The sequence below is a fragment of the Vulpes vulpes genome, chromosome 5 (assembly GCF_048418805.1).
Source record: "Vulpes vulpes isolate BD-2025 chromosome 5, VulVul3, whole genome shotgun sequence".
Lineage (NCBI taxonomy): Eukaryota > Metazoa > Chordata > Mammalia > Carnivora > Canidae > Vulpes > Vulpes vulpes.
The window spans coordinates 45,912,351-45,984,439 of record NC_132784.1 but is presented as its reverse complement, the minus strand read 5'-3'; the positions used below and the strand labels follow the sequence as shown (position 1 = coordinate 45,984,439).

At 41.3% G+C, this 72,089-nt stretch overlaps 2 protein-coding genes across 3 annotated transcripts; both read right to left on the bottom strand.

Moving 5' to 3' along the window:
* Positions 1 to 26,024: 26,024 nt before the first annotated feature.
* On the bottom strand, positions 26,025 to 39,739 carry SERPINB8 (serpin family B member 8). 2 transcript variants are annotated; one of them, XM_072758058.1, is made up of 8 exons: positions 39,622 to 39,684; positions 35,452 to 35,629; positions 33,957 to 34,094; positions 32,882 to 32,967; positions 32,137 to 32,254; positions 29,977 to 30,119; positions 28,496 to 28,648; positions 26,025 to 26,547 (listed from the first exon to the last, which is right to left on the bottom strand). In XM_072758058.1, exons 6-8 carry the CDS (start codon positions 29,995 to 29,997, stop codon positions 26,143 to 26,145), a joined length of 579 nt encoding a protein of 192 aa, XP_072614159.1. In that variant the 5' UTR covers positions 29,998 to 30,119; positions 32,137 to 32,254; positions 32,882 to 32,967; positions 33,957 to 34,094; positions 35,452 to 35,629; positions 39,622 to 39,684; the 3' UTR covers positions 26,025 to 26,142. The 2 variants fall into 2 exon arrangements, with proteins under 2 accessions (XP_072614159.1, XP_072614158.1); XM_072758057.1 differs by lacking the exon at positions 32,882 to 32,967 and having other exon boundaries at positions 39,622 to 39,739.
* Positions 39,740 to 46,216: 6,477 nt separating this feature from the next.
* SERPINB10 (serpin family B member 10) lies at positions 46,217 to 69,112 on the bottom strand. The gene is made up of 8 exons (XM_025997578.2): positions 69,028 to 69,112; positions 65,391 to 65,567; positions 63,039 to 63,104; positions 62,440 to 62,577; positions 60,422 to 60,539; positions 52,099 to 52,241; positions 48,889 to 49,044; positions 46,217 to 47,310 (listed from the first exon to the last, which is right to left on the bottom strand). Exons 2-8 carry the CDS (start codon positions 65,556 to 65,558, stop codon positions 46,906 to 46,908), a joined length of 1,194 nt encoding a protein of 397 aa, XP_025853363.2. The 5' UTR covers positions 65,559 to 65,567; positions 69,028 to 69,112; the 3' UTR covers positions 46,217 to 46,905.
* Positions 69,113 to 72,089: the final 2,977 nt, after the last annotated feature.

Here is a 72,089-nt window from a genome sequence, read left to right as displayed (position 1 = left end):
CCACTGTAGCCCACTTAAGCTTCTCCCATAATCATTTAAAAGCAGTTAATTCATATCTATTTACCTATCCACAGATAGATTATCATTAGTGAAATGTGTTTGTCAGGTATTTTCCTCCCATTCATCTCTGAAACACACAAAATTGTCTTGCTGATAAAATCTGGTGACTACGAAATACATGGTTTTATTTTGTTTTGGCATGCCATTTGGAAAATGCAGTCCCAATTTTCATATTACTTTCACACTTGAGGCATTAATCTAGTCTATGTCCCACGCTTTGCAGAATATGAAAAATAGTGTGAAATGCAAAGCTCCACCACCCATATATACAATGATGATCAGTGACCCCAGTGGCAGTTGCATTAGTAAATTTTCACTCCACAAACCTGGAAGGGGACCCTTCTTATATTAAAGAAGTAGAAGAGTACCAATCTATCTGAATCTAATCTTTAAAAAAAAAATACAGAACTTCTAGGTTCTAAATGGGGAGGGGGTCTCTTTCTCACATCATTTTTTTTTATTTTGGGAGGGATCTAATTTCTAATGTTTGAGTAATTTTGGACAAGTCCCTAAACATCTGTTAAGTCTTAAGGGTAAAGAGATACACAGTTCTTTCAGGTAAAAAGATGTGTGCTGTGGACAGGAATTATCTTTCTTTTTTTTTTTTTTTTGGCTTTTTAATTTTTTTTTTTTAATTTTTATTTATTTATGATAGTCACAGAGAGATAGAAAGAGGCAGAGACACAGGCAGAGGGAGAAGCAGGCTCCATGCACCGGGAGCCCGACGTGGGATTCGATCCTGGGTCTCCAGGATCGCGCCCTGGGCCAAAGGCAGGCGCCAAACCGCTGCGCCACCCAGGGATCCCAGGAATTATCTTTCTAATATTTAATATTCATATAGAGGCAGAATGATAAGAGAACCCAGCCAAGGCAAAAGAAATAAGAAAGACCCCAAGGCAGGATGCGCTCATTTACTAGGGGGCCAGTGGGTCAGTGGCCCTGAGCATGGGAATAGGAATGGTCAGGTAGGACATTGAAGAAGTAGGCAAAAGTCAGAACACACAAGTCTCTATAGACCATGTAAAGAGTAGAATTTTATTCTAAGTTTAAATAGAAGCCGTTGGAGGGTTTAAAGCAAGGGAATCACGTGATCAGACTTAATTGTTAATATTTCTATTCTAGAAGCAGGAAGAATGGTCAGGAGGTTACTGAGGTAGATCAGTCAAGAGATGAAGGTGTTTTGATCATAGCTGCCATGACACAATTAACAGCTAAGTATGGGGTAAATAATTAGAAACCAAATTTGAAATGTACTTTCACATGAACTATCTTATTGCATGCTCCTAACAGTCCCAAAGCAAACTTATCATTTCATTCCCATTTTGCAATGACAATTCTAAAGCTTAGGTATTAAGTGATGTATCCAGTGTCACACAACCATTTGGCTACAGATTCAGAAAGCGAATCAAGACTTTACGGCTCCATGACCACTATACCTGTTGCTCTATAATAACATTTAATAGCATTGATTTAACATTATTATTGGGCCATTGGCCGCTTTACAGAATCATGGAATTTTTTAGTGGGTAGAGACTTTCAAGTCTGTCTCCTTCAACACAGACTCTACCAAAAAGGAAACCAAGGAGGTTTTCAAGTTAAGTGATTTCCTGAAGCTTGCTCAACAGGTAGCTGACAGGGTTGGCATTATGCTCAAATATCTTGGCTCTTAGACTAGTATTCTTTCCACAACAGCATAATAAATCCATTATATGGTGCTTTCCATGACAGCAAATAAATAGGTATTTGGAGAGTACAGAGAAGATATCACCTAGTTCCTAGGTATATCTAATTTACCTTGTTCATTTTTCATACATCTATTGAATATCCATCCTCAAGTACTATAATAGACTATGGAGATTTAGAAATTAATGTTATGGTCCTAGCCCTCCAGATGACTATAGTCAAAAGGGAAAGCCAGAAATAATGTAAAAGTATATTTCAGCATAACATGGTAAAGGCCAAAACACAAAAAGGAACAGAATTAGGCGAGCACAGAAAATAGAACAATCAGTAACTCTGCCTGGAAGAGTGAGAAAAGTTTAAAAATGAAGTTTCTTCCGAAACTGCCACCAACGAGCTAATGACAAAGTTGGGAAGGGTATTCTAAATGGAGGGAAGAACATGCACAAGACTTGGATTTATGAAAGTGTGGCATGTCTGAGGGACAGTAAGCCCATCAGTGAAGACCTGGCTGGGGTACAAGGGTAAGAATGACAAGAAGTTGGCATAGACTTTGCAGCCTTCTGTAACTAAGCCATGGGCTTTGATCTTACCCTGTGGGTAGTGGATGCTGGACAAACAAGAATAAATCTCTCTCTCTGGATGTCCGCAAAAGAGAAAAATAAAAGTATTTCCAAAAAATTGAAGGAGTAAAGGAGTAAAGCTTATCTAAAGTCTCTCCTATCCAATTACACTTAGAAGGAGGTCAGGACAGCAATAGTCTCAGGTTATATGATGGTACCTCGTGCTAGATTCTTTTACAACATGTTACATTGAGAGTAGTGACTTGAGAGTTGTGCCTTGCATCTCCGAAGCTGCATCATTCTGCAGTCAGTAGATGCTTTGGTTCTATCCTTAGAAACAAAACAAAAAAAGTACAGAAGGACCAGGGAGTCCCTACTAGTGTTGACTATCATTTGGTTGTCTTTTCTCCATTGATCTCCTATCCCAGACTAAGCCCACACTTTCTCATTACTCTGACCCCACCTACACTACTAAATCACAAATAGTATCTCCAGGGAGACTTACCGCGGGAGGTCCGTTTCCTTTCTGCTGGCTTTGAGGAACGTCCTTTCCCCTCCACTGCTATTTGCAGAGCTGCTATCTCTGGTTCAGAGAAAGCTGGTGGCTGAATTAGAATGTTCAAAACAAAAGAGTAGCCCAAATGACAAGCTATTAAACCCAAAACAGAAAGCACTGATTACCTCCACGTGTGCATCCCATTATGCTTTATAGAGTCTTCCAACATAACATCATCAGTCAAATTTTATTGCCTTTTCTATTTTACATATGTCCCTCCCTTGTCAGACTATTAACTCATCATGGGGAAGGAATATATCTCACTTAAATCCCTCAAGCTGCTTAGGCTAGGGCTCAGTAGACACACACACACACACACACACACACACACACACACACAATGAATGGGTAAATATATTTTTTAAAAAATGCATCCCAAGATTTTTGGCTACTCCACAATGATGAGAGAGCAGAAGGCAAGCTGAGGGCAAAGCACAAGCTCACATCCTGCAACCCTCCCTCCCCCAGGTGGGACATATGTGACATTCCTCAGGCACTGCTGGCTTCCCTGTCACAAAGGAAAGGGAAAAACAAATGGTTAAGTGAAAGATATCACGGCCATGCAGGCCATGAGTCTCTATCAGTTTGCAACTGTCTTAATGATTCACAAGCAAAAAGCAATCTTACCAATAGCCAAACTTCCCAAAACCTATAGCCTCAATTTCCTGGAGCCCTAACATCACCCTCCGCTCCATAGGATGAAAATCTTATATAAGCAGTCACCTCTCACAACCCCGTTGCAGCTCTTTCTGCCCCCAGTCTTCTCGCTGGGCTTTAACAAAACCACCTTTTTGTACCAAAGACATCTCAAGAATTCTTTCTTGGCCATTGGCTCCAAACCCCAGCACTTCAAATCCCATCAATAGCACCATTACGTCTTAGCAGAGTCATAGGATCTCTGAAGCAGAGTCTTAGTACTGAGAAGGTTATTAAAGGTCTTCAGGTGTAACCCTACCCAACAAAGGACCTCTTTCTTCCCTGTGCGTCTGAAGACCTAGGATGATAGAAGACTCACTGTCTTCTGAGACTGTTGTTCATTCTTTGAACAGTTTAAATTGTTGGCAAGTTGTTTCTTTTATTGAGCTGACATCCCTGGCTTCCTCTCACACATTCTAGTCATGCCCTTAGGGCTTTCAGGGAACACATCTAATCTCTCAGAAGATTCTTGGCCATTGATTTGAGAGCCACGTCTAGGCCGTATATGACTTCAGACTGAACTTGTTACTAGTCTCAAGCTTTTTCATTCACAAATCCTGACAAAAGATGATTAGAAACCCAATCGAAATTCGCTCGGTGCAACAATAGCAAAGTGACGGCTTCTTTCTTAGGATCATACCCTTGCTTGATAAAGAAGGGAGCAAAGAATTTATAAGCCTTTTAGTACCAACAATGCTCAGGTAGGTTCCAAACACTTCTTACTTCAACTAATTTCACTTGCCTCATCAATTATGGTACAAATAGTATCACTATTATCCTCTTACAGATATGCTAATAGGTATTGTTATGAGAGCCAATTGTCTCAGGTTCAAAAATATAATGGCCTGTCTTTGATTTTGGGTAGATTTGACTGAAAAGTTACCATTAATTAATGCATGAATTTAAAGAAACTAATACATCTTTGGCAAAAAAAATTGCCTTCCTCTTGGTAGGCACCATGGACTTCAGAATCAAAGAGATCTTGGCTCTATTTCCTGGCTATGCCTCTTCACAGCTAGGTAATTTAGAGTAAGTCGTGTAACTGCTCTGGGATACAGTGTCCTCATCTGTGAAATGATGCTGATATGGGACAGCTTGGTTCTTGTCTCACGGAGTCAAAGAATGAATCTCATGGACACAGGAGAGTGAGTAAGAGGATAGAAGTTTATTAATTAAAGATACAGAGAAAACTCTCAGAAGTGAGTGGGGATCCAACAGTGTTTCCACTGAGGGCTTGTAGGGTTGGTCTCTTATTGAAAGCCAACCAGGGAACCTAAATCTTTTAATATATCTATTGATATCACCATTGAGTAAGAACTAGTGATCACATCTTAATGACTTACTTCCTTTTTAGGATCCGGTAATACTTTGTTGGTCATAAGCAACTGCTATAACAAGACCCCACTACCAGGCACGTGGGACAGGATGGTCTGATTTATTTATCTGTGGTTTACTCTCATCTCCACATTTTTGGGATTTTTGTGAACCTGATTCCAGGGCCCCCTACCTAGCCCTGCCTAGCCCCATTTGTCCCTAACTCAATGCTAATAATATAAACCTGGCCAGGTTGAAGTGAGGGTACAAGGGGATCATTTATATAAAGGTTTAATACAATGCCCAGGATGCAGCAATGGTGATAATGATGAAGACACATCAAGATCCAACTGAAGAACTCAAGATTTCAGAGCTAGGTGGCACTTGAGCCATCAATTTGACTGAAACTCTGAGGGGATGCAGGTTTCATGCAGGGTCATCGTTGAGCAAGTCAGCATGGGAGGCCTGTTCCTCAGATCTCTGGGCCTCCCGGCAGCCCAGAGAGTCTCCCGGGCTTGGCATCTCCTCCCATAAGCTAGGACACAAACCAGCCAGCAAGGCAGCCCCACGCACTCTGTGAGAGTGCAGGAGAAAGAGAAAGCACAGCCTCCTTCCTTCCTCACACTCTTTCTCTGGTGTTTCCCTCCTATTTAATTGCTTAAGACAGTCACATGAAAAATAAATCTTCATTTCTATGGGGTCTGTGGCTTCCACCACTCACCTGGCACGTGAACCACGTCTGATCATGAATGCATCTCAATTGTAAATGAACAGTCAAATAAAAATCCTACCATCAAGGCTTCCCCGTGGGGGAGATAAGAGTCACAGTGACAGGGCCCCTCCTGAGGCAACAAGCTGCTGGATCCCTCTCGTTGCAGCCCAGCCAGGCTCCTGTTAGTGAGGAGGGTAAGAGCCTGTCAAAGCTGCTCCCCCAGGCCCCGGGGCCCTCAGGCAGACAGATGTGCAGAGTCTGAAAAGTTTTTAAAAGAATTCCTCGCTCCCAGCCTGGGGCAGAGCAAACAGGGCTGGGAGCACCATTGCCAGAGCAGCTGGCCTCCAGGGCTGAGGCCCCAGTTCCTGGATTTTAACTTCACCTTCTGACTCTGCCCTGATGCAGTCAGTTTTGCTTTATGGGTTGTTTTGTTTTGTTTTTCATTGTAATACCTTTGTAAGACTATTTTTCTTGGATCTTCCCCGTCACACCTATGTGCTGCTGTGCTGTGTGGAATCAAGAGGGAAGGTTTCTGCTTCATCACGAATGAGTGAAGAACACAGAGGATTGGCAGGGAAGGGCTGGAAAGGACTGAATCCTGTTTTTAACAGCTCCCATTTGTCATCTCATCATCATCATTTGCCCCATCTAAACAGCAGAGTGATGGGTGAAAATCATTCCTCGAATATTATGATTTTCCACAGGAAACCATATGTCCCCCCATTTCAAGCCTCCTTTAATGCTATGGTGGACATGTGACTCCCATGTGGCCCATTGGAGCAGACAGTGTCTGCACAAGGGTATGATCCAGTCACGGTCCATTGGCCACAGAGGTCTTGTTCTGAGTCTATTGGAGAAGATTTTCATTCTCACATCTACAAATTTTAATCTGGAAATACATGAGCCAAGAAACATTGGGAGCCACCACGTGCGATCAGAGAATGAAGGCTACTCAAGAGAAGTCAGAGCCCAGCAATGGAGGACAACCCGAACTCTGATGAAATCAGTTGAGACCCTAGACCAAGCAATGATTGAAGCAATAAATTTTCCTTTTTGCCAGTTTCTTGTATTCCGTCATTAGTCAGTAAAAGAGAACAAACTGATATAACCTCTTTTGGCAAGTTCCATTCACAAAGATCTTGGCAAGGCAGGTTCAGGGAGGATACATGACTTTGCTAGCACAGAATGTTGAAATACAACCTTTATGGGTTATTTGATAACATAATCTGTTTTCTCTGGCGAGCACGACACAAGAAGAAAAATACCAGGGGGAAAAAATTGTTTTAGTGATTTAGTCACTGATATGTCTTGAGCAGTACAATAAATTGCCCGGCCATTTAAGACTCTGATTAAATGTCTCTGAACTCCAACTCTCACTTTGTAACAATGTCTTTCCTTCTTTCTTAGACAATTAGCACCTTCCTTGGGTTCCCTCAACCCAGTGAGTCGATGTGACTGATGACCCTCCAAGGAGAGAAAATGAAAAGCCTGCCCAGGGCCAGAGGATCATATGTTCTGCCATTACAGCCAACAGCGACAGGGGTGGCTGGCAGTTCCAGGCACTTTAGTGACTCAAAGACCCCCCAAAACGTCTAGCCTGGAAACAGTCTCTAGATGCCAGAAGGAGAGAATGGTCTTTCTTCCTCAGGATGATGCTCAGATATTGTCACTGCATGTCGACATAGACATGAGCGTCCCATGCCAAAACATTCTAGAATGTTGATCCCCTCAGTTTACACACACAATCATTCCTTGAGGATCCCAGGATGACTGGACTATGTAGAATTTGGCCATGAGCCTCATATTGTATTTAGAGATGACCCTCGTCTAAGGTACAGAAAGAAACAGAGACACTGAGCAGGGCAAAGGAGATAGGGACTTCATTGGGTTCAAGAGGTCAGCTCTGGTTTCTGTCACTGATCAGTGACAAGACTGGCGTTCTCTAGCCACATAGTGGGGTGACTCTGAATGGAAGAAGGCTCAGAGGTGCTGGACTCAAAACAACCCCCTTTCCAATAGCGCCCCATAGACCACCACCCATTCATCCTCATGCCAGCCTGGCATATATATTTTCCAAGGCAACTGACTTAAAACTAATTCAAGTTTTTCTTGTAACATCCAGAGCAGGATATTATTTTCTACGAAGAGTCAGCTCTCTACCGCATTATGCACTGGTTTCCACTAACATTAGCCTCTGCATCTGGTAGTACTTTATGCTTCATCACCAATAGTGCTTTCCTGTTTTAGCACAGCATTGACATCCAGTATGTGCATGAAAGTACCTAACCCACTTTCCGCCCTGTGGTATCTATGGAAATAACACATCTGCCAGCCACTCTAAGATATTACTAGCAATCAAAAAAATATCTCCGCATGCCACCCTAGGCATTCTATTTACCATCAAATAGGTATTCAAACTTTCACAGACCACACAGCCCTTCCCTGCTGTCAGGGAAGGATTGGGCTCACCACGAGTTGCTCTGATTCTGCACGAGGAAACAGAGACCCAAAGCGCCAAGCCTCACTAATAATCAACTTGGTTCAGAATAACCAAACCTACATGCCCTAGAATGGGGGCAGTGAGAGTAATATCCTCCACACCAAGGTTTTCTGAGCTCCCAGATGAAATGCTTCTGACCCAACGTAGATGACTAGAAAGTTTCATCCAGAGCTCCTCATTCCACATTTGGGAGGCAAGTTGAGAACGTGGACCTAAGGGCCAGGCAAAACTCAGCTCTCAGCGGCAGTCAGCCAGTCAGAGTAGGGCCGACCCTGAAGAACAGCAGAGTGCTCAAAGAGCATGAGGGAGGAAGAGACAACACAACAGGGCTCCCAGTGACATCTGTGAGGAAAACCAGCCATCACTCCCTACCCAGTAGCCTCTGCTGCTCTGCAAGGGTGACAGAAAGGCAAGAGCAAGCAGACAAGGAGACACCCAGGGGCACAGAAACATACCCTCAGTTCAGATGGCCTCATTCTGGGCACCCCATGTCCCTCAGGACTCTGGGACTAAAGGCATCCTTGGGACTGTGCCAACCTCAAGAATTGGGATTGGAGTAACCAGTGAGAGGTGACTGTGGGAATGTGGGAACAGGGGAGGTCGGCATTCAAGTCACAGCAGAGAGCTGAGTCTTGAGTGGCTATTGAGGGAGCAACCGAGAAGACAATGAGTGCTTCATGTTTCATCATCCCCGGCTACACCCAACATGGTGATGTGTGTGGCCTGCAAGAGAGACACAATGAGTCCCACCTGCAGTAGGGATGCTGGCATGTGTCCTGCGAGGGGCCCTGGGAGGAAATCTATTAAGCGTTTTATTTGTTTGTTTTGTTTTTAGTTTGGGGCTTATTTTGTTTGTTTTTAGTGAAACTGTCAATTCTGAGAGAAGCTGTGAGGGAAGCAGAATCTGCTCCACCAGATGGAAAGGCTGGACCACGCACCAGGAGATCTGTAGGAGTGAGAATGAGAAGAACAAGGTGGGAGTTGGGGGTGGGAGTGGGGGGGGGGGGCAGAGGGGACAGGCATGTGCTGGAAATCGCCAGTGCACGTAGAAGTCATGGGGCCCTGTGTGTTCTGGCAAAAGCTCCAGGAGAGTGGGACGCCTGGGTGGCTCAGTGGTTGAGTGTCTGCCTTTGGCTCAGGGTCTGATCTCGGGGTCCTGGGATAAAGTCCTGCATGGGGCTCCCCCCAGGAAGTCTGCTTCTCCCTCTGCCTATGTCTCTACTTCTCTGTGTTTCTCATGAATAAATAAATAAAATCTTTAAAAAAAAAAAAAAGCACTAGGAGAGACCAATATTTGACTTGGAGCCAAAAAGGGAGTGAATCTGGGACCCCAGAGGCGGAAGGAATCTTGTGCAGTAATGCAAAACAGTCAGCCTAGGCTTGAAATTGCAGGATGGAGACTGGCCCCAGCCTTCTCATTCGCAGCTGATGAGATGGAAAATTAACTTAGGGAAAAAAAGTTTCTTCGCTTTATCATTACCTGTCTTCTATTTTCAAGTTTCTGATGTTTCACATCAGTTTTAGCACTACCATCAACCTTGTTGATGACACACCAAAACTTCATAGCATTTTCTGGAGACTATTATTTGACATGGAAAGTCGGACTTGGTATTCAGACCCTGTCCCCAACAATGTGCCATCTATACGAAGAAAAGTAAAAACACAATTTTGCAGGTATCTATTGAACTCAATTTTTTTCAATTTTTAAATTTTCCACATTAGAATCACTTCGGATACAAATACTAAGATGGAGACAAAAGCTGCAGATGAAAAAACTTAAAATACCAAAGACTAAAAACTTTCCATCGAAATTTTAAAAAAGTGTCACAGTATTTTTCTTGTTGTTGTTGGTTCTTTCGTTTGCCTAAGTACTTTTAAAGAATTAAAATGTCATTACTTAGGACCACATTTTCTTAGGGGGGTGGTGAGAAAATCCTCTGGCATATGCTAGAGTAAATCATCTGGTTTGATGAGTAGCAAGATATATTTAAAACAAAAGCTAGGTGAGTTACAAGCTTCAGTAGCTAAGCCTGTTTAATGCTTTATTTAACAAGAAGTAGAAGAAATGTAACCTGCATAACTTTTTTAATGAAGGAAAAAAACCTTTATTCTCAAAATGTCTTAGTTTAGTTATTATGAATTATGCTAAATACACACAAAGGATTTTTTTAGCTGTTCCCAAAACCAAAGGCAAAATATACTGGAATAATTTAAACCCTGTAATAAACAAAGGATATAAGATACAAAAACACCTCTAAAATAGCAGGGAAAATGAACTCATTTTAAAATTGGTCTTTAGCAGGTGTAATGAAGAAGATAAATTTGAACAATTAGGAACTAATGAAGACTTCGTAAAAATTGCTATTTTCAAAGAATAAGTGAAAAAAATGCTTAGAAAACATAGACATATATTAAGCAATAGGTCTGAATGACAAATGCCCTAGGCTATTAACGAAATTAGTCAAGAAACTTAATTAACTTACAATGATTTTTCAAAACTCTTATAATAGATTGGATACTGGCAACATGGTACCCATCTTCAGAAAAAGATTAGAAAGAATGAGCTCAGAAAGTAACAGGTGGTAATTTTTCCACTAATCATATTAATTATTAGTAAAATCATAGGGTTAGAATTCAGTGCATGACAGAAGGATCAGGGCACCAGAATCACAGTAATCACAAGCATATGAAAAAAGAAAAGCACACAAAACAAAACTAACTTTATTCTTTTTCCCTCAATATCACTGAAATACAGAGGGGAAAAAGTAAAATTGACATGGACTATTGAATATGTAATTTTTAAATAATTTTAGAATGTGAGAAACCAAACTCTCACTTTGCCAAGTTACTTTTAATGGACTTAATCAGACGTTCAGCTATGTAAAATGAAACTTGTCATTGGCCAGGAAAACTGATCATTAATCTTCACATAAAGGAAATCTGTAGTGAGGGGTCACAATAGTTGACCAGTGTATACCCTACACTAATGATGTCAAGACCTAACACTGTGAAATTTGGTTATGTCTTAACAGTGAGAGCAATTTTAGGATTTAAACGTTCATTGCATTGGGAATTTGTGGTTAGCATTGGTATGAGCAGAAAAAGCTCAAAGCCAGGGGGAAAAAATAGCTTTAAATGGGAAAATTGGAGACAAGTATTTGAGAGGAAACAAAGTCTTTAATGAAGATAAATGGGTGGATAAAAGGACTAATCAGTGGAAGAAGGATGTTCCCCAGCCAGTGGCAATCCTAATGAATTATTCACTAGAACCAGGCGAGGGCCTGCTGGGAGCTGTCCTCTTCTCTCTCTGCGGTCACCGGCAAGGCAATGGCTGTTGCATCCCAGGTCCAGCCTTCAGGGGAGTCAGACTATAGCAGGTTTGGGGGAATTACCTTCATATTATCGAAATAGACACTATGCTATGTCCACATACTTAAGCAGAAAATTAGGCCCAGACGGCACAGCCTGAGAAACACAGTGCCACCTTGCATGATATTAAATCACATTCTTGAGGGGTTCAAGACGCACAGTAACTTTCTTCCCACCTCCAAACCATGAGAAGCAGAAGACTTTCTCTACCAAAAACAAAACAAAACAAACCTGTATTGATGATCATTTATTCTCTAGTCTTGGACCAATCTTTTAGTTTCAGTGAGTGTTTTCTCTTTTTCAGTTGTGAAACAGAGATGATTTTTTTGAAAGACCGTCTTAACAAGGTGAGTGAGAAGATTAATTACATGAGATAACACATAGTAAAGTCAGTCATAAATGTTTATGTGCTAGATGCATTAGTTACGATCCTCACATTCTGGCTAGATCGTATTTACTCTCGTCCCCGAAGTATTAACACATATGTGGACCCATGTAATAAACATTTATTGTGCCTCCCAATACTGCGCTACTGCAGTAAACAGTTCTTTGTCCTCTAGTTGATATTCCAAGAAAGAGGGTGATTTTACCACACAATACAAAAATGGATCTAATTTCTTTTCTTTAGTGGGTGTACATGGGAGACATACTTATTCCAGTCTTGGGTCAAGGAGGACTCCCTGAAGGAAGTGACATCAAAGATAAGAAGCAGAAGACTGGATCAAGGATTTAGATTAGAATGATTGCAGTAACCCAAGACGAAACATAATAGCAAAACGTTCGTAAGGTTTTATTGGAACACAACCACATTCATCTACATATGGCTTATGTCTGCTTCAGTGTGTCAGTGGCAGAGCTGAGGGGTCATGACAGAGACTGTTTGCCCCCACCAAGCCAAAAATATTTACTATCTAGCACTAACCAAAAATGTTTGCCAACCCTTGACCTAAGGAAAAAATATTAGGAATGAAAGAAAAGGAAGGCTTTGCAGAAATATCAAGGAGCTAAAATTGCCCGATGGTAATGGATTAAACATGGAGTGGGAAGAAAAGTCAATGATGTCTAATGTGAATTGAATGAAAAAATGATAAATAAAAATAAAAGAGGCTATATCTGACATCTTATCATTGTAAATGCTCAGCTAGGATGAAGGACTCCTGCTCTCTGATAATCACACCCCAGAGTGGAATATACCCACCACACTACAGTATCTTCAACCTACAAAAACGTTCACTCATATGATTCAGCACATACGTGAGGTAAATCAGTATTCTATTTTGAATCGCAGTTGGAATGAGTATTATTTTCCAAAGAATGTTGAACTTGCACCTTCAAATTTGATTTTGCTTTTCTTGAATGAATCTCATAGCTGTTTGTGGCACAATCTATGCATCCTGGGTAAACCTTGCAAGTCTCAGTGTTCTCATTTGCAAAATCACTCCTTGGATTATCCCAACATATAAAGGTTAATGCATTAATGATTCTGTATCCTGAGGATTTTTAACTAATTTGCAACAGAGGAAAAGAGCAAAAAGGTGCTTGAGGTGACTGTTAATCTGACTGGGAAATAAAACATCAAGAGAGGGACCCATATTATAAGGGAAATATTGGCTGAGCTAAAAAAAAAAAAATCTAGACTAAATTCTTGGGAGGTGAGGGTCCCGTGTTGTCTACAACTGGACTAGATATACGCTATGGTTACTTGGTTTGTACTTTTCAAAGGAGGAATGTGGAAGTCTCTTTAATGGCCTATTTCTGGACTTTCTAATAGTTCTCATGCCATGATGATTCATCTCTATTGAGAAGCTCAATATAATTATACTGATTTGTTTCTCTGTCTTTATTGTGTAGAATCAGTCAGTGTGGTTGTCCTGTCAACTGACCAAAAGTATACTGGAAAGACTGAGTCAGTCAACTGAGATACAAGCCTTGGTAAGCTTCTTTGATTGTTATGTTCTAGAGACTTTTCCTTCTGAATATTTCCGTTGTCTTATTTTTTTCTCTGCATGTCCTGATAGAAGGAGAGAGAAGGGAAGGATATTTTGTGGTATGATACACTTGGTTGATTCTAAAGGTAACATTTGCCTTTCAGAAGAGGAGATTGGAGTAAAAGTTGTAGATACATAGCATAAGGGTTCTCTATTGCTTATCTATTACCTCAGCACTTAGGCATTTGCATTTAAAACCCAGAGCACAAATATTCTGAGTCAGGATCAATTTTGCTGTAAATCAGTTGGGTAGATCCAGAGCCAAGGCACACTGGCAGCCAAGGTACCTGTTAAGGGAGATGATAAATTGAGTCCTTAAGTCCTTGGCAGAGGAGCTGACTTAGAGATAAGAGATAAGAAAATGAGTTTGCAATAGAATCTCTAATGATTCGTTGGGATGGAAATCAGGTCTTCTGCAGTCTTGATTACATTTTTTTATTCTCTTGGCAACTTATTTGGTACATCAGCATATTTTTCAACTTGCCACCACACATCCCCCCTGCCCAGTCTCTTCAGTAACTTCTTTTGCTTGAGTGAGCAGTAAATAACAAGGAGAACTAGGGACAATTAACTACTATTGTAGCCCTATGACTAATGAAAATTCGTACATTGCACATTGGGGGAAAACGTACTTATTAACATGCCTGTGGGGGGTAGGTTAATGTTGCTATTTTAACGTTGCTTAGGAGAAATCGAAGTAGAAGAACTTACCCAAGGTTAACCAGCAGCCTGTGGCAGTCAGAATTACAGGAGCAGAGTCCTCCCAGCAATGGCCCCGATCCGCCTTGGGAAGAAAGTCAGGGGTACCTGCAGCATCCTCTGGCCACACCCCAGATTCTAAACACAGGGCTAACCAGAAGTCTACGTTTAAACTAGAAAATTACACCTTGATACTCGAAAATCTTTTCACATGCATTCATGCATTCATTTCATCATTTGTTTTTGAGGATTTTTAAACCCAATAAAAACTTCACGACCCCAAGAAGGAAGTTTTAATAGTGATGTGATAAGTGACAGCTTAAGGTGTAAACCCATTAGCCATCCAATCACTCTGTCACTTATTTCTTTATTAATACAACCAAAATTGATGGAACACTTGCCGGGCAGTTCAGTGTTGCTGTAGCTCAAGCCTTAACGAGTACTGTGCTGGTAGATAGGGAACAGATCTTATATGACATGAAAGAGAGGATTTCATCCTGTAGTTAAGGATTAGCTATTAGAAAATTTGGAGCAGGGGTATGACTTGATTAGATTTTCTTGGCTGGTTCTGGCAACCATCTGGCAGAGAGAGGAGAGAAGCTGGGGAAGTAGCCGTTTTCAGAGAGATGATGAGAACTTAAACTAGACCATTGGCCATGGGTATGGAGAGGCAAAGACAGATTGTAAGAGACATCAGTATTCACAGGGCAAATAAACAGGAAGGCATGAGTGGATGTGGGAAGCAAGAGAAGAAGAAAGTCTAGGGTGACTTCTGGGTTTCTGGCTTGGACAACGGGGTTGAAAGGCTGTACCATCTGGTGAGCCTGGAATCACACAAGGGAAATCAGGAGGGTGCTGGGTGGGGTGCAGCAGAATGCAGGGGTGGAAAATGTCTTTATTTCAAAATATGCACAGTTTGGATGCTTGCAGATATCTGATAAACAATTTCCAATAAGCGGCTATATGGGTCCAGACCTCAAGGTGCCATCTGTGTAACATAAAGATTTGATGGTTGCAATGCAGTGGACACTCACTCACCTTGGCTGGCCTTGATTTTTCACCTAGCCAGGATACGACCCTGAATGGTGGTTCTAATCTTTAGAATTGAAGAACTGGACGTGCTCATTCATTGGCTCTTTGACTTTATTTTTTAATGTTTCTTTAAGCCATGAACAAATCTAATGATCTTAGGAAGTACTGTGGAAAACATGCAAATATCAAGATGTGTCTAATAATTTCTGATATCCTTTTATACGTAAGTCATGGATGCTTCCCCATCTTTCCTTTATTTCTAACGGCTTCCTTGAGTATTTTTGACATTTGCCCTCTGCCTCCTGGGAGTCATTAAGATAAAGTGCCTTGCAAGCTACAAAGCGTTACACAAAAATAAAGAATTTAAATGGTCACAAAGATGAAGATGACTAGAATTTATACACTTTATAGACTTTATAAGCCATTTAACACACTGTCTTCACACCACAAATATTCGATCGATATTATTTGTCTTACGCACTTCAATGGCCCCAAGTGCTTACAGCATCTCCAGCACAATAAAACCAGAGTGACACTAATAATCAAATTGCTAGTTGTAAGAAATCAATCCTAAAAATTCCATTCACTTTGCATTGATTTGCCCTAGACAATATTTTAAGGGTTTCCTTCTGCTTCTGTTATGCTGTTCAGTGCACCAAGATGAGGCGTTTTATTTTTAATACCAGACTGGTTTCTTGGAATATGTCTACTGAAACAAACCCAAAGTTGTTTAATATTAAGTTTGGAAAGATAAAACTGAAAGTCAGGAATTTCAGTTGAATTCTGATTGATCTATTCCAGTGTATCCTGAAAGTTTTTCTTTAAAATAAACAAGTTGTCATTTATCTATGCTTCAGGAAAAGGAAAGTGAGGGTCAGTTAAGACATGCAGAGTAATAGCGACACCAAGTGGTACCATAGTGGAAATGTTTTCCGATTTTCAATATCTGAGAGAAATTACCTGGGAAAATGGTTGTCATGACCAGCATCATCTGTAATCTGGCTCTAAGTGGATGAAGTTTTTCAATTATAATTACAACCAGTGCTTCTATATTGAAAATTTTGTCTCCATCCCAGTCTCAAACAAAAAATTCCATATGGACAACCATGATTCGTATGGAAATGAGCATAATTAATGTAGCTTGTCTTTTTGGAAATAAGGAGGAGGCAGGTGTTATGCATTCTGCAGAGTTACCTGCTGCCCCTCATAGTAAGAGATGTGGATGGGAAGGTTAATTGAGTAACATCAAAGATTCCTTTGCTGCTTATTAAGTATATGATGAGCAGCTCCTTGTTTATAATCTCTCATTAGTAACTTTTTTTCCCATCCCTAAAGTGGGGAAACCTAAACTCATTGGTACAAAGGAAACCTGGTTATAGAAGGATCCGTTATCACTTTCAGAGAGCTGGACTCCTCTCGTCTTACCTTTACCTGGGGGCCCCCTGCCAGGTTCTCCCGGTTGCAAAGTGCTCTAGTGGGCGGGTAGATGATGGCAAGAAGCAGAGAGGAAACACCCTGTTGGGCCAATATCCACAGATGGGAGGATCTGAAGCAGCATGGAATAGAAATCACACTATGGGGCGAGGCTCACTACAGCTGAACTATTCTGTACATGTGAGAGAGAAAATGGGAAACAATGCGATTAGAGAAGCAGTGAGGGGAGAGACCATAAAAGGCCCTGCCACTTGAACAAGTTTGGATTTTACCATGAAGGTGCTGAAAAGTGGAGAATGGTATGAATGTACCTACTTTTTAAAAATTATGACCCTAATGCCTGTTTGTGGATTAGATTTGGATGGGAATAGAGGAGCCTGGAGCAGAAGAACCAGGGGCAGGGATGGGAAAATGGCAGGTGGGGTGCCAGGTGTTGGATTGATCGAATGTGGGGGTAGCAGAGAGCTGGCAATCAGGGATGGTGATCAGGTTTCTCCTGTTGTGTCTTGGCAGGTGATGTTCTATAAACAGAGAAGGAGATGCAAAAACAGTTCTCTGTTACCTCTAGTCTCAGGGCCTAGAGCAAGGCTCAGAACAGGCCAAGGGAAAGGAAGAGTTGTAAACAGTAGAGACTCTTCTGGAGTCTCATGCTTCCTGTTTTTCCTCCACACACATAATTGAGGACCGCCACTACCTGGATTTGTGCTGCAGGACACTTATTCCAAAACTGTTTAATAAACTGCTATGATGTGTAAGGCAGGGTGCTCAGTGCTGGGTGCTGGGCAAGGCACACAAACCCTCCAGATCTTCGATTCCATTGAGCAGAGGTGGCATTTAGATTATTCCTAAAATCCCTCCCTATTCAAATACTGAATCTCTGTGACGTTCTAATAAATCCCTTCTCAATCACTTGTCACCCTTACCAATAACAAAATTTGCTTGTCCCTTGCACTCATCACCGATAATATTTCTCCCAGCTAGCTACCTAAAGGTAAGAAAATGATCCTTACTTCAATCTCCCCTTGAAAGCAGAAGTATCAGAAGTTCTGGGTTCTGTAGAACCAACCTGATTCCAAACTGAACAAACCTGATTTCAACCAGAACAATCCTGATTTCAAACCAGGAACAAACAAAAAAAGAAAAATAAAAAAACTGATTTCAAACTTGTTTTTCAGGAAACACACAAGGACACCTGGATGGGTGGCTCAGCCATTGAGCATCTGCCTTTAGCTCAGGGCGTGATCCCCGGAGTCCCAGGATCAAGTCCCTCATCAGGCTCTCTGCATGGAAACTGCTTCTCCCTCTGCCTATGTCTCTGCCTCTCTCTCTCTCTCTCTCTCTCTCTCTCTCTTTCTTTCTCTCTCCCTCTCTCTTTCTGTCTCTCATGGATAAATAAATAATTTTTAAAAAAAAAAAAGAAGAAGAAAAAAGAAAGAAAAGAAAAAAGAAGAGAAAAGACAAGACACTTGCCCCAGTTCAAGATCTGGGGGGAAGTGACGGAAGTGGGTGCAGCTAGAAAGCTTTCTTTATGCACCTTCTGGAATGCTCTGTGACCCATTGGATCTGCAAGGCCTCACCCAGCTGAAGGATCTACGGCATGCCTCACTCACCAGCTGTGCTTGTCAGGAAGTGATAACTGGCTCAGCTGTCCCTTCTGCCTCCAAGACCAAGCCCTCGATGCCTCTCCTCGGGAAGACGCACGTAGGGTCTGTCAAATATAAATGAGCTTACTTCTAAACAGCAGCACTAAAGCACCAGTGGACTAAGCCCCAGAGCAGTTTTTTCTCCTCCTCCACAGCCTGGTCCTATAACTGAATGCTGCCCTGTTTATGGGGAAGGGAGACTGCCCAGAGACCTGGATGCAAACACCAGCTGGCTTGCCCAAGCCCCCTTCTCTGTCAGGAGCAGCAGCCCTGGAGAACTGTTAGCGAAAGCCTTCATTCTATTGAGAGAAACTTCAAAGGCCCCAAATGAGGGAAGAAGTGTCACTGGAAAATGTTGAAATGACAAATAGCAATATTTCCACTGACAAAAGATGAAGATGAAACAAATGTTAGAACAGAAAACATGATTTTATTTTGCCATGCTCTCGCTGGAAAACTGTCATCAAAGTCTTTAACCGAAATGAAAAAGGTGTCGCTCTAACAAGCACACTAGAGCCAACTTAGATTTCTAGCAACGAAAGTCATCTTTGAAATAACAAAAGCTTACAAAGTAATGAAAAAATCTCAATGAAGAAAGTAAAGCGCGTGGTCCCAGATAGCCTTGTGCGGCGCATTTATTTGACAATGTTCAAGCTGGAAGGCACTGAGGGATCGTCTGGGCAAACCCTTTCTCGCTACAGAGGAGGAGACTCTGAACCCAAAGGACTCTAAATAACTTGCTCAAGGTCATATCACTAGTTAGTAACTTCTGAGTTGCTAGCAACTGCTTCCTCTCCATCCAGGGAGACAACCTCTGAAGTCTTCTCTCTGCCAATCCATCTTTACCAAGTTATTGAGGTGGCTCCGATCAGGGATGAAGGTCAAGGTCACCAGATGCTAGCACCTCGTATTGGCCTCACTGTCTTTGATCTGCTCGGGGTCATGCTCATTGTGCCCCATACGGGCCCAGACAGGCTCAGTATTGTGACTCAGTGGGTACTGAGGGAGAGAGGGCAGAGGAAGACAGACCTCCAGGGGTTCCCCCTGGCTCCCTGTCTCCCACCTTCCTGCTGCAGCATGATGGAAAATCCAGAGCTGCTCCCTGGGGAATACACAAGAGCAAGAACTTTTTGGTAAAGAAATGCTTAATATCTGCCCCGGGAGAGGAGGTTTTAATATGGACACTAAAATCCAAGAGTAGAATTCCTCTGATTCTGAAATTTGAGAGAGGTAAGATAGGGGGCAGGAGAGTGGGGCTCGTGAGAACGGGGACAGCCACACCAGGCTTCTCTGCCTGTACACCCTCTGGTTCAGATGCTGGCTGACACACTAATGAACACATGTGAGGCATCTCAATGAAGCACACTTTTTGAAGGGAAGCCTACTGAGGAAATAGACTTACCTAGACACATGTAACAGTAGAGATGATAGAAGCGAGTTGCCTACGCCAATAATCAAAATTATTTGTTAATGCTAGGAATGGAGAAACTTTACAAGGAACTTGGAAGACTATCATTGGTTTACTATAGAAAGAACAATGCTGATACTCAGAAGAGTTGATCTGGAGGAAACAAGTTAGACAAGAATGTTAAAAATTCCCATTAGTATTATTAGTTAATTCAAGAAGTCATCACACACAACTCCTGTGTGCGAGTGCACACACAGAGACTGAAATGGAAAAGAAATTATCAAAAGGCAAGAAAGTACATATGTTTGTGAAATTTAAAACATAATTATCCAAAAAAGTCAAGAGAAGGACTAGGAGCTAACATTCAGGAAATCTCTCTGGCTTTAAGAATAAAAAAAAAAACAGAAAAGCTGAGCTTTACGTGATCAATTCAGAAAGTTCCACACTAGATGCTCATGCACTCTAGACAGGAAGATAGGAAAGGAAAAAAATAATCATATCAATTGTACCACAATTCATCAATTCTAAAATGATCTCAGCTCTAAAATGCATTATTATTTCATCTATTGCTAAGGAAATAAATGTTATGCCAATCACATTATGACGTAATACCTTATTTCACTTGAATTTTTATTTTATAAATATGTAAAGAATTCTTTTAGGTGTATTTAGATGTAGATTGTATTATATCTTCTACTTGTTCATATATAAAATTAAATATTTATAAAATAAATTACAAAATAACCTTGAAACCTGTTCAGAATTTGGCTCTTTAAATAGTTCCAGGGCTTAAAAGCACAGATGTTCATTTTTTTGGTCACAGTATTGTTTATTATGCCATCAAGAACTTTGGCATGTGACCATTACCAAACATCACCAAACAACCAAACACAAGCAGACCGAGCACTAGCTAGCATCTTTAGGATTCTCTTCCAAACTGGTGACACCCTTTCTGCAAGATTTGATGTGGGCAGGTGATGAGTAATCCTATAGCACAGCCTCTTCTACTTGCCCGTTCTTAGGTCCTATAAATCACAGTCACTGCTTTGCAACAGAGTAGGGAATTTTTACCAATTCCACCAAACATAAGGATTTGCTTCTCTAAGGTCAAATTTCCCATCATTGCTCCACGTTAATAATTTTTGGTATTCACAGTAATTTTTTAGTGCCAAGTAATAATATAATTTTCAAAAATTAATGGCAACTCTATGCAACACATATAGCACCAACAATAACTTGAAGTGAAAAAAATAAAAACGATAACTAAGAACAGGTACATAACGACAATGACGTCGAGACACATCTTGCTTTTGGAAATGTAAAGATGTACAAACATGACTTTTAGTGTGAGGTACAGTGTAGTTTTTATTCATCTAGTTTTTGTTATTTGTTTTTTTCTACGTTTATTGAAAGAGGCAAGTTTAAATATTATTTTCACTGTGAATTGTACCCTTCTCTGTATCAAATGACAGCATTTCTTCCTTTCAACTCATTCCCTTAAAGTCTTTTTCTGATATTAATAGCTTGACTCCTGCTGTCCTTTTGTTTAAGTTTGCCTGATATATCCTTGTTCATTTTATGTCACTTTATTTGATATATGATCATTAAAAACCACATTTGGCTAAATACTGTTCCTTACTTTCAGTCTGAAAGATTTTTGTCTTCTGATAGGGAAGTTACATTTAGTTTGATTATTAAACCTAACAGTCTTTTTTCTTAGCTGACTGCATTTTTTATCATACTGTATTATATACCATGATTTCTCCATTCTTTTGTTAAATTTCTTTTTACTGTGAAATGTATCATGTGTACAACACAATGGATATACCAGTGGATGTATTTAAAGATTAATAGTAATTTTTTTTAACAGTAAATTTAATAAACATCTAATATCTACTACCCGGCTTAAGAAACCGAGCATCATGAATAACTTTGAAGTTTCCTATTGACTTGACTTATCACATTCTTTCCTTGCCCTGAATTTAATAGTATCCTATATTTTGCATTAAGAACTCCTTTATTTTTTATGGCTTTACTACATGTACGTATCTTTTAACAGGATAATGATCAGTTTCCTTACTGTTTAACTTTGTGCAAAGGCAATTGACACTTGTTATTTTTGCTCTGCATTATGCCTTATGCTGATAGCTGTGATTAATTCATTTTCCCCAATATATGGTATTCCATACAAATTTGTACAGCCTCCGAAAGACACCAGTACATTATGATCTATATGAAAGGTGCTAACAATGTGAATAGTGCCCCAGAGCCAAGCAAGGTGATGACCCTGATTCCACTCTATGAATACAACATAACATACATTTTAATAATTCAACATTTTTCCGAGGGTTTTTTTGACATTTTTTCTTACTATGAGGACTAATAATGCTATGAACATTATTTTACATACTTCTTGAACATTTAGTTTCTCTAGTAGCAAACTAGCAGAGGGATGCCTGGCATAGTGTATACAAATACATGCAACAGTGAACTGTTTTTCCCTTGTTAATCTGTCTTTTTGCTAAAGAGTCTCAGTGAAAACCTAAGATGGGTAGAGGTCAAGTTTTCCTGCCCTACAAAAGCACAAGATGGAGTGGACCACCATTGCTGACTTGGAAAATGGAAGAAGGAGGCAGCCAAGAAGTTGAGAAAGATCCTGGCGACCGCTAACAAGGAAACAAGAACTTTATTTCTACAACCACGTGGAGCTCAATGCTGCCAGTAACCTGAATGTCCCCGAAATGGATTCTTCCTCAGAGCCACAAAGGAGGCATCACTGGTCACCCATCAAGGCAGCAAAAGAAAACCGATAGAGTAGGCAAACTTCACTTGTAATAATTTTGTTGGTCCAAATGCTTTTAAATGACCACATCAATGTTACTTTAAATTAGTTTTTTTCTAGTCATGTTTATCTTTGATTGATGGAATGAAGCCATGAACTAACACATATCACTGCCCAATTAAGGCCAAAACAGGTCGGGTAGAAAACAAGACACTTGGTGATCTTCCACCCTTCATATTATAACAACTTCCTGTGGTTCATCTGTATGATTTTGCAAGAAGCCAGGACGTCAGTACATCCTCGCTCCTTTGTCCTTGTTGTTCATTCTAGGATAACTAAGTGACAAAAGGGTCAATCCAAACAATGGATGATGAGTTGAGGGATGAAGATCCACCTCAAGTTCTGTAGGGAGAAAGAAGGAATCTAACACACAAAGAAACAACAAAGTCAGAAATGGAGAGTGAGCCCAAGACACTTGAGTCTACCGTCCTAGTTATTCCTCAGGTATTTTTCTAACCTTGATAGGAGAGAATAAATTACTTTCTTCTTAAGTTAGACAGAAATGTGTTTCTGTCATTTGCAAAAGAAAAGCATCAGTGCTGAATACTTTATTAGTTTCTTGTTGATGCTGTGACAAATTATTTAACAATCTTGAAGATCTAAAACGTGAATTCATGATGTGAGAGCTCTGCTGGTCAGAAGTCCAAGGCAGGTCTCGGTGGGGCTAGAATCAGGTACCCACAGGGTACACTCCTCTCTGGAGGCTCTAGGGAATCTCCTTCCCTACTTCCTTCAGCCTATCCATCCTCATTCCTTGGCTCAGGACCCTCTCCTCCATCTTCCACAGCCAACAACATTGCTCTGCCCTTCCTCCATGGTCACACATCCCTCTGACCCCTCATTTCTATTTTAATTTGCTTTCATTAATGATATTGAGCATATTTTCCTATGTTTATTGATCTTTTCTGTTTTCTTCTTTATGAAGTAGCTTCAAGTCTTTCCCCATTTTTCCATTGGCTTGTCATTTTCTTACGGACTTTTCCATGAAAATATGAAAATGTTTTGTATATTTAACATATTTAACCATAACATATTTAACCATTAATATGTTAAATTATAACATATAAATATGTTATTATTATTATTTAACATATAAATATGTTAACCATTAATATGTTATAACTTAACATATTAATGGTTAAATATGTTAAACTCCCATCTCCTGGTTTAAGCCTACATTTTAATAATTTTTATGGTGTATTTTAAATGTATTTTAAAGTACATGTATCTTAATGTAGTTGATTTTGTCAATCGTTTGCCTTGTTTTGCTTTTCAGATATCCTTTAAGATCTCTTTCCCTTAAGTCATAAAATATCTGCTATATTTTCTTGCAAAGTTTATAAAGTTTGGTTTTTGGATTTTGGTATTTAATCTCTCAATAATTAATTTTGTTTCCTTTTATGTAGGAAGTTGTTCCAGCACATTATATTGGGCTGTTATTTCCCTGTTGACCTCTAATGCCAGTTCTGTCCCATTTCCCATTTTCATATATGAATAAGTATGCTTCTGGGCTATTAATCTGTTGGTCTATCCCTGTGTAAACACTGCACTATATTATTAAAACCTTATAAAACTCTGAAACTTGATCTTTTTCTTTAGAAGTGCGCTGGGTATTTTTGGCCCTTTGCTCATTCATATAAATTTTTAAGCATACTTGTTAAGTTCCACAGAAAACATTGCTGGAATTTGGATTCGAATTATGCTACATCTATAGGACAAGTAGGGGAAAACTGATGACTTTTCAACTTGAGGTCTCTCCATTGATGATATGAAATGTCTCCTTCTTTTGGCCATCTTTAATGACTTTCAATTGAATTTCTTAATTTTCTTTTTTTAAAAGAAGATTTTATTTATTTATTCATGAGAGACACACAGAGAAAGGCAAAGACATAGGCAGAGGGAGAAGCAGGCTCCCTATGGAGAGCCTGATGTTGGACTCGATCCCAGGACCCTGAAATCACGGCCTGAGCCAAAGGCAGATGCTCAACCACTGAGCCACCCAAGCACCCACCATTTCTTAATTTTCAACGTAATAGTCTTGCTTATCTTAAGTTACTATTGCTGAGAACTTTTTTTTTTTAGTGTATAATTAACTATATTTTCTAACAATTGCTTATGAGATGCACCAAAAATGCTATTGAATCTTGTCTAATAATGATAGTCACCCATTACATATTGGCTACCACTATGCCAGGCCATTGTTCCAACTTCTTTATGTACCCATTTAGTCCTCTCAACAATTCTATGAAGTGGGTCCTGTTATCATAATCACTTTTTATATTAGTTTCTTGAGTGTTATGCCTGGGATGTAGAGGGGCCCTCTTAGGACCTATGCAGTTTTGAGACCCCATCTGGGCCAGGTTTCAGCTGTATAGAACAGCTGTGGTATGAAACATTTCTACTTCCTGAGCTACCCCCAGCCCAGAGATTTGAGACCACTGAACTCTGACCTTGACACAGTGCTTCTGATCCCCTTGGGGACAGAGGGATCTCAACCTGAACCCTAGTCTCCTTCATTTGGAAATCCAAGAGGTCTGAGTAAAGGTTGACAGGTCTCCTTAGCTCATTGTCATTGTACAGACCTCAGAGGGCTAACTGACAGGACTTCCCGTGGCCTGGGACCTGCCCTCTGGTTCCTTGGTTTCATGGGTGCATACATGTGTCAAAATTTATCAAACTGTAACATGTTAAATATGTAAAGCTTATTCTGGATAAATTATACCATAATAAAGGTATAGATTTTTTAAAATTAGAAGTGGATATGAGATTAAAACTAAAAGATGCAAGCTTTCTAGTCCTGTGGCTTCACCTCTAGTCAACAGCTGAGCCACCCAGGTGCTTCTACAAATCCTTTTTTAAGTCAAAAAATACCATAGGGAGGCCCATGCATAAGTACGATGTGCTGGAGCCACACGTGAGCATATGTGGTTAACTAGAGGGACACTGCTTCTGGCCGGTGCTTCATGTGAAGGTGTCTGGTGTGTGTGTATGGGGTGCTTCAGAAGGAAAGGGAATGGAGGAAACTACATGGCACTACATGGTTCCAAGCTCTGCCTCCTAGCTCAGGTCTGAAGGTTTATGGCAAGGCCATGTGAAGAAGTTGTCTTCACGGGGGACAGTGTGAGCCGTGGGACGTGCAGGTGGTCTGTGTGACACTGACAGGGGAAAGGCCCCTCATCTCAGCCACCCAGGCTGCAGGGTTTGCTCTGTGCTGTTGACCTCTGGCTGTGGATACAGTGGGGTCAGGCTCTGGCCTCCGGCAGTGGAGGTGAGCAGAGTTTAGAGGTCACTGCAGGATGGGAAAGCACTCAGTGGGCTGCTTTCCGAATCCTTGACATGCTCCTCAGGGCGCCCGCAAAAATGAGAACAGGCCATCCTCTGATAGGTAGGTGAGGGCAGAGTCGATGAGAACCAGGAGCTGCCCGAACCTTCTAGAACAGTCACAGCCTTCTCAGCCCGCAACTTCACACATTTGACACCTCAGTTTTCGCAGGGGCCATGGAATATTTGGTAAGGACACTCACAAACTTCCCAGGGGCACACGCTTTATTTTGACATTCAAACGACCACAGCAGTTCGGTCAAAAGGAATGTGCCGGAAGGCCAGGTGGGCAGGAGGGGGGGCAGTGGACAGCCACGGCGCCTCCTCATGGGGAGCAGAACCTGCCGCAGAACAAAATGCTGTTGGTGCGGTGGTGTATGATGAAGAAGAGGAAAGGGTGGTCTGCACAGAACCTTGGCTCGGCTCTGCTGCACCGAGCATTCCTGACCACGGCCGTGGCCGCCGCCGCCTCCGTCCCCTCCTCATTCACCTCCACGAAGCACTTGTGCGCCACCTTGGACACCGGCACATTCTTCTTCGCTGACATTCCAGAAAAGTCTGCCTTGGCCTCCTCAAATGCATCAATCATGCCTACACTTCGAAGAAAAGACTCCAAGTCATAACTCTCCTCCAGCTTCAACCGGGGAAGGAAAACTTGAACTTTGTTCTTAGTCATGTTTTCTGGATCTGTCCAGGCTCTGAACTTCTCGTACGTAAGTGCTTTTTCCACCTGAAGTAAGAAGGAGCCAAATCTTAAAACGTAGAAACAACAGCCTGGCACCCACCACCCCGCTGACAGGCAACGAGATGAGTCCTGGTCCAAGACAATGTACACATTGTCTTGTTCCTCTTGTACACATACCAAGCTTTTCCCTCAAATTCTCATCTTTCTCCCTGCTTTATGGCTATATGAAGAAAATAACCAAAAAACACCTGAGACAGGGGAGTTGTGGGGGTTTATTTTTGTTTGTGTGTTTTATTTTTTATCTGTACCAATCTCATTTCAAGTGTCTTTTAGTTTGGCAAGTTCTCATAACCAAGTGATTGTATGCGTGTGATGCACGTCGGCGTGAATTAGAGACTGTTTGACAAAAGAGACAGAGAATGGCTCAGAACTCTGATGGGCCAGTGCAGGAAGACCAGGGAACATCTGAACAGAAAGGAAGACTCAGCTTCTGGGGAGGCGAGAGCAGAAACAGAGAGTTCAACAACACTGTGGCTTCCGCCATTCTTGTTGGTCTTCGGCCTGTCCTGGCATTCGCTTCAAAACTTCCAAGACCCGTCGTCACTCACTCTGTTTGGCCACAGTTAAGAAAGAAAGGAAGAAGGGGCTTCCACTGCCTCTCGCCTTTCTCTTCACCACCTGGAGTCCAGGCAGATGCTCCTCTATAGTGATGGTTGTTTGGATATTAGCTCGAATTCCCAGACCCTCCTAATTTTCTTCTAAAGCAGCTGTGACAGATCTCACCCTCGACTCATGCCAAGAGCTTTCTTGATTCCAAAGAGAAACCAGGGCAATTGCACAGGCCCCACCCTCGTCATCCTGTGCGTTTGAGTGCTGGTGCCGGCTTGTATCTCTGGCAGGAGTCAACTGTTAGACCCTCAGTACCCTAAACTCAGCCAGATGGGAGGATTTACACCAAGGGAACCATATGCAACATTATATATGAAGCCTTTCCCATCCCCAGAGAGCCAAGATAATAAGCACACTACTGGTCAGGACCTCCCTACAAATTTATTTCCTCCCACTGTGAACTCGTTCCTTTTCTTTCAAGGGAAGAGAGCCCCCTCCTCCTGTCTAAAGAAAATTCTTCAGCTGTACTTGAGCCTCTTGCTACTCAAAGTGTGGTCCCTGACCAGCAGCATCTACATCACCTGGAATCTTGTTAGAAATGCAAAATCTCAGACCATTGCCGCTCCCCAGCCACAAATCAAAAATTGCATTTTAATAAGACACCCAGGAGTTTCCTATGCACATTCATGTTTAAGAAACACTGCCCAGGGATGCCTGGGTGGCTCAGTGGTTGAGCATCTGCCTTTGGCTTGGGGTGTGATCCCAGAGTACTGGGATGGAGTGTTGCATCAGGTTCCTGGCAGGGTAGCCTGCTTCTCCCTCTGCCTAGTCTCTGCCGCCCTCTCTCTCTGTGCTCTCATGAATGAATAAATAAAATCTTTAAAAAAAAAAAAAAAGAAAGAAAGAAAAGAAGAGAAAAGAAAAGAAAAAAGAAAGAAAAGAAAAGAAGAAGAAAAAAAGAAGAAAAGAAAAGAAAGAAAAGAAAAAAAGAAAAGAAAAGAAAAGAAAAGAAAAGAAAAGAAAAGAAAAGAAAAGAAAAGAAAAGAAACAGTACCCAGATTAATCCCTCTTCATGCCTAGCACTTTACTTCAATAATTATTAGGACCTCAACTAGCCCCTCCCTTCAGAAAGAAGCATAGCATTCTTAGAATTTTTGAAGTCTCTCTTCTCAGCTTCATCAGAATGTGACCTCGCCCAATTCCACTCCTGGATACATACTCAACAGAAATGCAAACACATGTTCACCAAGACATGAGATGCTGTTCATTCAATACTCCTAAAAACCCTCAACTGGAATTCCTCAAATGCCATCTGATGGACGAACATTAAAAAATGGACTCAAGCTGTCTCCGCAGATGCTCCGACTCCCTGATGAGGGCTTACCTCGGCGAGATCAGTGTTGTCATCTGGCAGCAGAATGACCATGCTCAGCTCCTCCCCTGCATAGGGCAGCTCCAGGATCTGAGTGTGCACGTCATCCACATACCCCATTTTAAATTTAGCCTGCTTAAACATCATCTGCACCGTCTTTCTCTCCTAATGAAAATACGAAATTAAAATCCGATTGCTGGAAAATGAGCACAGCTTACTAAAGATAAGATATATTTAATCTGCAGAACCCCCAGGTACAGAGAAGAGAATTACTATTTCTGCACATTATGCTGATAGATGCAAAATCTTCACTCTTACATATTAGTATCGAATACAACATGCTATTGTCCCAGCAGATCAACCATTACCAAGGGAGAGAGAATAAAATTTATGAATAGAGAGAGACAACACCCTACATTACTTCCAGAAGAAATTGTGTTTTTCTTTTCTGAAAAGATGCATTAGAGAAACACTCCTAGCAACCTTATAGTTAAACTTTATTTATCCAAGTTAAGGGGAGAATTAACTAAAAATCAGGTTTTGTGGTTGAAGGATGTGGTTAGAAAAGATGTATAGGCCACAGAGACTTATATTTTTATTGCTCAATTATATGGCTTTATGGCTTTGGTTTTCTTGGAGAGGGGACCTTGACAAGATTTGTTGTGTCCACCATTTCTAAAGCTTGCATCAAATGCATTTCTAGACTTTTAAATCTGCGTGCAATATCCTATCATCAAGTTGATGCAAGTGAAATTTCAAGCTAATTGCTATTGACGCCAATTACTAACATACTTAACAGTGAAGGGACAAAAGTATTTTTAAAGTTAGGCTTTAAGTCTAGAGATCTGATGTCCAGTATGATGACTACAGTTACTAATACTTGTAGTGAATATGGAAATTTGCTAAGAGAGTAGATTTCAGGTGCCCTCATCACAAAAATAATACGGTAACCATGTAAGGAAAGTGTATGTTAATTGGCTTGACCACAACAGTTATTTCATTATATGTATTACATCAAATCATCATCTCACTCACCTTATATACAATTTTTATTTTTAAAAAGATCTAAAAATAAAGACAAAGTTAGCCTGAACATCTGTTAACACTTTTTTTCTTGTGTTCAGAATTGCATGGCTGTGAATTATAAGTGAATATATAGGCATAGTTGTCACTGACATTGCAAGAAGGTGTCTACGTCAATACAGTGATATTTCAGGACATACGTAATGCCAAGGGTTAGAGAACATTTTCTTTCGATCTAAATAATAGGGCCAAAGACAGACGAATCGGTTTACAAAGGATGTGAACACAAAACTGTCAATATAAAAATGATTTTACCTTTTCTCTTCCCCTCTCCAACAAAAGATATACAGGGGGTATGAAATTCATTCAGAAATATAGTATGAAATCAATTATTTTTCCTATTCACCCACAATCTTTCCCAGCATATCACATTAAGGGAGTAGCAGTGCATCCAACAAATACTTCCCTACCTGGTTGATTTTAAAGGGCATTCCCCTTGTGCTCTTTCTGTCAAACTGTTCATGCCATTTCCCTTTGAAATAGATGGCATTCACGAGAACCAGCTTAGTCAGTGCATCAACCGTCCCAGCACCCAGGATCTCTGAAATCTTCCCTGCAAAGAATATGAGAGAAGTTTATCGCTATTTGGGGGGAGAAGGGAGGGGAATAAACATTCTCTTCTGACAATGCTCCTGACATATGAAGCTTGGCTTGGCTGATAGCCAGGCTGGAATCCTGCCCTCCTGGCTGTCTGAGGAAAGGGCGATGGGATGTAGTGCTGCGCACACACAGGACATGTACTGCTTGCCCCTAAACAGCAATCTCGAAGCAGGCAGGTCAACTATCATTTTGCCCTCAATTTATAGATCTAGAAATTCAGGTCAAGGCATTTGCCTGACATTTTGCGAAGGTCACATAGGTGGCAAGTGCCTGAGCCGAGACAATAGCCCAAGAGTCTTGCTTCTAATTGTATGCTTGCCAACCTTGATGCCGCTACTGACATTGTAAGCCAGATACTTCTTTGTTGTGGGAAGCGTCCTGGGCATTGTAGGATGTTCCACCAGTAGCATTTCCCCAGTTGTGACAACCAAAATGTCTTTAGCCATTGGCAAACATCACCTGGGGGCTGCCTCTGGTTGAGAAAATTGCTCTATGCTAAGCTTCAAATCTCACTTAGGCGAAGAGAAGCTTCTGAAGGATGAAAGAATACAGACCCGTAAATGGATGAAAGCAGCCCTCCTGAAGGCAGTGAATGGGGGGACGGGATTAAGGGGTGCAATAAAGGGGCTCGAATTAAGTTATCCAATAAGACCAGGGACAAGGTGATGCCCAATGTCCCCTATGGCGCTGATACCTTGGGGAAACACAATGGTAGTCTATCTGATGAAGAGGAAGTGAGTAATGTAGGGAGGAAGTGTGATGTACGTAGAAGCTTCTGGCATCCCCAAATGAAGTGCTAGCAGTGCTGGATCAATGGGAAAGCGAGAGACCACTGCACATATAACATAGGAGGACGTGAGAGGCTGTACCCTTCCCACGATCATTATTTGATTGGCGTTCAGTACAACCATGGGCTCAGCTGCTGCCTGACATGAAGTGGGTGCACCATAAAGACAGAGTGGATGTGGGGCGCCTGGGTGGCTCAGTGGTTGAGCGTCTGCCTTTGGCTCAGGTCAGGATCCCAGGATCCCAGGGTCCTGAGATCGAGTCCCACATTGGGCTCCCCACAGGGAGCCTGCTTCTCCCTCTGCCTGTGTCTCTGCCTCTCTGTGTGTCTCTCATGAATAAATACATAAAATCTTTAAAAGAAAAAAAAAAGAATGGATGTACTACTGCAGGCTAGGTGAGCACATGAAGAAATAAGTGATCTAACACCCCCCCCCCCCCATACCTACACTTCTAGAAGTTTCTAGCTTGTGTCAGGTACTCTGAGTGCTTAAAAGCATGCCCTTCCCCTGTGAACTCTAGCCAAGCACTGGCAGAAGGATTCCTGCTAAGACAGAGGGTGGTCTGGGCAGGGGAGGCTGCAGGTTCCTCATGAGCTGCCCTTCCAGAATCTGGACAAGGCAGAGAAGCTCTTGCCCTGAAAGCAAATTCCACCACAGTCACGTGACAACGGGAGGACAGCCCCATAGACAAAACTAGCCTGTCCTCGTCACCACAGGGGGGTGACGTGAAATGTGGCCCCATCTCAGCCGCAACCTAACCCGAACATCATCCTGCCCTCGGGGCATGACGAGGGCTTTCCCCTCCTCACCCAGAAGGCTGACAGGGACCATCAGCAAAGGAACCATCAGTCAGGGAGAAAAAGTGAATCCATATGGTGCTGATGAGTCTATTTCCCTAGCTACAACAATGAAAGGGTTGAGTGTAGACGGTGCCCCTAGCAGATCCCTGTTTCTTTCTCAAAAGCTTCCTAGAACGGGGTTGGTGTCAGTCCCAACCTCTGAGCCAGCCCAGTTCATCCACCCCAAACAGGAAGCACTTCTCATGCAGTTTCCAGCACAATCCAGAAGGGGAGAGGGTCTGAGATTCTCACTCGGTTGACGTAGCTTTTGGAAATGACCACTTCGTGACCTCATAAACCTGAGAAAAATACCCGAGCCGCATGGCTGGTGGGCCTCTCTCACCTTCCGTCTTCTCTGTCACCCAGTGGTTTATGTGCTCCCGGCATTCTTCGGTGTCTTTGGCGAACGACAGCTCCTCCAGCTCTGCCTGGTAGAACTTCTGGCAGGATTCCCTGTAGGCCTACAAACACGAGTATGGGTCTGTCCTGCTCAGCCCAGGTCCCACGTCAACAAACTTGTCACTATGCTGCCCCTCAAGCAGGACCTCTGAGTGGGGCATCCTGCGCTGTTAGACTCGTATAAGTGATTGGCAAAAGTGTGCAGACCGCGGAGGCCGTGGCTGACCCCCTGCCCGGGGCCCGACACCAGGGAGGACACATGACATTGGCCCCCAGCTGGTTCACAGGCCACTGGGAGAAATGACAGAGGTCCGCACATAGTTCCAAAGGCTTCGAGAACGCAGATGGTGGTGGGCACGCACGGAACAGCCCATGAATGGTCCTGTCCAATGCTTCTGCTCCATGCTGACTTCCTGTTTGATTTTCTGTCTGCCAGGCACTCTAACTTCCTTTTACCCATTTCTGTATCACCAACACCAACCACAGTGTCTGAATTTGAGAACGATGGAGAATACTCCATAGTGGAAACAGATCCTCCAGGAGTGGAATGGATAGGCCTAGATCACACCCGGGGGCGCCAGGGCTGAGGGGTGGATTAGGGGAAACAGTGGCAGGGGATGAGCTCTGAAATGCAAGTTCAAGTCAGGAAGGGCCTGCACCCAATGCGTGAAAACCCAAAGATAACTCACCTCACAAAAACTTGGTTTCAGATATAATGTGCCTGGCAATTGGCTCCCATCCTCCGCCCATCTCCTGTCCTCAAATATTTTAGCTTCTACAGAAGAAAGAAAATGTGGAGAGAAAGAGAAGCCAAGCAACTGACAAAAAGGGGAGGTGAGTCCCTGTGTCCCCAAGATCCCCCAATTACAATACTCAAAGATGAGGATGACGTTCAAAAATGAACATCAATTAACCAGAAGATTCCTGGGATCATTAGTGCTTGTCCTAGAAGACCCAGAACATTCTCCAATGCTACTTAAGCCCCAAACAGGCGATCTCTACAGCAGCCAGGACAGGGATGTATTTGAATCGGACAGAGGCATCCTTGGAACTGCCGGCCAGGAAGATGGCCAGGTTTGCCCAGATGACTCCATTGATCTGAGGTCGCCACACTCTGCAGAGTATGCAACATAATTTTTTGGCCCTCACTTATTGCGTGATGGCAGGCTTTTACTGCACTGGGGAGCTTGGGAATGACAGGCTTCAGTAAATAGGAAGTGCACAGACTAAAAGCCTCACTTTTATGAACCAATTTTAATTAAAAAGACTCTTGTGTCACAAGTATGGGAGAACCTGGCTGGACGTGGAGAGATCCATCAGGAAAGAATTTAATGGTGTAGAAAATACAGTGAGAATGGACTGGACCCAGGCAGTGGTGGCGATGATTCAAAGAGGGGACACATTTAAGAGGCCTTGAGAGACTGGCCCTGCAGGAACCACCCAACAACCGGAGGTGAGACTGGGGACAGCTGTATACACACAGGGGACAATGTGGTCACTGCGACATAGGGGGTCAAGGGGCAGGGAGGCAGGTCTGGGTGCAGGAGGATGCACATATTGAGGTTGACATTTGGGAAGAATCTCTCAAAAACAACTTTTAAAAAGACCAGAGGCAATCATAAAATTCAAAATTACAGAAGATTACAATTCTGGGCACATTTAAGGCACCAGAATTATACTTTATCTCTGTTCTTCTGCAGTGTCTATCTTTTTTTGCCTTTTTTTTTTTTTTTTTTTTGACATCAATACGTGAGCACAACTTACTGGAAGAAAATCACATGTCTCCTCTCCGAAGAGTCTGTTGGCAGTTCTGAGCAAGTACTGAGTGCCGGATTTGTTAACCTCCGCGAGGAGCGACCGGAAACCTTGGTGAATATCTCCATCTCTGCTCAAACAAAGCGCCTGGTAACAGACAAGGACGGGGCCTTGTAACATTGCCATTGCCATCTTGCTCCCACAAAGAGCTATCTCCAAACCAACCCCTGCGCTGAAGATCACAACAGCTCCCCCATCTTGAAGGGGGTTTGGTTTAACTCTCCCACAGCACTTCTCCACTTGGGCGCTGTTGCATTTGGGGTCAGATACTTCATTGCGGGGGCTATTCTCCATGTTTTAAGAGATTGTGAGCATTTCTAGCCTCTAACCACTAGATGTCAGGAGGACCTCTCAGCTAGGACAACCAAGCTGTCCCGTCAGTGGCAGATGTCCCCTGGAAGACAAAATCGTGCCAGGGCGTAAACCACTGACCTGGCAGATTGACCCACTTAGAAAGGTGGGTGTGATGACTCAGAAGGGAGACACAACAGAACAAATAGGTAGCTGGAATGAAGCTGGCATGACCCAGGGAAGACAAGAATGAGCAGAAATCAACAGAGACTACGTCAGCAGCAATTTCAGACGTTCTGCAGACCACCCTGTGACTTCCATGTCAAGTCAGAGTGGAAGTTAAGGTTGTTCCTCTGTCTCCCAATGGCCCTCGTCCAAAGCCTCCCTCCTCCAGGCAGCTGGAAGAAACCACCCGCCCGTCCCCCCACCCCCCAGCTGCCATCCCCAGGGGCACTTCCAGAAGGTGCCCACATACCCCTGCTATCAATGGGGAAGTCCTGGGCACTGGCCATGTTCTGGGACTGTCCGAGAAACTTAAGCTAACAAAAAGATTAGAGATTACTTCCCTAAAGTGTTTGCCACTACTGCCTTTGTAGCTCAGGTCCTGGGGACCCGTTTCAGCTCAATCAGATTACACGTTCCTTCTCAATGATTTCAGAAACAAAAGTCCACACTGTGGTGCTTTCTTCCTGTGCTTATGCCTAATCATACCCTAGAAAGAACCCACTTAACAGAAAGTTCGTTCAAACAGCTACATCTCAATTGGGTATTTGACGTTAGCAAAAACCTAAAATGTAACAAAGGTGAAATTTCCAGACTTCCTGTGGGACAGAATTATAGCTCACCTGACTTATCAAAGTCACCACTTTGCTATCACATATTGATGCTCTGATCTAGTAGCAAAAGTGACATAATGACTCGTTTGGTCAAGGTCCTGCAGGTGGGCTGTCAAGGTAGGCTGCAGGTTCTGAAACAATTCCCATTTCTGCCTCCAGCTGCTCTTTTTCCCTCACCAGGGTGCCTCCTGCCACCCACCAGCCACCTGCCAGCCGCCCTGGCTTCCATCAGCTGCTGTGACGTATGAAATGACGAGCTCTGTGAAAGAACTGAAAAAAGCGACCCACTGTTCTTCCTCTGCGACAGGCACACATACCTGGGACATCTGGGCAGCGGTGTTTCCTTTGGCCCCCATGAAGACCATGGCCAGGGCAGAGGAGATGCTCAGAGGGGAGCAGAACACATTTCGCGAGCTGTCCTCTCTACCCAACATTTTTAATAAGTTGATGGCAAAACTGCCATTTGCTTCATAGAGATCATCCATCAGGGAAGGTCTGTATCAAAAGGACAACACAGAAGCACATCAGCCAAGCCCACCGTTGTGTCATCTGGCCAACAGCACCCCTGTCAGTGGTCAGTGGCATGGCCAGAAGAATAACCACACCCCCACAGCCAGCCACGTTCAACCTCCCAAACCTTTGTTATCTTGCACAGCATTAGAGGCCTTGCAGATATGATTCACTGAATCAAGGACTTGAGACAGGGAGATTTCCTCCAGTATCCAGGTGGGCTCAGCATAATTCCTGGGTCCTCCTAAGAGGAAGGCAGGAGGCTCAGAGCCAGAGAAGGAGATACGACAAGAGAAGCAAAGGTCAGAATGACATGAGGCCATGATCAAGGAATGCAGGCAGGACACAGACTCTGCCCCTGCAACTGTATCTCCTTAGGCCTTGGGTGAGGCGGGGATCTCCTGGATGTCTCAGGGGCAGGAGAGCAGAGGAGCTCAGTGGGTGCAAGAGGACAGGGAGACAACTGTTTCAACCAGAGCCTCCCCAGGGTTGACTGGTTCCTTGAAAGCTTCTTCTTAAGGCTTTTTTTTAAAGAGGAGATAGAAGATGTCTCTGATTTAGGAAGGAAAAAAAAAAGTGTGATGTCAAACCAACCAACCAAAAAAAAAAAAAAAAAAGTATAAGGTTGGAGTCTAAATATAGATTCTACAATAGACCCAACTAGTGCAAATTCAGGTTTAAAAGAAATGATGTAACATATCAACCAAGGGGTGCTTGAATGGGTCGGGAGGTTAAACAGCCAATTCTTGGTTTCAGCTCAGGTCATAATCTCAGGGTCCTGAGATCAAGCACCACCACCACCACCCGCCCCATGTCAGGCTCTGCTCAGCGGGGACTTGGCTTGAAGATCCTCTCTCCCTTTCACTATGCACCTCCTCCTGCTCACACTCACTCTCTCTCTAAAATGAATAAATGGATAAATCCATCCATCTATCAATCAATCATACAACATCAACCAAGAGAATACAATAGTGGCAAAGCTTGCACAGCGGTATGCTATACTTTACAGGTCACTTCTTAGAGGACAACAGTGGAAGTTCCTCACTGTCCTCCCCTCTGGAAGCCTCTCCAGAACCTTCAGCTGCTCGGCTTGAACCCGAGGGCTGCAGGTGTGGGAACGCTGATGCATCTGCAGTGGGCAAGTCCCATGAGGGAGCAGTGTCTAGCCTGCCTGCAGGCCACCTCCGGCCGTACATTTCCTCGCCTGGCATTGGAGGACTTTCAGAAAAGGAACAGCTAGGAGCCCGAGGGAGACGCAAACTGCACAGCACGGGGCCCAGCACAGGTGGCACCAAAGGGACCCGAAGGAGGAGAGAATTAGGTAAAGCAGAGGTGATAGACACAACTCTGGAGTTGATCCTACCTGAGCCTAAACTTAGGTGGCTGCGTGTGAGTGCTGTGTGTGTGTGTTTGTGTGTGTGTGTGTGTGTGTGTGTGGTCCTGCCTGAACAGGCAAAGGAGTGTACTGGAAATTCACACCAATGCCAACTGTACATTTTAACTGCACCTAATGGCAAATGCCTTCTTCTGGGTCCTTCCATCTTTCCTCTTCCTTCATTGCACTTCCACGTGGGCAGGTGCTGGTCAGTAGCAGGGTATTTCCCATCAGCGTCTGCCCCATCCATCAGCGATGACACACTGGCACACACTTATCCCGAGGGCGCCTCGGGGGTGTGTCCAGGTCACACCCATAAAGAGGCAGGAGCTGGAACAGGATAACCCTATGACTCTCTTTCCTCGTGATGCCCCATTACTTTGTGATGACCCAATCTCATGTGCACATTAAGCTTTCGAGAGGGCGGGGCTTGAAACAAAGAGGAATTTGCCCGATATAAATCTAAAAAGGGATGAATTTCAACATGATATGAAACAACACCTCTGGGTACCCGTGTCACCATCCCACTGCATCATAAGAACACAATAATGTGGAAAGGTCTGATTTCCAGCCTATAGGGAGCCACACAAACATAGATGGGTGGTTTCAAGCCAGCCCTGTGCTCTGTAACTGGATCATTTATAAAGTCCTAAGGAAGCCCACAGAGAAGTGGAATAAATTCTCTTTAAAAGCTCAGGGGAAGGCGAGGGGTGAGCTGGCTTTCAGGGGCTGGGCAAGAGCTTCTGGGAGGTGAGGAAGGGGGAGGTGACGTTAAGGCCACGGTGATGGGATTGGCAGGAGAAAGAAGGTGGCAGGAGGTGCAGGGCAGGCGATGTGGGGCGGGGGCGCTGGCTCTCTGTGGTCGCGTGACACAAGGTGGCAAGAGACAAGAAGCCTGACCTTGAGCTATGGTCCGGAAAGCCAGGGATGGTTTTTAAACAAATGTTTTTCTATGAGTCCACTGGATTTTAGAAACTCAGCGGCTCACCGCTGAGCCTGGAAAAAGGCTGGGGAAGCTGCTGGCTGCCTACTGCCATTAAGCAGTGGCTGCGGGATAGGGAGGAAGCACGAGCAGGGCAGGGTGGAGGGTGGCACTGCCCGGGCCGGGTGACCCATCACATGAGGGGCACATGAGGGACACGGAAAAGGAGTCAAGGATGACACTGAGGCTGGCCAAAAACAAGACAACAGGCCCCAGGTGGAGTTGCTTATGCTCAGCCCCAGATCCGGAGTCTTGATTTCATTAGTTTCGGCTCTCCCCAAAATGGGATCTTAAACCTGTGAATCAGGAGCCGCCTAGTGAGGTCCCCTGCTGACAGTCCCCTGCCATTCCCTAATGGAAGATAACTTTGCAATAACCAACCCTCTGTTTTGCCAGGATAACTTCCTTAGTCCCACTCCCCTTCTGCTTAGAAGTCTTCGATTCTGGGCAGTTCCTCAGATCCTTCCACTGCCAGACGGGATGCTGCCCCATTCGAACTAATCTGCGCTCAAGTGAACTCAACTCTTCAATATGCCTCAGTTTATCTTTTAGCAGACTCCTAGCTAATTGACGCTTCGGGCCAGCCATGAACCACTGGAGGTTTATCTGAGGAGCCACATGGAATGAGGAAGGTGATACATTCCATCTGAGATGTGTAGACCATGCAGAGCACCTAGGTACCTAGGAACCTGTGAGGGAGACAGGGAGGGGCGCTGGTGAACCCAGGCAGGTTCCTGAGGCCGGGAGAAGTCCCAGAGCAAGAGGTCCGGGCCATTAGCACCAGGTTGCCAGAGATCCCAGGCAAATGGGATGAACCTACGAGGTACAGAGAGGCCTACAGGGGAAATCCACCTAGATTGCTGTTGTTGTTGTTTTAAGATTATTTATTTATTCATGAGACAGAGAGACAGAGAGAGGGGCAGAGACACAGACAGAGGGAGAGGCAGGCTCCCTGTGGGACTGGATCCCAGGCTCTGGGGACCACGACCTGACCCAAAGGCAGGTGCTCAACCGCTGAGCCCCCAGGTGCCCGACTCGCCTAGTTTTTAAGAATTTCCAGTATTTGCAGGTAGGAAGAGGAAGATGATAAGGGCCAAGGATGAGGGGTCCCCTGGGGCCTGGGAGGGCGTGTGCCAGGGGCCAGGGCAGCGGGAGGGCGCGGGTGGGGGGCGGGAAGGCAGCACAGGCGGCGGCGGAGGCTGCTGCGCCCCGAGGCCTCACCCGAGCGGGAGCCGGAGCCGGGGAGTCCCTTAAACTGATTCCTGGGGCCGCAGACCAGGCGCAGACAGGCAAGGGAGCGTGGTGTCGAGGAGAAGCGGCCACTGAAGGCCACGTGAAAGAAAGAAAAAGGATGAAGAAAAGCAGAGACTACGGAAGAGACAAACGGGGCACAGGAAGGACGGAGGGAAGCGCGGCGGGAGGGAGGGAGGGAGGAGGGGGGCGCGGCGCGGACGGGGGCTCCCCGGTGGGGGGCGCCTCTCCCTTCCCGCGGGCTCCGCGCAGCGCAGGGGGCGCCCCGGCCCGGGCGTGTCCGCCTCCCCCCTCCCCCCTCCCCCCCCCCGCTCGGTGCCTCCGCCCCCCCGCCCGGGGACCCCGGGGACGCGCGCCTCCGCCCGGTACCTGCGGCTCCGGCTCCGCGGCGGCTGCTCCCCGAGCTCGCTGCGCGCTGGCGGCCGCCTGACCTGGGCCGGGCTTCCGGGGCGGACTCAGCCGTCCGGGTGCCGCCGCCCGCGGCCGGGGGCGGGGGGGGGAGCAGCGCCTCCCCGCGGTCGCCTGGGGCCCGGGCCGCGCGCTCCGTGTTCGGTGCGTGAGCGCGAGAGCGGGTGCACGGCGGCCCCGGGGCTCCGCGGTGTGGCGCCGCCTGCAGCCCGCGCCTGGTCCTGGGGACGCGGGGTCGAGTCCCGCGTCGGGCTCCCTGCGCGGAGCCTGCGTCTCCCTCTGCCTGGGTCTCTGCCTCTCTCTCTCTCTGTGTCTCTCATGAATAAATAAATAAAACCTTAAAATAAAATAAAAGCGACCCTCCACTCTGGAAATTTACCAAAAGCAAGGCCAGAGGGTAAAGGTTCTTAGGGCCCCTGGCTTCCAAACTGCTCTGGTCGGACTTCAGTCCAGCGTCCCGAGCATGCACCTCTGGTATCGGTATTCAGACTGAGATGTGCAAATAGGCTAAGTACTAATATAAACGCTACCAACACTTCAAATAAGAAAAAATTTATTAGAAATACACATTTTTAAGTACTCAGAAAGTTATTTCAAGATTTAATGAAATCCACGAGATTGAATATGTGTCTTAACCTTAATTTAACGCTTTTAAATACAGTAACTTAAAGACCAGTTTGGGTTTTTTTTAAGATTTTATTTATTTATTCATGAGAGAGAGAGAAGCAGAGACACAGGCAGAGGGAGAAGCAGGCCCCATGCAGGGAGCCCGACGTGGGACCCGATCCGGGGACCCCAGGATCACACACACACACACACACACACTGAGCCAAAGGCAGACCCTCAACCACTGAGCCACCCAGGCCTTGTCCCAAGACCAGGTTTTTTTGTTTGTTTGTTTGTTTTTTGTTTTTTGTTTTTTTTTAAATAATAAATTTGTTTTTTATTGGTGTTCAATTTACCAACATACAGAATAACACCCAGTGCTCACCCCGTCAAGTGCCCCCATCAGTGCCCGTCACCCATTCACCCCCACCCCCCGCCCTCCTCCCCTTCCACCACCCCTAGTTCGTTTCCCAGAGTTAGGAGTCTTTATGTTCTGTCTCCCTTTCTGATATTTCCCACACATTTCTTCTCCCTTCCCTTATATTCCCTTTCACTATTATTTATATTCCCCAAATGAATGAGAACATGCACTGTTTGTCCTTCTCCAATTGACTTACTTCACTCAGCATAATACCCTCCAGTTTCATCCACGTTGAAGCAAATGGTGGGTATTTGTCGTTTCTAATGGCTGAGGAATATTCCATTGTGTACATAAACCACATCTTCTTTATCCATTCATCTTTCGATGGGCACCGAGGCTCCTTCCACAGTTTGGCTATTGTGGACATTGCTGCTAGAAACATCAGGGTGCAGGTGTCCTGGCGTTTCATTGCATCTGAATCTTTGGGGTAAATCCCCAACAGTGCAATTTCTTCAGAGAGTTAGAACAAATTATTCTAAGATTTGTGTGGAATCAGAAAAGACCCCGAATAGCCAGGGGAATTTCAAAAAAGAAAACCATATCTGGGGGCATCACAATGCCAGATTTCAGGTTGTACTACAAAGCTGTGGTCATCAAGACAGTGTGGTACTGGCACAAAAACAGACACATAGATCAATGGAACAGAATAGAGAACCCAGAAGTGGACCCTGAAATGTATGGTCAACTAATATTCGATAAAGGAGGAAAGACTATCCACTGGAAGAAAGACAGTCTCTTCAATAAATGGTGCTGGGAAAATTGGACATCCACATGCAGAAGAATGAAACTAGACCACTCTCTTGCACCATCCACAAAGATAAAGTCAAAATGGATGAAAGATCTAAATGTGAGACAAGAGTTCATCAAAATCCTAGAGGAGAACACAAGCAACTCCCTTTTTGAACTCAGCCACAGTAACTTCTTGCAAGATACATCCATGAAGGCAAAAGAAACAAAAGCAAAAATGAACTATTGGGACTTCATCAAGATAAGAAGCTTTCGCACAGCAAAGGATACAGTCAACAAAACTACAAGACAACCTACAGAATGGGAGAAGATATTTGCAAATGACATATCAGATAAAGGGCTAGTTTCCAAGATCTATAAAGAACTTATTAAACTCAACAGCAAAGAAACAAACAATCCAATCATGAAATGGGCAAAAGACATGAAGAGAAATCTCACAGAGGAAGACATGGACATGGCCAACATGCACATGAGAAAATGCTCCGCATCACTGGCCATCAGGGAAATACACATCAACCCACAATGAGATACCACCTCACACCAGTGAGAATGGGGAAAATTAACAAGGCAGGAAACCACAAATGTTGGAGAGGATGCAGAGAAAAGGGAACCCTCTTACACTGTTGGTGGGAATGTGAACTGGTGCAGCCACTCTGGAAAACTGTGTGGAGGTTCCTCAGAGAGTTAAAAATAGATCTGCCCTATGACCCAAGACCAGGTTTTAAGTTCAGTTTATTTCTAAACTTGGATTGGTTGCTGTCAGAGAGAAACGCTTCTAAGGAAATGGGTTGATTAAAATGGGATAAAGTCATCATCATTGGTTCTGCTGACTAAACCTTGACATTTGATTTGCATTCACATACTAACCATGCAAAGATGTCTGGTTGAAATCGAAGTATTAAAAATCTATTTATCCTCCTGAAAATCATTGGCTTTGCAAACTCATGTTTCCTGACTTGTATTTTCCATATCGGAACAGTGAGAAGCCCACCAAATCTTCTCTGTTTGGAAGACTTTCATGAAGTTTAGAAAATTATATTTGCAAGTTTTTTTAAGTGCCCATGTTTGAGAGTTTTAACATCTTTTTTCTAGTAATAAAATCATATCACAATGGAAAAACATCCCAATGGATGTTCTCAAATGATCACTTTGCAATCCTCCGCAAGCAGTTGATTTCACATTCATAGCTAAAATACACCTTTACCTAAAGGCAATCAGTCAATGGCATTAAAAAAAAAAAAAAAAAAACACTTTCTAGGGGCACCTGGATGGCTCAGTGGTTGAACATCTGCCTTTGGCTCAGGTCTCCTGATCCTGGGGTCCTGGAATTGAGTCCTGCAGTGGGCTTCCCACAGGGAGCCTGCTTCTCTCTCTGCCTGTGTCTGCCTCTCTCTCTCCATGTCTCTCATGAATTTAAAAAAAACATTTTTTTAACAACACTTTTTTTTACTGTAGGTGTTCTACTAGTGTCAGCCACTTAGCATCACAGGAGAGATCAGTACATTGGAACACTAGACTTTTTAAAAAGAAATTAATAATAACAAGTAACCAATAATAATAATAAACTAATACTAATTAACTAACAAAAACAAGAGGTGAATTAAAAGGCTGAATTAGATCATCAGGAAATGCGGTAGAGAAATCCCTGTAGATGAATAGGTGAGGTCTGTAGGGAGCAGGACCTGACTGCTCTGACATCTTTTCTAAATATTTACAAAATTAACAATTTTACCAGTCAGAGCATTCTAACCCATTCATAATGAGTCATTTGTAAACAATTACAAAATTTTAATGCATTTGACTAAAAATATTTGATTTCCATATGTCAAAAAGGTGCCATAAAACTAAAAGATGAATGACAAAATAAGAAAATATTTGAAAAAAATCTTTAAATGCCACTTAAATTGTTCAAGAGAAAAGTTGATTTAAAGAACCAAACCCCAGGAAAAACATGTACAAAGTACATTAGCAAATTTGCAACAAAGAAAGGCAATGGCTCTTGTAGTCCTGAAACTAATGTAACAAGAGTGTGTCAACTATGTACAAAGTTAAAAATTGAAAATCAAAGAAGGAAATAAGAAAAGCAATGGCAATCATTAGATGAAGTATTATCCTTGAAGAAAATATTGAATATTTTTTTTAGTATAAACTATCTGCTAGATCCTATTCTAGAACTTCTCTTGCAAGATCTGAACAACTCTGGGAGGTAGGGGCTACGAATATCTGAGCAAACCATGGAACCTTAGCTTTTTAGGTTTCTGGTCCTCAAGATCCCACTGCTCCAAGGAACAGAGAGGATTGGAAAACAGGTCTGTGTGACTCTGGAGTTCGCTGTTCTAATCACTGTGCTACACTATGGCCTTCCAAAAAGGAGGAAGTGGCAGAGAGGAAATAAAAGTTATTATTTTAAAACATAAAATTTGCAAGTATTCTTATTCTCCATAAGCAATGCTGTAAATTGGGTACCAGTTATGTCCAGAATTGTGTTTAAAAAAAAAAAAAAAGAAAGAAAAAGAAAAAAAGAGAGAAGAAAAGAAGGATGGGTGGAATAAGGAAGAAGAAAAGAAATTACCATGAAAATATTGATATTTTCTAAATCCAAAATTGAATTTCAAAGAATTTCACTGAAAGTAAAACTCACAAACATGGGCCAAAATATTTTGCAGAATGATGACCTCTTCTTCTTTTACTTCATGTGCATGGAGAAAACCTCCCAACAACAGAGAAGAGATTAGATTCTCTCACATCCCTGATAGGATACGAATGGAAATATTAGTAGAACAAAACAATATTGCCACAGGAGCATGCGATATTAAGAGTAAATTAGGAGTAAAGTTACCTGTGAGCATAATCTATAGATCGATGAGAAAGAAAGAAATTCTGTGCCTCGTGTGTTTCTGAGTGACAAGTCATTTTTCTGTTATTCGTGTTTTTCTGAGAGTTTTTAAACTTTTTCCTTTTATGAAATTAATGTACATACGCTTAGCTGAAAAAAAATCAGATAAAGCTAGAGGAGATAATTGAAAAGATAGTGGATTCCTATTCAGTCTTCCCAATTCCCCAGGAGCAGTCACTCTTTTTCCTCATATCAACCTCCATATTATTTCCAAATAATATGGCTATACTCCCATTCTTGACTTAACAATTCTAGACATTTATTGCCTTCCTATTTAGGGGCTGAGGATTCAGTCTTCTGGCACAATTCACACTTTTTCACTTGTCTTGAGTGTTAACTTTATTGCAACTATAGTATTCGTTGCTAGATTAACGAGTGTACTTAGAGTGCATTCCTTTTTTTCTCATAAAGCCATTTTTCCTTATGTTCATATTTCCTTCTTCCCCAGTTTCCTTTATACTGATGGCAAATGTGCCTCCAAATGTTCTACATATCGAGCAAAACTTGTCAATGTTTTTTCACATGTGCTCTCCCATATGAGAAACTCAACAATTCATCAGTTTTTCCTCTCCTAGTCTGCCACCAACCAGTACGGGCAAGGTTCTCGAAAGTTTGTGGGATATTTCCCTCCCACAGCTTAACTTCATAAGCGAGGTACAACTTTCCCTTCTGTTATACTTTAGCTAGCAGGCAATTTATTATTTGTCAATGGAGTAAAAATAATTTTTTCTCGGACATTAAAACACACTGCTTAATAGCAAATACATTATTTTTTCTTAAATATTTAGACATTGATAACATAATCTGTCTGATTTTTTTAAGCTTTAAATACCTTTAAAGGCAAACTTACAAAGTTCACACACTTTTGCAAACATTTGAACTTCCATAAATCTAATAAATCAAGACTTACAAGTCCAGTGAACTAGACTCTCCTAAAACTCAAATATATCAAAAAAAAAAAAAATACACAAAATAGTACAATGATTGCAAGACTTATTCTACTAAGATAAGAAAGAGTATCTAGTATCATCCTTTTTCCTCTCTTGTTTGTTTGAAAAATACTATGTTTAATACTCTCTCCTCATTGGTCTCTGAGAATGTTATAATGGTCTTCCTGTATGATATTTAAGAACTTTTAATTTACTAGAGCAGAGACACAAAGAACTTGTCTCCTCTACTTAGTGTGAGACATAATGGATGGAGCCAAAATATTTCACAGAGATATGATTTTTTAAATTGTATATATTACAATTTCCTATCTTTGAAGCTAAGGCATAGATATGATAAAATGTCATATATATTACAATTTCCTATCTTTGGAGCTAAGGCATTTTTTATGCTAAACATTGAACCAAGATTTCATACAGAAAACACATTTTCTTATACTACTTTATATTGTTCATATTAGGTCTAGTCTTTCATTTTATTAGATGAATATCAAAAAAATATAACCTAGAATATATAATCAATCTAAACTTAGAATAACAGCTGATGAGACTACCAATAAGCAGTTGTGTGTGAATATTTTTTTAAAGAACATAGGAAAAGCACAGCCAATTTTACAGAGATTTAGCATGACTAAGAGTATCTTTTAATAACTTTCAATACATATTTATATCAATTAGAAATGTATTCTTCTGGGGCACGTGGGTGACTCAGTTGGTTAAGCAGCTACCTTTGGCTCAGGTCGTGATCTCAGGGTTCTGACATGGAGTCTGCTTCTCCCTCTCCCTTTGTCCCTCCCCCACTCATATGCTCACTCTCTCTCTCTCTCTCTTTCTCTCTCAAATAAGTAAATAAAATCTTTAAAAAAATTTTTTCTTCCACTTTATAAGATTTTTAAAAGCAGGGAATGTTAATATGACTACACTTTGACACATGATAAATGCCTTCAACAAAATGTTTATTTTTGAATACTTTTAGCTTCACAGAAAAGTTGCAAAGATAATCCAGGAAATTCTGTGTACTCCTAACACATTTTCCCCAGTGCTAACATCTAATTATCAGTATACATTTGTTCAAACTGAGAGGACAGCATTGGAACACTGCTACTAACCAAACTCCATATTTCACTTGGATTTCACTAGCTTTTCCATTAATGTCAACATTTAAGTATTTTTTTAAATACTCAGCCGAAAGGGGAGGGCCTTAAATTTACAATGGTAGTTTATGAACTATTAAAATTATATTCTTGAGAAAATTCTTGCTAATCCATATATCACCTTTGTAAAGATTTTTCTTGACCCAGTGAGGTATGTGAAATATAAGTGACAATGATAATACAGCGACCAAGTAGTTCAAAAATTGTATAGCATTCAATTGAATAACATAGTACTTCTGAAATGTAAATAAAAGTCACTTGAAGACAAGATGTTAAGTGGTAAACTCTACCTCTAACTATATATAGGTATGATAAAATCGCTAAAATGCATTGTTTCAAGGTTTATTCACTAACATTCAAATGTGAAAAAAGATGCAAGCCACAAACTGGTTTTTATTATAATTGCGTTTTCCCATCTTTTGGTGCACTTTTTACACCATAAGATGGTCTTGTTCGATGACAGAGAAATGTGATTTAGGGGGAGCAGAATCTCCCATAAAAGAGAATGCTAGCAGTTTTGTTGTGCCTGATGAAGAAGAGGAATGGATGGTTTGCATTAAATTCAATGAGGGGGAGTCTGCTGCGAATACTCACCTCACTCCCACTGCCAGCTGCAGCCTCTGTACCTTGTTCATTTATTTCTATAAAAGACTTATGGAAAACATTGGACAGAAATAAGTTTCCCTCCGTTGACATTCCTGAGAAGTCAGCCGTGCCCTGGTTAAAGGCATCACTCATCCCCATACTCCTCAGGGATGACTTGAGATCATAAGTCTCTTCCAGCCTGAACTTGGGGAGATGCAGCTCCACTTCATACAACTCCATCATGTCTGCGCTGGTCCACTCACTCAGCTTCTCGTAGGTGATGGCCCTTTCTAGCTGCAGATGCACAATGAGGAGGAGAGAGTCAGTGAGAAATATTGGTTGAGTGAGTCCTCAAGGGATTACACAGAGGAATTACCATCACTCCTATTATCCAGGGTAACAAAGCACACACATTTGGAAATTCTTTGTGTCATGAGATTCTTCACACTGTTGACCTACAGAATCTTCGTTTTGCAACACAGTCATTCCCAGGACATGGGAGAATTTGACCTTGATTCAAAATGGCAGTACTTCTGTGCCATCAACTACACACAGAAATGCATCAATGTAAATGTGCATTTAGGTGCTATCTACACTAAAGTATAAACTTTAGAATAAATTATGTGCCAGGGAACAAAAATACATTTGTTATATTAACATGGGAGATGATTCTCTGAAAACAAAATTGGAGATAAAATAAAATGTCTGTATAATCACAATATGAAATTAGTAACCATAAACTATGACAAAAAAAAAAAAGCGAAGGAAAAGTAAAAAAAGGAAAATCTCCAAATCTGAATAGTAATGTCTATTTTCAGTCTAGTTTTTGACAGTGTTTTTTCCTATTACATTTAGAAATTTTAAGATAATATATATGAGGTATACATCCATATGCATAAGTATATATAAGAAAAAATATGCTTGATTTTTTTGAGTCACATGTTTGTTTCAAGACACATGCTTTTGCTACTTTGAGAGTTTTCTACACCCGAATATTGCGGTCAGTGACATACTTGTAGATGATATACATAGTAATCTGACAACATATTTAGCTTCCTGCATTCTTAGGAAGAAAGGCTTATCTTATAAGGGTGTGACTCTCATGGTTTAGTGTCCACACTTGGTCTTATTTTTACCAATCTTTCTAGATTTTATGATACAATTTGGAAACTTCTTTTACATTCCAGCAGGGCTGTGGACACTTAGAAGTATAAAGAAAGTGATGTACATGAAAAGTTATACATGGTGCAATGAAAGCCAGGCTGCCTATTGCATGAGAAACTAATGTTCAATTTAAATATACTGATTGCTCAGACACATGGTCTGACCAAAGTTATATCAGACTTCATAGAAATTTGGCTGATAAATAACTTAAATAATACTGGAAGGTAGTACTAATACACACTGTTTCTCCTGAGGACTTAAACAAGACTCTGACTTCCAAAACTTGAAAAAAAATCCATTTTAATTAAATAGAGTCTTGTTTAAAAAATATATATCTAAAACTAGATTAACGCAAATGATTAAAAAATTAACCTCCAATTAGAGAGGCCCTGGCAGAGGGAGAAGAAAGACCTAGAGTGAGGTCAGCTCTGTGGCTGACAGAGAATATACGTATTTGTTGCTCGTGTGGCTGTTTGTTTAGCTACACAGGGCTAGAGCCTATAGATTACTTAACCTTTCTGAGGAACAGTAATACCAACTTAAAGAGTTTTATAAAGCTTAAATGCCACTGTGAAAGTAAATTCCCTAGGGAGCAAGGTACATTGGTTGTCTTCCTCTACAGGAATCAAAGAACAGACAGGGAGACCAGGTCTTATATTTCTACCCAGAGGGGTAAATACCAGAACTTTCCCAGGAGACAGACTGTACCTGATCCAGCCCATCAACATCTTCTGGCAACAATACAAGCAGGCTGAGGTCATGACTGTCATAGTAGAGTTGAAGGCCTATGGCTTGTGGCTTTTCAATGTGAAAAATGTGGAGCTTTTCTTTCATGGACATCATTAGCACTGGTTTGCTTGTACTCTACAGAAAGTAAGTAGCAAAGTCACTGAGGAAGTGTTTCAGCAAATCCTTAATTTTGTTTTATCATCATTAGTTCCCAGTACTCTGGGACACTGGCAAAATTGGTGATTCTCAACAAACTGCTGAATAAAGTTATTTAGACCTTACTTTCTGGAAACAGAAAATTTGAATTTCAAATTGGCAAGACTTTATCTACCAATCGATAACATTATCAATAAGTGATGTGGAAGTCTCTATTTATAATGCTATTGTGGCAACCCCTGTAAATTATAGCAAGCTGGATCCTACCGAACACTTTAAAAAGTATCTAACCTTATGCAAACTATATAAATGTCGATGATTCGAAAACTGAATAAGGGGTATTTCACCTGTTAACATCTGAGAAAGTATTTTGGTGTCATAAACACTGAAATTTATTAAGAGAACAAAAAGACAATAGGCCAGGAAGAAATGTTTGCAAAACACATATCTGATTAAGGACTGGTATCAAAATATATAAAGAGCTTTTAAAAACTCAATGATAATAAAAGAACCCAATTTTATAAATAGGCCAAAGATAAGAACAGATACCTCACCGAAGGAACACATACAGCCTATGAAAAGATGCTCTATCATATGTCATTAGGGAATTGCAAATTAGAACAATGAGATACTACTACAGACCTTCTAGAAAGGCCAAAGTCCAAAACACTGACCATACCAATCACTTGCAAGGATGTGGAGCGACAGGCATTGTCATTCCCCATCAATGGGAAGGCAAAGTGGAAGCCACTTCCGGGAGACAGTTTGGCAGGTTCTTACAAAGCTAAACATAGCATTGCCATGGGATCCAGCAAATGTGCTTCTGAGTATTTACCAAAAGGAGTTAAAAACATATGTCCACACAAAACCTTGCACCCAGATATTTATAGCAGCTTTTTTCATAATTGCCAAATATTGGAAGCAACCAAGATGTCCTTCAGTAGGGTGACTGGCTAAACAAACTGCAATACATCCACACAATGGAATATTATTCGACAGGAGAGTGGATGATCTAGAAAACCATGGCATGACAGGGAGAAAGCTTCAAATACATATCTCTTCGTGGAAGAAGCCAGTCTGGAAAGGCTACATACTATACAATTCCACCTATATGACATACCAGAAAAAAAAACAAAACAAGAGACAGTGAAGAGATCAAAGAGACCAAAAGGTTGCCAGATGTTTAGAAGGAGGGATGAACAGAGGGAGTACAGGGTATTTTTTACAGCAGTTAAACTATTCTGTATGCTACCTGGCGTAATGGCGGATACATGACATTATGTGTTAGTCAAAACCCATCGAACTATACAAGACCTAAAGTGAACCCTAACATAAACTGTGGACTTCAGTTAATAAAAATGTGTCCATATTGGCTCATTAACTGTAACTAAGGCAAAAGGTTAATAAGGGAAATTATGTGAGGGGAGTTTATAGGAATTCTACTTTCCTCTCAATTTTGCTGCAAACCTAAAAATGCTCTTTACAAATGTCTATTTTTAGTAAAGCCCATGCTCAAACAAAAACAAAACCGTGCAATTCAGATGCTGTAGACATACTGTTTTGTCTATTCTATGTGGAGCTGTTGATCACCAAGTCCCAACCTTCTGCTAATGTAGTGGTCATATGACTAGACCTGTCCATTCAGAATACCTCATGACACAGTGATTTTTCAGGGATGAGCACATGAACGGCACAAAACAGAGACCTCCTTGGGAGCATTCTATCAGAGTCAGCAGCAAAGGCTTTATCTACCAGAGTTGTGAAGCTCGAAGGCTCACGACGAGGCAACCATATTCCTGGTCATACAGAGAAATCATATTTTCAGGATTAGAGCATGAAGGCAACTACCAGAGGGACTGGTGACGGTGGGAGTAGAGGTAGAGAGAGATAGAGAAGTGAGATTATGATTTGAGACTCCCTGGATGTCTTGGTTCATCTTAGTTAGGTGACTAATGCTAATATAATTCCCATTTTCCTGGAGCTGGTGTGCAATGCTATTGTATCACTTGCAACTGAAAATTCCTCGTGGATACACTAAGCCTGGCAACTATCCAGCTCATTTCTGGTTAGCCTATCCCATTGTATGTTTGGTCCGTTCCTATCTTTAGCCCACTGATTGTCTGAGGGCCGCCCATGGCACGCATCCCCAGGATTACCCTGATAGGTCTTTGGCAGCACTGTTTATGTGAGAAGACTGCACCCCACCCCCCAACGACTAAATAGCTTTAACCAATGATGGCTAATCAATTCCTTTCCTAGGAATTTAAAATGAGATCAGACTGGTCTCTAAAACAGAGGCAGCATTGTGAGTAGCTGTGTTCTGTCCTTGCGAAAGGGAAAGAAGAGAAAGTTAGACTTCAGCCTGAGGGAAGAATAAGATGGGAGAAGCAGAGCTGAAAAGATAGAGACTGAATCTTGACCACATCCGACTCCTTGTTTCCACTCAAGTTCTAAGGCCCAGCCACATTCCAGTCCTGGGATTCTCTGCAATCTATCTGTCACCTCTTATTAGTCTCCCTTCTTGCTGTCATCGGTATGTTCCTATCACACAAACAAGCGGGTTGTGTCCTAACATAAAGAGGAAACTTAATGAAAGAGATGAGATTTTTTTCATTTGTATTTCTTTTACTTTTGGAAGGGTAAGAGTTTTGTAGAAGAGAGTATTGGTCTAGTAGAGCAAAAACAGAACTAATAGTGAAGATTTGAGGTTAGAGTTCTGGTAGATGTCTAACTTAGGCATGGCTCCAGTCACTTTACCACCTGAAACAAATAAAATAACCACCTTATCTACTCTGTCATAGTCGTAACAAGGACTAAGTGATAAAATATGTGAATAGCCTATTTTCAGAGAAGAAAAAACAATGGAAGAGGAATTCCCAGGTGGGATGGACCTGGCTTTTAGCTCAGCCATCCCTGGCCTGGTAAGAGCCAGACTTCACAGGAACATATACTCAGCCAGAAGAGTGAATTTCAAACAGAATCTCCTTTATGAAGCCATGTAAAAAGCCATGATGACTATTAAAAAGTTTCTACCTTGTTTATTCTGAAAGGCTTTTCTGTGGTGTCTTGGACTGAGAACTGATGTTCCCAGATTCCTTTAAAGTAAAGAGCGTTCACCAGGACCATTCTGGTTGCAGAATCCACAGCATCATCAGGTAGGAGATTTGGGATTTTTCCTACGAGAACAAAAGGACAGATTGCAAATGGTATAGTTACATCCTAGCAATATGCCACACTTGCAAAAATGATAATTATGAAATACTGCTAAGTGATAATATCTTATATCCACCAATGAGCCACACCAGGAAGTTAGCATTAATAGAATATTACTAACAGGTCCTGTTTAAATTTCATCTACTGTTCCAAACAGTCCTCTTTCAGGACCAGAAGTCAATCCAAGATCTCAAGTTGTATTTAAGTGTCATTCCATCTTTGTGCCTTTGGTTTTTTTTTTTTTTTTTTTTTTTTTTTTTTTTTTTTTTATTGGAGTTCAATTTGCCAACATATAGCATAACACCCAGTGCTCATAGTGCTCATCCCGCCAAGCGCCCCCCTCATTGCCCATCTTTGTGCCTTTGAATCTGGGACAGTGCTTCATTCCTCCTTTGTCTTTCACGACTATGACACTTTTGAAAAAGTTTGGTAGCATGCCCTTCAATTCTCAGTTCAGATTTGTCTGATGTTTCTCCTCAGTTGTATCTGCCCCCCCCCCCACCCCGCCACACACACACCAGAAAGATAAGTTAGGCCCTAACTACCAGCTCCTATGAATGTGAATTTATTTGGAAATAAGATCTGCAGATCTAATCAAGTTAAGATGAGATCGTACTGGATTAGGGTAGCTGTAATCCAATAACTGATGTCTTCACAAGAGGAGGAAAATTTGGACATAGGCACACAGAGAGAACAAGACTCTGAAAACACAGACATAGGACAGAAGTAAAGAAGATTATATGTTGACTGAGGCAGAGATTGAAGTGTCCATAAACGAAGGAATGTCAAGGATTGCCAGCAACCACCTGAAGCTAGGAGGGAGGCATGCAACAGTGCCTGTCCTAGAGCATTTAAAGGAAGTATGACCCTGCTAATACCTTGGTTTCAGATTTGCAGCCTCCGGAACTGTGGGAAAATACATTTCTATTGTTTGAAACCATCCAGTTTGTGGTAATTTGTCATGACAGCCCTAAGCAACCAACACAACCACAGGAGCAATGTTGTGCTTCTCAATGAATCATACCAGGAAATATATTATGTTCCTGTTTCCCATTATGGGTGGTGTTAACTTTGATGATTTGAATCCCACAGGTTTCTCACTGTAAAATTACAACTTTTACCCTTTATAATTCCTAAGTATCATTTGGGGAGCTACTTTGTGACCACATAAATTTCCCATTTCTCATCAAATTTTTGCCCATCAATTTTCGCATTCATGGCTAATCTTGCCTGAAACAATTATGACTGTGGTGTTTGCCCAATGGTGATTTTTCAGTTTCCACTATTTTTCTACGTTTATTAATTAGAATTCTACTATGAGGAAGAACTTTTTCATATCTTCCTTTTATTTAGGTATTCAATAATTTATATCAATATAGACTCATGGATATTTGCTTTATTCTATGGGTTATGATGTATTATTATCATTGCCTATTTTGTTGCTCAAATCATCCCCAATTTGGTTATTGGAAACCTCCTTGAGGTGGCTCCCATGCCCTTTTGACACGTTCCCAAGTATTTTGAGCACTTCCCTACATTCTGGTACCACAATGTGTCCTAAGGTTTATCTGGTGCTTTCCATATCCCAGACCTAGAATTGGCATTTCTTCCAGAAGCCCTGGTTACTTTTTTGAAGAATGGCTTTTTAGAAATCAAGATGTGGATATTAGCTATGCGCGATATTACTAGAGTGTCATTGCTCAGCAGAGAAAGCTAGGAAATACATATATATTATACACACATCTGTCAATAGTTCTATATCAAATTCTCTTTCTACTTATATATTAAAGATGAGGAAGTCATATTGCGATCTCCTATTTCAATCCAGCACCACGGAGTTCATGCTCACCTTTGCTTTTCCTTATTTGCAATTCCTTTCTTTGTCAGTGAGAAACCTGGACCTTATTATTTCCAATATATTTATTTATCTACTCTATCCTAGAATATACATAAGGTAGTTTCAGACTGGCTAACCCATTCTCCTATGAAAAACAAATTTGATAACTAGGTTACAAGATTTGTGTACAGTTCTCTTTTTAAAGCCTTAGAGTACAAGGTCAAAATATTATTTTTTCTAGAACAAATATTTGTTCAAAAGAATAATTCTGCAACAGGAATGTCAGCCAAGAAAACATGCTATTGAAAGAGAACTTTGAATTTTGAAGAGAAAATACAGATGGGGTAGGCTGATAGGTGAAACCCTGCACACTTGTGTGTGCACACACACTCCCCAATACCAGAGGGCTACTGAGCAAGTCCAAGTGTTATCCGGGAATTGGAAGCTGACAAATCAAGAGCAATGGAGCTTCTTGGGAAAAGGGGAGTGTCAATGGGATTGAAGTAATTATTCCATTTACAGCAATTATTCTTCCTTGACTGTGATTTAGAATCACCTAAGGATTTAGAAATACTGATGCCAGAGCCTCACTCCCAGAGATCTGAATTAATTCATCTGGGGTTGGGCTTAAGAATTAGTAAACTTAGTTTCACGAACAGCAAGGACTGAGCGCCACTGGTTTGGAGCCACTTGATCTATTGGCCTTTTATACCTCTCTCTGCATGCCAGCAATGGGTAGCAAACCTATTAGCTTGCAGGTTAGTGCAGTGAGCAAGGATACCCATGTCACAGTGGGTTTAGGATATAATGGGGTAGCTGAACTGCATTTTTTAAGAAAAAGGATTAGATATAACATGTGTAATGAAACTTTTGGAAATAATGAAAAACAACTAAACTTAAGTCTATTTAACCTCTCTATTTCCCTTTATTTCTACAAATGAAAAGTAGGTAGGGAAAACCATAATACATAAGTGAAATATAATAAAACAACAATTAAATGAAATCCAGAGCTCCAGCTTTCCATTTTTAGTAATTTGCTGGTAAACTGGGTTCAGGTAGGGGTGGGAGAGAAGGAGATTCTTGATTGATAGCCCACTTCTGTGGTGTAAATATTCCCACCATATTGATTTTAAGCTTCCAGCATGAAGTCTCTGAAAGGGGGATTGGACAGAGATGTGCACATGCAGTAAATGGGCTCCCTTCTACGTCAGCACACACCCTGCCTGCATAGTCCTCACAGGTGCACATCAGAAGCACTGGAGTGGCTTTTTTTTTTTTTTTTTAAGTTCTGGCGGCAGCACTTTTAGAGATTCCAGTCGATTTGAGGCATGACTTGGCTATGTCTATTCAAAACAAAACAAAACAAAACAACACCTCCCTCATCTACGAAACAAACATTTTGATTTTAACAATTAAATTTTAATTTTATTTTATTTCTTTTGAGATTTTATTTATTTGAGAGAGAGAGAGAGAGAGCATGAGGGGGGGAGGGGGGTGGGAAGGTGGGGGATAGGATGGTGGGCAGAAGGAGTGGGAGAAGCAGGCTCCCAGCTGAGCAGGGAGCCCAATGCAGGGCTCTATTCCAGGACCCTGAGATCATGCCCTGAGCCAAAGGCAAATGCTTAACTGACCAACCCACCCAGGCATCTCTGAATGTGATTTAAATGCTGATGTCAAAACTTTCTGAAACATTTTAGTGTTGTTTTTGGATCTTATTAATGACAGTATATTAAACTTAATTTAAAATTTGATGATTCAACATGGGGAGGCCGTCTACATTATTTTTTTAACTTTATTTTTGCATGGAAGTTTACTTTTTTAAAAGTTCTGTGTAATTTTTAATTACTCTATCATGTGATAGAGTTGTAGATGCAAATAGAGAACATCTCGAGGACTAAGTTTTGCACAGACTTATCTCAAGTTGGTTGCAATCCAAATGATGTTAGTTGTATTGTATTGTTCTCTGGGTTCATATGTTTTCAAAGAAACCAACCTTTTGAACCTAGGCTGTATTAGGACATGTAAAATATAATTATTTTACAAAGAATGTACAAAGTGTAGTTAAATACAACTTTAAAGTAACAGAAAAATTGGACTATGATTTCCTTACTCTTTAGAGCTAAAGTGCCACCTACTGGCTCACTTATTGCACACACCCTTGGTAGTTTGAGGTCACGAGGACAGTCTTTGAAGATATTCACATTAAATTCTGCTGAGCATAGTTATTAATGTGACACGAGAGTGCCCATTGTGTGCCAAGCACACAATAGATTTTGAGATTACAAACATGTAGATAATAACCTTCCCCAATATCCACTTTTAAGTAGCTTCTACCTGTAAAGAAAACAAACCAGAAAAAAATGTGCAACATATGCCTGACACTATCATTGAGACTTTGACTCTAAATGCCATGTATATCCCAGTAGTGCATATGGCTACTTGAAAGCAGGCCTATTTCAAAGCTTACAGAAAGAAGCTTCTTTCAGGTGATTCAGATGGAATGTAGTCATGCCAAAGAGTTTCTTAGCAACTTTTTCTTAAGGATGTGCAGGACTCTGCCCTGACAAAGTCAAAGTTCCTGAGTAGCTGGTTAATTCCTTACTTTACTTGGTATTGAATAGCCCTCAAACAACTGATATTTGTGTTTAATGTGTAAAGACAGAATAGAGAAGGATTACAGCTTTCTTCCTCTTTGGAAGATTCCACTTCTAAGACAGAGCCGGCAGGGCCAGCTGGAGCAATGAAGTCATGAGATGTGGGAAATAGGGGCTTCATAGAAGATCCTGTGAAAAATCTAACATGCCCTGGGTTAGCTAATTTTGGAGGAACTCTCATTTTACGAGTAGTATGACAACAGAGGATTTTTCAAAGTGTATCTACCCTATATCTTGACCATAGAGTAGCTGTAATCTGAAGTCTATTCTTTCCTCCATAATTTCAGATTATTAATTCAGCTCTTCCTCAAAAGCAAAACTTCTTTTGTGCTGTCAAGTATGGTGGCCACTAGACACACATGGCTACTTAAACATAAATTAATTAAAAAGAGCTCAAGTTAAAAATTCCATTCCTCAGTCACATTAGCCACATTTAAACTCATCCATAGGCACATGTGGATAATATAGGTGACCATAGCACACTGGGCACGGCAGACTTATGGCACATTTCTATCATTGCAGGAAGATCTCCTGGGCAGCTGTGTGATCTAGATAGATGGATCTGGTCATGTTCCTTGAGGGCCAGTCTGTTCTGGGGCAGCATGGCAAGGACCCTAAGAACTGAGCTTACAGCAGCAGACAATGGCTCTCCTCTAGGCTCTAAAAAGCTTTGCTTGGTGCATAAATCTTTTCAGAGCCTAGAGGAGGGCCATTGTCTGGTGCTGCATAAGCTCAGCTTCTTCGAAGACAGTAGATCAACTGCTCTTAGCCTTTCTTTCTGTAGGGATCCCCTTCTCTTCCAGTCAACACAACAGTCACTGAGCTAGGAATTTGAGACCTCAGATATAGTTTACTCTCAGACCATTCTTGCAGCCACTTCTGCAATGTTGAATTTGTGTTGTATGTGACAACATACGTTTGCCTGTACAATCCCATTTGGTCTTCCTGCCAATGGAAACAGTACAAGCACTCAGCAAATCCTAGCTGATCTATAATTCTAAAAACAAGCTTGCTTTTGAATGAATCTAAATCAGGTGTAAGTTAAGTAAAACAGTCACTCTTGCCTCACATGTGGCTTTTGAGTCACTAGTTCAATGAAAAAAGAACTGAGAATTCAGGGCTGCCAAGTTCCTCAGTGCATTTCGATAAACATTAACATTCTGAACAACTACAATTAGCAGGCCTGCTGTGTGTTAGTGACTTAAAACTGAAAATCCCATCAGGCAACATCATTGCACTTGAGCCCTTGAGTCTAGTAGGGGAGGCTGCAGCAGCTAACCTCACTAGCAGGGTGATGCATGTCAAAGTAAATTTTCACACCGAGTGCTATGTGAGCAAAAAGGAAGGCAGAAATAAACTATTGGAAGTTCATTAAGATAAAAAGCTTTTGCACAGCGAAGGAAATAATCAACAAAACTAAGAGGCAGCGTATGGAATGGAGGAGAAGATATTTGTAAATGACATATCTGATAAAGGGTTAGTATGCAAAATAAGTTTTAAAAACTTAGAAAACTTAACATCCCCAAAATGAATAATCCGGTTAAGAAATAGGCAGAATAGGCAGAAGAATAATCTGGTTAAGAAATTCATGGCAGAAATAGGCCATGAATACACGTTTTTCCAAAGAAGACATACAAATGGCCAAAAGACACATGAAAAGATGTTCAACATCACTTGGCATCTGGAGGAAAATGCAAATCAAAACTACAATGAGATATTGCCTCATACCTGTCAGAATGGCTAAAATCAACAACACAAGAAACAACAGGGTGTTGGTGAGGATGTAGAGAAAGAGAAACCCTCTTACACTGTTGGTGGGAAGGCAAACTGGTGCAGTCACTTTGGAAAACAGTATGGAGGTTTCTTAAAAAGTTAAAAATAAAACTACCCTATGACCCAGCAATTACACTATGAGGTATTTACACAAAGATACAAAAACATTAATTCAAAGGGATACATGGATCCCTATGTTTATAGCAGCATTATCAACAATAGCCAAGTTTGGAAACAGCCCAAGTGTCCATCAACTGATAAAGAGATAAAGAAGATTATATATACTCAATGGAATATTGCTTAGTCATAAAAAAGAATGAAATCTTGCCATTTGTAATGATACGGATGGAACTAGAGGATGTTATGCTAAGTGAAATAAGTCAGAGAAAAATGATTTCTTTATACCAGATGATTTCACTCATATGTGGAATTTAAGAACAAAACAAATGATCATAGGGGAAAAAAAGAGAGAGCAAACCAAGAAACAGACTGTTAACTACAGAGAAAAAAACAAACGGATGGTTACCAGGGGGGAGGTGGGTGGGTGGGTGGGGGATGGGTAAAATAGGTGATGGGAATTAAGGAGGGCACTTGTGATGAGTACCAGGTGTCCTATAGAAGTACTGAATCACTAAATTTTATACCTGAAACTAATATTGCACTACATGTTAACTAAGTAGAATTTAAAGAAAAAATAAAAGCATTAAAATTAAAATTAAAAAATTAGGGATGCCTGGGTGGCTCAGTAGTTGAGCGAATGCCTTCGGCTCAGGGCGTGATCCTAAGATCTGGGATCGAGTCCCACATCGGGCTCCTTGCAGGAAGCTGGCTTCTCCCTCTGCTTGTGTGTCTGCCTCTCTCTCTGTGTGTGTGTCTCTCATGAACAAATAAATCAAATCTTTTTCAAAAATTAAAGACGTTTATGTTGGCAAATCAAACTTCAAAAAGAAAATAAATTTAAAAAAATTAAAGAAATAGAACACTCACCTTTTAGGTTAGCACGTGGCTACCCAGTTAAAAACTACATCTTATTGATCTTTATGACAGCAAGTCTGGGTGACCAGCTATATCCTGGTTTGCCTGGGCCTGAGAGGCCTTTCGGTGCTAAATCCAGGAAAGTCTCAGGCAAATCAGAACAGGAACATAAAGCCATGTAACTGAGTTTGGGATATGAGTGCAACTGATGTGTGAAACTTTCAGGTCATCTCCTTAAACAGCAAAGAAATTTTCCTTTCCCCATTTCCTGGTGGCTGTTAAATGACAAAAGCAAGAATCATCTTAGATTTAAATATGAAAGCCAGGTTTTGAGGGTGGCGCAGCTGACGCTCCAGTCTGGGTCTCCAGATCACCTCAGGAAACAGAATACTTATCTATCTGCCTTTTGACTATTAGGTGAAAGAATAATAAGCTTCTAGTTATCATTAAGCCACTGTATTCCAGGTCTCTCAGCTGCAGCAGCTTAGCCCACTACTCTAATATGACCTAATTTTGAAAATTACTTCAGATTACATCTAATGCCACAATTTTGTTGTTAATTACTAGCTATTTTTCCTTAGAAAACACAAATGTAGCAGTATGTCAACTTTCCCCCTTGCATTTTCCTGCTTTTTGTCCCTGGGCTCCTCTTTGGAATTATTGGGATATGATAATTTTCTTGTCCACTTAGTAAAGTGGGTATCTTGACATGTATGTTTTAGATACGGCCGATTGGGAAAGCTGTGGATCTGAAAATCATGGGCATGGATAGAAAGAAATATTCTGAATATTTAAAATGTGTCCATAGTTCTAGTTAAGAAATATACATACTTCCACACAATGCAAGTTCAAAAAAATACAACAATGCTCAGCAAAGACCCTCTGCCGGAGGGTGAAAGCTTACCCTCCGTCTGGCTTTCAACCCAAGAATTGATCTCCTTTCGAATTTGTCCAGAAGCTCCCACAAAGTTAACAGACTGTGGTTCTGCACCAAAGTATTCTTTCATGTCTTCTAAGTATTTCTGGAAGATAGAGGTAAAAATCTCCTTTTGTAGAGTTTGTCTGAAACTGGGAAATCCAGCCTATCAAAGGACAGTTGCAAACCCTCATCCTGTTGTCCCCTTCTGTCTTTCCATACTCTGTTTTTGGTCAAAAACTAAGGGCTCCCCTCTTTAAAGTTAGCTGGACACTGACTAGCCATGTAGAAGTCCAGGTGTGGAGGAAGGCCTGCCTCCCATAGTTCTGGGGGCTTCTATACCCTCGCCTATTTTTTTTTAAGTAGGCTCTACACCCAATGTGGAACCCAACGAAGGGCTTGAAGTCACAACCCTGAGACCATGACTCAGATGCTTAACCAACTGAGCCATCAAGGTGCCCCAACCCTTTCCTATTTTTATTCATGCCTGTGGAATGGGGCTGGAATGAAAATGAAGAGAACTCTAGGAATCTCAGGACTGACTCCAGTGACTAAGACATATTAGCAGTTGCACTTGGCTTTCTGCAGCAGAGCAGGAACCAACGTGAAGCCTGTAGTTCTGGCAGCTGCCTGCTATGGACTCTAGTGCCCAAGAACCTGTGGAGGTCCCCTGTGGAAAACTGTAGATTGCTAAGCATGGCCAAAGGTTCAGAAGCCTGTCTGAGGGAAGAAAGCTGACGTCATCCTCGCAACCCTTTGATGTCCAGCCTGGTGGCAATCATCATAAGCAGGCTGTAGGGTTGTTGCTATGAGGGCACTGCCATGAGAGCATAATTTATTTCTCAGGACTGCTGTCCTTCGTACTCCTTCAGTTTATTACTCTATGGAGGAATTGTGTGCAATAAAAAGTGTGAGTTAATTTAGCCTCCAGGCAGCAGTTTGAAGATTAGGAAGTCTAAATTCTGTAGAAATTATCACCTAGTAAGAAAGGAAAGCTTAGAGATTCACAAGGCATCATTCCCTGTCTCAACTCAGCGGTTCTGATCAACCTCTCCAAGCACATCCAGAGCTTGTGAACATTTTAAAAGACGTATCATTTTGTATTTATGCATCCTTCTCATCTCTAAGTACCCACCCCACTCAAATACCTCCTACTTCTGGACCAAACTCGAATGCACGAGACTACCAGTAACAGAAATGTCTTTAAGGCCTTGTCTGGATGCTCTTCTGTCTTTAGTAATAACAAAGCCCAAGTCCTTAACTCCCCAGAATTCACTGGCTATGGGCAGGGACAGTACTGCTTGTTATCACAAAAAAGCTTTATCTTTTCTATTGCTCTCCCTCTACCCTATGCAATTTCCTTGCTCTTTGCTCACTGGGCCAAAGGATGTGACGGACTAACTTGAAAGAAGTCAATGCTTGGCCTGGTTCAGGGTTGACCACTCTGAGGAGCCCTTGAATCTGAATTGAGGACAAAAGCATGGTCTGCATTGTGGGGTCTCAACCATCTGAGAAGGGGAGAAGTTGATTTTATTCCATGTTAAGAGTCTTTCGTAAAGTCTCTAAAGTTATGCTGTGACATGACTTGTCTGATCTCAAAGTCAGCTTTGCACTTGAGGACTTGAGTCTCTTGCCTCACTCCTAGGACCAGCACCACCTTCTGCTCCTGCAGATTGACCCTACTAAGTTACTTGGCATCTTTTGCTCCATTTCCTGTGAAACACATGCTAACCTACACAACCCACATTTCTATGCATGTTCATCTGCTGAGGTGCACCCCTTCATTCTGAGCATAATGATCTGCTCACTAGATCTGGTTTGAGACCCATTATTGGTTTCCTCTACAACTAGACACATATTGGTGGTCTATAGGATTGTTTACCAGTAAAGCCGACCACGTCCATTAACATTATCCTGGGATCAGTAGAGAAATGTACAGAGTTTCCTGATTGGTCTCACATGGCTCTTTCTTTCCCACCAGCTTAAAACAACATATTTGCACTTACAGTGTGAAATGGGTAAGTTTTCTCTCCATATAGCCTGTTGGCTGTTTTAAGGATGTAAGATGTGCTGGGATTGTTGATTTCTGAGATAAGAGTCTGGAAGTGAGAATGTATTTCTTCAACCTTGCCCAAACTGAATTCCTTTAAAAGAAAAGGCATTAGTCAAATAGTCAAATTAAAACATTGAACAAGAACTATGTATATATGAATACCCTATACCTAAATGATTTGGTGTACTGCAAACAAAAGCTGAAATCAATTTATGGTGGACAAAAAAGGTTTTCTTCAGTGTTAGCAGGGCAAGACTTTAAATGTTGCTGGGGCATCGTTTTCTTCACATTTAGTTTGAAAAAGCAAGAACAGATTAGAAGGTGGGGAAGTTTTGAAGGGGAAGAAAAGATGGAGAGAGAGAAAGGGAATGAATACAACACCCCTTCCAAAAAAGTGTACAAATTTTTGTATTTTTGAAAATGTTCCATAATTTTATGATATTTTTCTAAGAAAAGTTCCCTATCAAAAGTTGCTTAAAATAGCCACTAAAATACATGTGCTGCAAGTGTTTTCTGCTTAATTATCAAATGTATATTAAAAATAAGACATACCATCTTTCTTTTCTTTTCACTTTCAGGACAAGATTTGAGGTCCTTGTCTCTGCTAAAGTGAAGCACCTGTCATTTCAATAAAAAGGCAATAAGTGAACATGCTTTGTGAATACATAATTATATGAAATACTTATCAGCAAATACAAGGCAGTCATACCCATCACTACAGAACGTATAATTAATTAACTAGGGGGTCTCTTATTTCACTTAAATGATGTGTTAACTGAATGGATGGAGTAAGTCAACAACAGCTTTTAAATAAATTTTTTAAACTCCTGTTTAAATAGCTGGTGTCTGGGATCCCTGGGTGGCGCAGCGGTTTGGCACCTGCCTTTGGCCCAGGGCGCGATCCTGGAGACCCGGGATCGAATCCCACATCAGGCTCCCGGTGCATGGAGCCTGCTTCTCCCTCTGCCTGTGTCTCTGCCTCTCTCTCTCTCTCTGTGACTATCATAAATAAAAAAAAAAAAAAAAAATTAAAAAAATAAATAAATAAATAAATAGCTGGTGTCTTTATTCTTATTCTCTTTATAGGACATTTAAGATGATGTTGGGAAGATCCTTAGAGGTAAAAATCTCTTGTATTCCATGTTTTATTTTTTCTCTAAAGTTCTTTTGAAAACTAGGTGTCCAACTGAGAGATTCATTTAGACAATTTAAGCGTAAGCCACTGTTGCCCCAATTATCTAGAGAATTTGGGGATTTTAGTCATTTATTCTAGTTAAGTGTTTGTTCTCATTGTCTACCCCACTTGGCAATTATAGACACAGTCTCTGTGGTCACCCCAGCATTTCATTTGAAAGTTAACTAGAAGGATGTGGACATCCTTGCTTTCCCTGACTTGTACAACAGTAGAAAAATAAGGTGATTATTCCATCTCCCACAGCCTGGACCCAGCTCACAATAAGGAAAAAACTCTAGTTTACCAAAGGTTGTGCTGACACATAGTGATGGGGTGCTTGAGTGACTCAGTCTCAATTACAAACCGATGTTGTTGATATATAAATAGTATTTAAATAAAGCAAGGCCAAGAAACACACAGCAATATATTTATATGAAGTTGACCTAAACTGGAATCCATCTAAGATTGTCTATCTTAGTAATAAACAATTATTAACTAGTGGTGAACCAGGATTTGCTGTGAACCAGGATTTTGTTGTTGTTGTAAACTACGCAATATCTTGTGAACTAAAAGAGTAAGGATGACATCCTAGGCCCAAACTGACAAAATATATATTCTTCCTATTTCATTCAGAATTACTGGCTGTGCCTTTTTCTGTATTTGGCCCTGAGGGTGCCACCTTGAGTGGAAATTCTATCACTTGGCCTTTTGATTATTGCATGACTTAGGGCTGGATTTGCTCTTTTCTATTTCTGTTTTAAAAACTGACACATATATTTATGTTTGCGCACATGCACACATATACACGTGGCTTTTTTAATTATGTTTTTGCTATCCATGGCTATACTTGGGCGCACACGTGCACACACACACAATGCTTTGAAGATGCTTACAGCAAATCAATAATTACTTATACAATACTATTGTTTTGTTATTTTAATGCTCTCAATGGACTCTTTACATTCATTCAAACAACCAGGGATTGAGCACAGAAACAACCAAACAAAGCAGAAAAGGCTTGATTGGTTAGAAAATCACTTGATTTTTCTATTTGTGTCTCCAAGAAAATCCTTCTGAGATTGGAAAGATGATGACTAATTCTATTGTTTAAAGTATGCGCCATTCAAAAATGATACGGTATCACTCAAATGTATAATTTAAGAAACAAAACAAATAAACAAAGCAAAAAGAGACAAACAAAAAACCAGGCTCTTGACTACAGAGAACAGAGGGTTTGTAACCAACAGGAGGTGGGTGGGAGGGTGGGGGAAATAGATGAAGGAGATTAAGAGCTCACTTGTCATGATGAGCACTGAGTAATGTACAGAACTGTTGAGTCACTATACTGTACACCTACAACTAATATAACACTATAGGGTAGCTTCACTGGAATTAAAATTTAAAAATAAAGTATGAGCCATTTCTTCTTGAAATATATTAATAATCAAAATAAAATTGTTTTTGGTGTTGAATCAAACTTGATAACCTTATCATTTGATTGCTAGGGAACACGAGCTCTTACATGGTTTTTCAAGCAGCAATTTTCCAGGTGATTCTCTTTCCCAGACTTCTTTTTACATCCTAAAATAATATGTTTAAGAGTATCTTTTATTTTGAAGGAGATGGCTATAAAATGTAAGCTATTTGGACTTCAGGAAGCAAATGACGATGAAAATTAAAGAAACACTCTGTTTACAGGCCACAAAGAATGCTTGCCCTCTTCTGCTCACCTGGGCCATTTGGGCTGCAGTGGTACTTCCGGTGCCCAAATATACCATGGCCAATGAGGTCGAGATGCCCCAGGGAGAAAAGAAAATATTTTTGCCCTCAGCTGATTCAGCTAGCTTTTTGCTAAAGTCCAGGGCAAATTGGTTGATTGATTTTGCTAGAGAGTCCATTGGGAAAACCTAAGAAAAATAAAGCAGAGATGGAAAACTTGTTAATAATCCTTTCCATTTATTTTACTTTTATATTTTACTGTTGGCTGACACAGTTATCTTCTTCAATCGCTCCTTCTTGAAATGACAAAAATATATATCTAATTTGATTTTATATAGTATATTTAATGTATATACTTTCATCCATTTTATATGCATGCATTTCCATTTATTCTTACACAGGTACCTATTCATAACAACCAAATGGGCTGGAGGAAACTTTCATACCAACATTATTAATTTACATATTAGAAAACTGAAATCCAGAGAGTTTAAGAGAATTGCTCAAATTTTCGTGCTAAGGTGCAGAAGACAACAATTGGGGGCTGGTTAGTTGGCAGCTCCTTGTTGAGAAAAGCACAATAACAATGGCAATGGAAGCAGGTTTTCACACTGTCAGGCTTGAGCTGCTTTTCAATGCACAACTTGACTATTGACTTTACACAGTAGTTGAGAAATTGTTAGACATATTTTCAAGACACTTTATGTTTTTTCTCACTTATCAATCATTCATATTTTTATACTTTTGAACCTTATTTATTCATTCATGCCTTTAGATATGCTCTTCTCATTTCCGAGAATGCTCTGCTCCTCCTTTACTCTATTGGAATCCAATTCTGTTCAAGTTTCTCTTTTTTCTTTAGAAGCTTTTCCTGATCTCCGTGTGCATAGAAGTTAAGTCCCACAACATCATTTCTGCCCCTTGCTTGACATCTATCCCACTGGTACTTCTGTCTTCATATATTTATGTTTTTCCAACTCCAGCTAAGTTCCTTGAGAGTAAAATTGTCTATTTCTCCAACCACACCTCACTCAGGACTTTACACAAAATGTGTGCATATAAATTCTTGTTTATTATTTCTTTACAATGTTCATTATTTGGGCTTTAGCCGCCTTTTTTTATTCATTTAAACTTGAAACCATACAGTATAGTGGGAAATGCTCATAGAGAAGTAGGGAGATCAAGGCTCTTTGCCTTTACTCCCACTCACTTGAGTCCCTCTGAAACTGGTCTTCTTGAACAAAATATCTCAGTTTTTCTCATTTAAAAAAAAAATATGTTACCTAGAACTTCATCTTATACTGGCATTACCTGACCCTTAGAACTTTAGAAAGGCCAAGAGTTCTCTCTAGTCAAATAGTTGAATCAAGGGAGAGCCATATGTAAGCCAAGTTTTGATTTCATCATGAATTATATTAACAGTGATCCTGCTAAAATCCCTCCTAAACATAGGCTTATACCTAGTCAAAGAACTTTCCAGCCTCTAAATCCTGCTTCAGCCATAGTTCCTACCTATTATTAAAGATGATGATAATCCTAGGCTAGAATTACTTGACTAAAGAAGAAACAACTCTGGTTTTGTAGTAAATCTACACCCTTTCAAAATGTTCGAAACTTGCCAGTACATATTTTTTCTTAATAGATCCAGTGGCATCTTGGAAATAACCTCCTTAATCTCTTTTCAGCTATATTCATTCAACAATGTGTTGTTTATTGCCTATATATTAAGTTTTATCTCTTTAGAACTCATGAATCACATTCATATGGAAAATGCTTGGCTCCTCGAAACCATACTAACCATGAAGGGAGGAAAAAGTAAAATCTTAGGGCCTGAGATTTTTATCTTTCTAACCATAGGTAGAATATAATAAATTCCTGAAAACAATACTTTTATCTAATGAAAGAGCTCATTTCTTGTAGAAAGCTAATACCCAGTTATGTTCAGCTTCATTAATTCTCTTGTTAATATCATCATTAATATATGAGATATTGCCCAGAAAATAAAGGAACAATCCCTGTCGTTTTTTTCTTACAAAAAATATATAGACATGATAATCCATTAGTAAAAGTTAACCCAAGTGTGAAATGTGCTTTCTGAAGAATGCAGAATTTTAGGATGATTTTTTAAAAGATTTTATTTATTTATTCATGAGAGACAGAGAGGGAGAGAGAGAGAGAGAGGTAGAGGCACAGGCAGAGGGAGAAGCAGGCTCCATGTGGGGAGCCCCAGATGGGACTCAATCCTGGGTCTCCAGGATCATGCCCTGGGCTGAAGGCAGGTGTTAAACCGCTGAACCACCCAGGCTGCTGCCCTAGGATGAATTTTTATAAGAATTAATTAATCCATACAAGGGTTAGACAATGATTTTTTTTTCAGAGATTATAAACATTTAGATCAGAAACCTACTATGCCATTTTCAAAAAAAAGTTTTCTTTGCAGTTTTCAGGAGTTATAGATGTGTCAGCTTATATATATATATATATATATATATATATATATATATATATATATGTAATATATGCAAATATATGTATGTAAAGTATGTAAAATTTCAATCTCTCAAGGGCTTAGGGGAAAAGCTGGAGAATTATGAAAGTAATAAAAGGATTGTGTCGTTCATCAAAACGTCCCATCATACACATAATCCCAAAGAACCTTGGAGTCCCCTTTAGTCCAATTGCCTTGTTCTATCTACTAGGAAACTAAGGCCCAGAGAGCTTACACGTGCTGCCCAATGTGTACAGCCAGCTAAGAGTAAAGTTACTGCTGCAATCCCATTCTCTGGGCTCTGAATACGATTGTTTTTGTCATTGCATCTCATTGTCTTCAAGATTTTAATGGTAAAAGGGAAGGACTGGGTGAGGAAAGAAGGTGAACAAGAGGAAGAAGAAAGGAGGGAAAATGGTGAGGAGGAGGAGGAAGTGGGAAGGATACTCGCCCCTTTTTCCATAAAAGGATACCCAAGGTTCCTTGACTGCCCAACAAGACTACACTGCCCACTTTACGGAGCTGTGCCTTCCAGAGGATGACATCTCTCCTCAGCACTTCTACATTTACCCAAAGCCATTTTCTGAGGGAAGCAATAGTTTGGGGTCCTTAACATTGAGCACATAGTGGAAGGCTGGGGCTGAGGCTACTTGATGGAAGAGAAGAAAGCTACCAGCCCAGGGAATGGTGGCCAGTATGGGATGTGAAGTGGGGACAGAAGAGAACCAAACCATTAATTCTACTCATTAATGACTGGGACCAATTCATATTGCCAAGCCTGTTCTCCTGAAGGGTTAGAATGGGTTGGGCTCAATTATTCTAAGAATACTCTATTTCTCTTTGCCTATGTTGGCAGACACAGAGGTGGCCAATCTAAAAATGTGACAAGAGGAGATTTCCATTCACGGCCTCACAATTCCTGGTGAAACCATTTCTCTACCTCCTTTTAAATGAATGCTCTCTCTCTCTTTGCCCTCTTTCTCATACAAACTTGGAACCAGTCCAGGGTTAAATCCATCTGACTTGCATAGAATTCTCAGAAGGATAAAACTTTATCTATTATTTCTGTTTTCGGAGCCTTGATCATTTGTTACTCAGGTAGGCACTTCAGTATAAAAGGAAAACATAAACATTTTGAAACAAAGAAATGCGTACAATACCTTGTTTTCTTCTGCTGGAGCAGAATTGGCAAGTGGTTCGTTCAGTAAGCGATTGTGGCTGAGTTAAGTAACTTCTAACTGTAGAAATATCTTTAAAAATCCTAGCTCCTCCCTTTTCTTAGCTCCACCCTCTGACTCACTTTTACAAGCCCTTACACTCTTCCTTTCAGGTCTGGCTTGGCCAGGAACTCAAATAAAAAGACAGAGATAAACAGTTAAGGTTTTGCCTGAATGACTTAATTACCCACACTTTCCATGTCTGTCTGCGTGTGGAGACCTGAACTCTGACAAATTGTAACTCACACTTTCCTTGCTTGCTCTCTTCTCTAGTCTGCCAGTTGGCAGCAGTTATAGTAGTTTCCCCAGTTGCCTTCCTTAAAAAAAAAAAAAAAAAAAAAGCTCCAAATTAGTGGAATAATAATGGGCAGTAAATTGGAAAATATGAAGTGAAATATTTGCAGTTAAACTGTTAAAGCCACTCTAAAGGGGCGCCTGGGTAGTTCAGTGGGTTAAGCATCTGCCTCCGGCTCAGGTCATGATCTCAGGGTCCTGGGATCAAGCCCTGAGTCTGGCTCCCTGCTCAACAGGGAATCTGCTTCTCCCTCTCTCTCTTTCTCTGCCCCTCCCCTCCGCTCATGTTCTCTCTCTCTTTTTCAAATAAATAAAATCTTAAAAATAAAATAAAGTTGCTCTTCAGGTGCCATGTGCAAGAGGCATCCAACAAATGTTGGTGCTCTTCTCCCTTGATGGGTTGATGCAGAACCCAGGCACAATTCTAACCAGTCCCATATCCAGTCTCCCACCCCAGCGACAAAGGGTCTGGATCAATGTTTTAGGGACACTGTGTCGGATGCTGGTTCATCATTTTTAAATTTTCTTTTATTTCTTCCTATGAATGTTCCTTCACTCCTTCATAGTTATTGGGCAGGAAAAACAACAGTTACCATTTTATCTTCTACCACTGAATACCTGTCCATGGTGGGGTTGTAAGGGGATCAGAGAGAGGAATGGGACTGAGGATAATTCAGAGGGATCAAGGGAAAGAAGGAGCCTCTCTACTTATCAAAGATTTGGAATGTTCTTCATACACTTTGCACTTTCCTTTCACTGGTAAACTGGCTCAGAAAACATTTGAATGTTAGTGGGGACCCCAGGGCACAGTTTTTCTCTTGACCTCACTAGGGAATGTGACCTGTGTTAGAAATTCCATCGCACCTGCCTAATGTGGGCAAAGTAGATAATTATATCTATGGGTGCCTCCAGACTCTAACATGGAGGCTGTAGATAGAGAGGCTTCATCTCACCAGGCAGCAGTTCACCCGAGAGTGACCCGGGCTATATCAATGCACAGAGACGTGCTCTAGTTATTCATGTGGCATTAAATGCATCAACACAGAAACTGCCAAACCAGCCAAGAAGTTCTTTCATCTTCTCTAAAGTCACAAACTAAGTTTTACTCATTTGTTTCCCCCAAACCTTCTCCAGATTCCTTTCCCACTTACCCCAATTAAAAATAGTATCCTGGGGGGACACGTGGGTGGCTCAGTGGTTCAGAGTCTGTCTTTTGCTCAGTTTGTGATCCTGGGGTCCTGCTTCTCCCTCTGCCTATGTCTCTGCCTCTCTCTGTGTGTCTCTGATGAATAAATAAATAAAATCCTTAAAAAATAAAAATTAAAATAGTATCCTAAGCTAACAATGTAATATTATCAACACAATTTTGTTTGTTGTTATTTATGACCTGCCTATGTATATGTGGTAATCCATACAGACATTACTAATGGGGCTTTAAGGATAGGAACTATATGAATGGGGAAGAGCAGTGGGAGGGATAGTTTTTGCTTCAGCCTTTTAATGATATTGTTGTTTAGACCACATGAGTTTATTAGGTATTCCAAAAATTTCCAAAACAGAGAGAACCCCAGATGCACCAATATTATTCTAATAGGAATCCAGAAGAAGAGCATGAATTGAATGGACAGAGACAATGAGTAGATAATAGTTGTCCTATTTGGTTTGAGTTGCTATAGAGAATACCAAAGACTGGGTAGCTAAAACAACAAACATTTTTTCATAGCCCTAGAGAAATCTGAGATCAGGGTGCCAGAATGGTTGGGTTTTGCATAAGGGCCCCTCTTCTCAGGTCACAGAAGGCTGCCTCTCTCTGTGTCCTTATATGGTGGAGAGAGGAAGCTCTGATCCCTTCATCTCATCACATCAGGAATTAGGGCTTTAACATTTACGTGGAGGTGAGGGGCTACAAACATTCAGTCCACAGCAATGGCTGAGAGTTTCCTAGAACTGAAGCAAGATACACATTTCCAGATGGAAAAAATATCTGATGAACAAGATAGATTTTGAGGAACAATTAAAAAATATACTTAATGCAAGGAAATATCAAGAACACTATGAAGAAAAAAAAATGTGAAAACTACAAGGAGCAACAATTATCTTGACATAAATTTTCCTATTAGCCACTTTGGTGCCAGAAGACTGTAAGAATCGTACCTCTAGAGTGTTAAAGAGTGCTCTGAATCTAGAATTCCACACCCATCTTCTAAGTCCATTATGAGCGTGAGACATATAGATACCCAATGAGGCACGATGATTCCAAAAGCTACTACCTGTTGAATTGCTTAATTATTGAAGAGCATAGAAAAATGAATCTTAATGTAAGAGAATGAAAGAAGTAAGAACTCTTAATTTTTAAGAATGTCTAATTTGGAGGAAGCAAACCACAATGCAAGCCTAAAGGACTCATTTTTTAAATAATTTCCAGGGATTCTATGTTTGACCAGCTGACTGGAAGACAGTTTTACTTCTGACAAAGATAATAAATATCTGCACTAGTACTAATTAAACACCGTACATACTCAGCATTCTCCGAATTGCTTATGATGTGTAAATTCATTTAACCATCATGGCAACCTTATGAGAAAAGCATTGGTTTTTCTAGTTTACACCAAAAGAAAATTGAATCATAAAGAAGCACTATTCCTGGCCCATGGTTAGATGACTCATAAGTGCTAGCACTGAGATTTAGGGACTGAATGTCAAGGGCCTGG

What these genes read in the sequence shown, in the direction of transcription:
- SERPINB8 (XM_072758057.1), bottom strand. Translation starts at nt 35,619, where the DNA reads ATGGATGATCTCTATGAAGCAAATGGCAGTTTTGCCATCAACTTATTA. An exon ending in TGCCCTTTAAAATCAACCAG is followed by an intron (nt 28,649 to 29,976) that starts GTAGGGAAGTAT and finishes TATTTTCATTAG; the next exon opens with GAGAGAAAGACGGTGCAGAT. An exon ending in ACAACACTGATCTCGCCGAG is followed by an intron (nt 26,548 to 28,495) that starts GTAAGCCCTCAT and finishes TTCTTACTTCAG; the next exon opens with GTGGAAAAAGCACTTACGTA.
- SERPINB10 (XM_025997578.2), bottom strand. Translation starts at nt 65,558, where the DNA reads ATGGACTCTCTAGCAAAATCAATCAACCAATTTGCCCTGGACTTTAGC. An exon ending in CTGCAGCCCAAATGGCCCAG is followed by an intron (nt 63,105 to 65,390) that starts GTGAGCAGAAGA and finishes TTGAAATGACAG; the next exon opens with GTGCTTCACTTTAGCAGAGA. An exon ending in ATGTTGATGGGCTGGATCAG is followed by an intron (nt 47,311 to 48,888) that starts GTACAGTCTGTC and finishes GTGCATCTGCAG; the next exon opens with CTAGAAAGGGCCATCACCTA.